The 72,089-nt window shown below is 43.4% G+C and overlaps 1 long non-coding RNA gene across 1 annotated transcript; it reads left to right on the top strand.

Annotated features, from left to right (window-relative positions):
* Positions 1–36,857: 36,857 nt before the first annotated feature.
* LOC129697603 (uncharacterized) lies at positions 36,858–57,448 on the top strand. Its single transcript, XR_008723549.1, has 4 exons — positions 36,858–43,180; positions 45,697–45,826; positions 50,909–51,083; positions 54,673–57,448. It is a non-coding gene; the product is annotated as an uncharacterized LOC129697603 (long non-coding RNA).
* Positions 57,449–72,089: the final 14,641 nt, after the last annotated feature.

The following is a 72,089-nucleotide window of genomic DNA, read 5'->3' as shown; positions in this document are numbered from 1 at the left end:
GAAGAAAGCCATTGTTGAAAAAAAGCCATAAGAAGTCCCGTTTGCAGTTTGCCACACGCCATGTGGGGGACACAGCAAACATGTGGAGGAAGGTGCTCTGGTCAGATGAGACCAAAATTGAAGTTGTTGGCCTAAATGCAAAACGCTATGTGTGGCGGAAAACTAACACTGCACATCACTCTGAACACACCATCCCCACTGTGAAACATGGTGGTGGCAGCATCATGCTGTGGGGATGCTTTTCTTCAGCAGGGACAGGGAAGCTGGTCAGAGTTGATGGGAAGATGGATAGAGCCAAATACAGGGCAATCTTGGAAAAAAACCTGTTAGAGTCTGCAAAAGACTTGAGACTGGTGCGGTGTTCACCTTCCAGCAGGACAACGACCCTAAACATGCAGCCAGAGCTACAATGGAATGGTTTAGATCAAAGCATATTCATGTGTTAGAATGGCCCAGTCAAAGTCCAGACCTAAATCCAATTGAGAATCTCTGGCAAAACTTGAAAATTGCTGTTCACAGACGCTCTCCATCCAATCTGACTGAGCTTGAGCTATTTTGCGAAGAAGAATGGGCAAACATTTCAGTCTCTAGATGTGCAAAGCTGGTAGAGACATACCCCAAAAGACTTGCAGCTGTAATTGCAGCGAAAGGTGGTTCTACAAAGTATTGACTCAGGGCGGCTGAATACTTTTGCACGCCACACTTTTCAGTTTTTTATTTGTAAAAAAATTTGAGAACCATGTATCATTTTCCTTCCACTTCACAATTATCAAAGGTCCAAAGGTTCAAATGTTCAAAGGTTATTTTATTGGTCACATACACCTAGGTGTAGTGAAATGCTTCTTGCCAATACAGCACAAAAAAAAAGAATACAGATATAACTGTAATAAAGAAATTTAAACATAAAAACTTCCCCCCACAATGGTTCCCATTATGAGGGAAGGCACAAAGTCCAGTCCCCATCCCATGTCCACCCATAGTCGGGCCTATTGAGGCCTCCACAGTTGCCTTTACAGAGGCCCGATGTTCCAGGCCGTTCTCTCCGGTGATAGTGCTCTGGCGTCGGGAGAATCTTCAGCCGCTTGGGAACCCTGGAATCGCCGCTTCCCTTACCGGAGACCGTGGCTTCTGAAGCCAACAAGGCCGTGTCAGATGGAGCTCCACCACTGGCGATCTCGGCAAGAGATCCCAGGCTCCCGATGTTAAAGTCAGCGCTGCTGTTCACAGCTGGCCGCTCCACAGTCCCGCAGCTCTGTGATGTTTCAACGTCGGTCTCAGCTCACCGGAGCTCCAGCGCGGCGACCCGGGCAAGGCATCGCCCGCTCTGCTCCGCGATAGCGCTCCAGCGCTGTGCCGCCGCAGCCGAGGTACTGGGCGGTCCCCTCAGGAAACGTCTCTCCAGGCCCGCTGGTAGGCCGCGAGGACGGGTCAAAATTGCAGCCCGGAGAAAAGCTGCCTCTCCGACCAGGTAGGGACCCTGAAAAGTAGTTTCCCCCCTTCTCCCCGCCACATAAAAAAGCCTAGACCTCCAGAAACAAAACACTAAAACTCACTAAAAATAAAAAAGAGTGAAAAACTAATAGCTGCAGGCTGGGTAGCCATATCGTGAATATGGAGAATAATTGAATGAAAGAATTTGTGTTTTTGTTATATTCCATTTATACCCTGAGTAGTATCCATATGTTTCAAATAGGTTCATTAGATTTGGGAGACATATATCTGGTCGTTCAAGAAAAATAATGATATCATCAGTGAAAAGACCAATTATATGTTATTTCCCCCCTATTTTGACCCCCTGCAGGTCTTCTCTCTGCCTTATTGCTTGTGCTAAGGGTTCAATATACAAAACAAAGAGAGTAGGAGAAAGGGGTCGAGTAGGAGTCGAGAAAGAGAGTAGGAGTAGGAGACAGCATCCTTGCCTTGTGCCCCCTCTCTAACTGGATCCTTTTTGATATGTTTCCATTTACCTTAATCCTAGCTGTAGGCTCCTGATATATTGTTTTAATACACCGAATTGCATCTTCATTGAAACCAAAGCTCCTCAGTACTTCATATAAGAATACCCAACTAACACCATCAAAGGCTTTTTCTGCGTCTAAACTGACCAGGACCATATTTGTATCCTTTTTTTTTAACATTATCCACAATGTGGAGGGTTCTTCTAATATTATCCTGTGTTTGACGCCCCCGAAGAAATCCAGTTTGGTCTTCATTAATCAGATCTGGTACAAAAGTCTCGAGTCTTTGCAAATGATTGAGGTAAATAGTTTGTAGTGTACAGTTAAAATTGAGATTGGCCTGAAATTTTTACATTACTCTTTGGCTTTGCCTTCCTTGGGTAAAATGGTAATAATTGCTTCCATCCATGATGGGGGAGCCCTGCCCTCTTTAAGGGTCCAGTTAAAGCAAGACAGGAGCAGAGGTGTTAGCTCTTTCTTAAAGGCCTTGTACCATTCTGGTGGAAACCCATCGCTGCCTGGTGATTTACTAGCCTTGAGTCTACTGATTGCAGCTTCCAGCTCCTTAACCGTAAATTGTGACGTAATGGTATTATTTTGTGTCTCACCAATTGATGGCAGATCAAGTGAGTTAAGAAAACTTCTCATTGTCCTTTCGTCAGCTGATGGTGGTTTAGAATAGAGTTTCTTATAGTATTCTTCAAATATTCTTTCTATCTCATCTGGCTCATGTGATAATTGATTGGTTTTAGGATCTGTTATTTTATGAATTGTATTAGAGGCCTGCTGTTTACACAGGCGTCTGGACACGAGTCTAGTTGCTTTTGGACCTGCTTTATAATAGGTCTGCTTTACAAATCTTGCCCTTTTTTCCATATCTCCCCTGAGGATCTCATCTATCTCCCCCCTTTTTTCCTTAATCTGTTTTAGTACCAACTGATCCTGTATGTTTTTATGTTTTTTCTCCAATTCTTTCAGTTTTTCTACTTTATGTTCATACGTAGCTAGCCGGGCCTTTTTTTGTGATGATGTCAGAGCGATCAGCTTTCCACGTATAACTGCCTTCATAGCATCTAACAGTATTACAGGATCCACATCTCCGCTATCATTCTCTTCTATGTACCTTTTTATCTCTTCCCTTATTCCACATTTGCCTTATTATTCAAAATACCCACATTGAGCCTCCAAACAGTATTTCTTTTTCTACTATTCAGGTGTACTGTCAAGCTGATCGCACTGTGATCAGATACATCTGCTACCCCGAGTTTACACTCTGTGATCCTGTGACTTTCACCCGTATTCATTAAAAAGTAGTCAATCCTGGAGTAGACTGAGTGAGGTACTGAATAGTGTGTGTCGTCCCTTTCTAAAGGGTGAAATTCTCTCCAAACAAAGGTAAATGTTTCTAAGTTGGCTTCCTTACAAAGTCCATTTTGAATACAATGTATTGACCTGTTATATCATTGGGTTACGAGAATGACTGTTATGTATGGAGTTAATCGATATCTGTAATTGGGTTATTAAGAGACCACCCCCATGTGGTTCGCCCCCTCGAGGTCCCGGGACATATGAAAGTCTGCTATCACGAGGCACAGTGCCGATCTTCCGGGAGAGCATTTGGACTGCGTGACCTTCTGGAGTGTCTCTGTCTGAGCAAAGCCTAGAGGGCTTGAACAGGCAGACACAACGATTGAACCTGCGGTGGGATATATTCAGAAGTTGAACGGGAATGCGCTTTTGGTAAAATAAAATGTAATTGTTTCAAGTGCTTGATTCAGTATTTTTACTGAAACTAGACTGGGGGGAAGCTTAGAAATGAGCAATTTACATTTCCTTTGCTGCATAGATGCTGCCTCACCCACTGAGTTTCTCCAGCATTTTTGTCTACCCATTCACACAAGTTCTGTTATCCCACTTTCCTCACCCACTCCCTACGCATTAGGGGCAATTTTACAGAGACAAGTTAAACTGCAAGGCCAATGCGTCTTTGGGATGTGGGTGGAAACCCACACGCTTGCAGGGAGAAGGTGCAAATTCCAGAACAAGGGGTCACAGTTTAAGGATAAGGGGGAAATCTTTTAGGACCGAGATGAGGAAAACATTTTTCACACAGAGAGTGGTGAATCTCTGGAATTCTCTGCCACAGAAGGTGGTTGAGGCCAGTTCATTGTCTATATTTAAGAGGGAGTTAGATGTGGCCCTTGTGACTAAAGGGATCAGGGGGTATGGAGAGAAGACAGGTAGAGGATACTGAGTTGGATGATCAGCCATGATCATATTGAATGGCGGTGCAGGCTCGAAGGGCCGAATGGCCTACTCCTGCACCTATTTTCTATGTTTCTATGTTTCTAACACAGACAGTGCCCGAGGACAGGATCGAACACAAATCTCTGGTGTGGGAGGCAGCAAGTCCACCAGCTGTGCCAATATATTTTGTTTTCCAACACACAAAAAAATATACGTTGATAACTTTGGTTAATTAAAAAAAAAAATAAACTATCCATTTTCAGTCTTAAATCTCTAACTGATGCTATGTCCCCTTTTACAGCTACTATATGTTTGAATTCAGTTCAAGACGATGGGGCAGTACATTGGCCATAAGGTTGCTGCCCCAAAGTGCCAGAGACCCAGAATTGATCCTGAATATGGGTGCTGTCTGTATGGAGTTTGCTCCTTTTCCCTTTGCATGGGTTTTCTCCGTGGTCTCTTGTTTCCTTCCACATTCCAAAGATGTGCAAGCACTTCTTTCAGACCCAAACCAAAAGGTAATATTTTCCTTTTGTCCAGATTCTGTCTGACCTGTTGAGTTACTCCAGCTTTTTGTGTCTGTCTTCAGTTTAAACCAGCATCTGCAGTTCCTTCCTACACACACAATACTATACGAAAGAACTTTATTAATCCCAGGAGGAAAATTGTGTGTGTGTCATCTCTCCTTTAACAGAGTGACAAAAATTGAACACAATAGTCCAAATTTGGCCACACAACTGTAACATAACATCCAAACGTCTATACTCAAAGCGCTTACTGTTGACGGTCTTCTTGACCACCCTATCTACCTGTGATGCCACTTTCACGGAATTATGCACCTATATGTTTAGATCCCTCTGCTCTACAACACTCCCCCGAGCCCCACCATTCACTGTGAAGATGTTGCCATGGCTTCAATCCCAAAATGCAACAACTTGCATTTATCTGTATTAAATTCAAGCAACCATTTCTCAGCCCACCTTCCCAACCGATTAAGATCCTGCTGCAATTTTTGACAACCAGCTTTGCTATTTACGATGCCACCCACTTTTGAGTCAACATCACCAGCTTTGCCCTCATCATCCAGCTTAGTCCAACTTCTTCAAAAAACTCAATCAGATTTGTGAGTCATGATCTCCATGTACAAAACCATGTTGTCTACCCCTAATGCCCGTCTATCCAAATGCATATATATCTTATTTCGCAGAATATTCTTCTGTAACGCCGACCACATATGTTAGGCTCACTGGTCTATAGTTCCCAGGCTTTTTCTTGCAGTCCTTTATAGAGGCACAATATTAACCATCCTCCAGTCTTATGGCACCTCACCCTCATCTAATGATGATTCATGTACTCATCCAGAGTGCCTGCCATTTCTTCTCTAGTTTCCGGCAGAATCCTCGGATATATTTAATCATGCCCTTCATATTCACCTTCATACGCCTTAAAACATTCAGCATCTCCTTGAGTGTAATACTGACTGTCCTCAAGACAGTTCCATTAACTGTGCCAAATTGCCCAATCTTCATACCTTGTTCCATAGAAAACACAGAGGAGTAATATTCATTGAGGACCTTGCCCATCCCCTGTGGCTCCACACAGAGATGACCACTTTAGTTTCTTGGGGGGGAGGTAGTATTCTCTCTCTTGTCACCCTCTTTCCCTTAAACCCCTTTTTCACGGGGCGACTTGACGCAAGAGGTAACCAGAGTTTAACATTGTGGGAACCTCGTGCGATAACAGTACGGCATTCGAGGACCACCGTGGACCACCGTGGCGCTAACGGCAGGTAGTCGTGTAACTTGGGTACTCGGGGGAGCTTGAAAATGTCACTTGTGGTTGAGCATTGCAACATTTTATGAACGTAGTGGCCAGTGCGATATCCGTAGTAACTCTTGCGGTTACCGTGGGAACTCCTGCGAACGGTAAACCCGGAAGCTGGACAGAGGGGACAGAAGGTGAGTAAAAAAGGTGTTCTCAATGTCGCCAATGGAACATGTGTCCATCGAGGACGTCCCACCTCATTGTCATTGTTGGAGAATCTTTTTAACAGGAACACGCAGAGATGGCTCCCAGAAAAGCTCAAAGAAAGGGGGTAAAGCGTGTCAGAAAGGTTTTTGCCATGCAGGAGAATGAGGAGGAGACGCAGCAAGAGAGACAGGTGGAGAGGCAACAGGAGATGCCAGAGATAACACTGCCTGTGGGCTCCTTGGAGCAGGGAGAGGGTGAGCAAGGTGGATTTCAGATTGCCTCCCCAGTAGCCGTTGTAGGAATAGCCTCTACAGACGCTTATGTAAAGGGAAGATGGCAGAAGGTAAGGCCATATAACTTCTCCAGGGAACAAGAAGGGGAACTTGTAGAATGGTACCAATTTAACGAGATTCTCTACGATAAATCCAGAGAGGATTATAGAAACAAGGAGAGAAAACGGAACCTGCTGGAGACGAAGGCTGCGGAGTATCCCGGGTGCTCATGTGAGTATATATAACGATATATCAGTTCCTCAACAGGAGAACCATTTAATGTTATCCAAGATTTAAAAACATACAATGCTATAGATGTAAAAGTGCTGTTTTTGCAGTTAACTTAAACTTCTCTTATAAGTCTGTCTGAACCCTGCAGCTGCAAAGTAAAAAGTCGCAGACAGCTTTTACACCCTCTGTGTTTGAGGTTGGAATCATGTCTCTAAGAGCCATAAAATAAATTATGACATCATTTGTGCCACGTGATGATTTAATTTCACTTGACAGTTTACAATGCTCATTCAAGATTTAACGGGAAAGCTCGGGAGACGGACAAGTCACTCGCACAAATAACAGAAATGCCGAGTACCGTGGGAACTCTTTGTCTACCCCCCCCCGTTATATCATATGATATCGTGCTAGACCACGACCACTTCACTCTGGTCACATCTTGCGTCAAGTCGCCCGGTGAAAAAGCCCCATTAATATACTAGCAAAATATCTTTGGATTTCCTTAAGTATTATCTGCCAGAGCTATCTCCTGCCCCCTTTATGCCCTTCTAATTTACTTATCATGTATGCTCCTCGGTTGCCGAAGCTCATCCAGAGATACACTTGATCCCAGGTGATGATCTGAAAAGACCCGATTGATAAAAGGAAAAGTTGAGAACACAGAGCAAACCATGGAGAGGTTGATGTGGGAATGTAGACCTCACTCTGACCTGGCCCAACACTTGAATACAAAACTGAAAAGAGATTATAGGTAAACCATTTACACAACAGCTCAACTTGTTCCTGGCCCATTGCTCCTGATCACAACCTATTCTTCAGCACAGAAAAAATAAATTAAACAGAGCTGAATGTAATAATTTACTAATAAAAAGATAATATTAATTATATACATAACACATAATAACTGGACTAACTCATGTATACTAATCTAAAACGTACTAACTAAACCGAATAATGATTCAATTCTCTGGTTGGTTTTTTTCCCCTTCTTTTTGAAGTCAATAATGATTTATGATCACCAGTTAAATATATTGGATTATTATACTAATATACTAAAACATGAGTAATCGATTCGGGAAGACAAATTCCCAGTTAAGCTCAAGGTAAACTACCAAGAAGCCAAGCTGGAAGGGAGTGAAACTGTTAGCAAGCAGCCAAGAATGTAATTTTGGTCAACCCCTTCAAACCAGCAATTACTTACTTAAATACACTGGGCATTGTCTGCTAAGTTAAATACAGTAATTATTAGTAAATAGTAAATACCTGTCCAGTTTAAGATTTCAATAGAACTCCATGTTTGATGGTTTTCTCTATACTACCCGGTTTTGATCTATTTTTCCTTTTTTATAATACTTGTATAAGGCAGCAGATCTTAATGTAACCTAACATCTACGGAAGGTTTCAAGAATTTTTTGGTGTTTTTTTTCTTGCAAGGTTTTTTTTTTAATGCTGTTTTATCACAATCTTTATGTTATTTAGCACTTTTTCAGATTTTTCTTTAAGGGCACATTTACGAGGGATATACCAACAGAGTTTAGCAGCTGTGAGCACCCACCCAACACCCAGAAGCTTGAGGTATTGTGTTGCACCATCTGACATACAGGTACCAATGTAATTTACAATACAAGACGACGCGCAAAAGAAAATTGGAGGAATTCCGTTTTGTAGCTGGAACATAATGAGCTATGTAGCTAATGAGCCAATCAAAAGGAATAAGATTCTTGCCCAATTAAAATCACTCAATGGCAATATAATATTTCTACAGCTCAAGCTCAGACCAGGCTGAAGACAAATTGGATCGGCCAAACATATCACTCCTCCTATCGCTCTAAATCTAGGGGTACCACAATTATAATTCTTAAAGGTATACCATTTAAACATAAGAATACCATCGCACACAAAGAGGGGAGGTATGTCATAATTACTGGAGAGATACACTCCACTCACCATGGTAAATATTTATGCTCCTAATTTTGATAATACGCAATTTTTTAATAAAATCCTGAATATATTTTCTGAGTACAATTACCAAAATGTGACGATTGGGGGAGATTTCAATTGCGTGCTGGATCAATATCTGGACAAATCTGCCCAACAAGAGACTTAATATAAAATCAAAATCCAGTGAACTTTTAAATATATACATAAAAAATACAAATATAACAGATGTATGAAGGATTGCAAACCTAGCCGCCAGGGAACATTCCTTTTATTCATCAGTACATAAAACCTATACATGTATTGACTACTTCCTAGTGGACACAAAATTAATTCCCTTTACAACTAATCCTAAATATCATAATAGTGTCATCTCTGCTCATTCTCCATTAACCTTCTCCCTAAAACTAGAAGGAATGTTCAATAAAAAATCGTTTTGGAGGTTCAATCCACCGATGCCCTCCACCGAAAACGGTGTCTGAGACGGGCTGGGAAGATCATCAAAGACCCCTCACACCCCAACCATGGACTGTTTGCCCTCCTCCCATCAGGGAGGTGGTACAGGAGCCTCAGGTCACGTACTAGTAGGATGAGGAACAGCTTCTACAACAACACAATCACATTGCTGAACTCGGAGTCCCGCCGATAGATTTCTCTGGTCCCTCCATCCCCATTGTTTAATTATTCTGTATTTTTTTATTATTCTGTATCTTCTCTCTTTCTATTTTTTTTATTTCTTTATGCACAACTACTACGGACTGACGCAAAACTGCATTTTGTTGTACTCATACTTGTATTTGTGCGATGACATTAAAGTTGAATTGAATTGAATTGAATTGAATCCCCAAATTTTAAACAACCCGGATGGTTGTATATACCTAAAACAACAGATGGAACTTTTTTTTTAGACTAACGATACCCCAGACATCTCACTCTCCCTATTATGGGAATCTTTTAAGGCGTTTATCAGAGATTCTATTATTTCATACCAAGCTTTTCAAAATAAAAAGAATAGGACGGAACAATTCCAACTTGAAGAATTCCCTTTGAGAATAGGGACGATTCAAACAAGAGGACATGACTTCAGAATTAAGGGACAGAAGTTTAGGGGTAATATGAGGGGGAACTTCTTTACTCAGAGAGTGGTAGCGGTGTGGAATGAGCTTCCAGTGGAAGTGGTGGAGGCAGGTTCATTGGTATCATTTAAAAGTAAATTGGATAGGCATATGGATGAGGAGGGAATGGAGGGTTATGGTATGAGTGCAGGCAGGTGGGACTAAGGGGAAAAAAAATTGTTCGGCACGGACTTGTAGGGCCGAGATGGCCTGTTTCCGTGCTGTAATTGTTATATGGTTATATGGTTATATGGTTGAAGAACAAATTAGACAACTTGATTTAGAAAACGCAAAAGATCCAACTATAGATAAACACAACAAGGTAGCAATATTGAAATTTAAACTAAACCGAATTTTATCTGCAAGAGTCATCAGATTATTTCAAATTACAAAACAGGAAAATTTCGAATTTGGCGATAAGCCACGTAAACGTCTGGCACGTCAGCTAAAAAAAGTGGAAAAGGATCATACTATTCTAAAAATCAAATCAGATAAAGGGCGAATTGCTAATGCTGCCTAAAGACATCAATAAAAGATTTGCTCAGTTTTATCAAAATTTATATACATCCAAAACAACAACAGAGAGCAATAAAATTATAAACTTTATGGACAACTGCAATCTCCCAAAACTCAATCCGTTGGAACAAGAGGAATTATGAGCACAGGTTTCAATCCAAGGAATAGAAGAGACATTAAATTCACTGAAGAATGGTAAAACACCGGGACCAGATGGATTCAGTAATGAATTTTATAAAAGATTTTACGAGGTAATCTCACCACGTTTACACAAGTTATATACATATGCATTTAAAGAACAGACACTACGAGAAACACTAGCTGAATCAACTATTACACTCATACCCAAAAAAGATAAAGACTTAGAAGACCCTGGTTCATACAGAGCTACTGCATTATTAAATACAGATCAGAAAATACTAGCGAAAACTCTGGCAAGATGATTAAGTAAATACGTTAGTAAATTAATGCATGCGGATCAAACAGGGTTTATACCCAAGAGACATTCATTTAATAATAGTAAGATTAAACGAGAACTTACCAGTTTGAAGTTTGATCTTTATTTTATGAGGAGGAACGTTGAGGGAATACGTGAAGAAGCCCGCTACGACGCATGCGTGTCATCCTTCAAAGCAGCGGTGTGAGGTCACAGATACACTATAATGACCTAAAATAGTAAGATTATTAAAGAGATACCAGTTTAAGATATGACCATTCGAGGGTGGGAGCGGAGGGCACGTATTCCCTCAACGTTCCTCCTCATAAAATAAAGATCAAACTTCAAACTGGTAAGTTCTCGTTTAATCTTACTATTTTACTTCGGAGTCACGTGAGTGACTACGTGAAGATTTCAAAGCTCTGTGACCTCATGCCGTGGAACGAGTCCATGCTTCACAACTGCCTTGGTAGTTTGGGAGAAATTGTTAATGATATTCAAAACATTCATACCAATTATTTAATGGAAATGATAAATAATATCTAATTAATTCAAATCATAACCCTGTATTCTTCATGGATAAATTATCATACAGAACTTAAAATGTTCCCCGAAAACGTTCCCATACTGCTAACTGGTTTGTTATAACATTTCTGAAACGTTTTCTCCGACAACCATCCTGCAATCCTGAGGATTTGGTCCATGGATACATCAAGGCGTTTTGCTGCGGATGTAGCTGCAGCCCTGGTGGAGTGAGATTTAAATATGTTAGTGTCCACTCCCGCCTATCTTAACCCATATTTCAGCCACCGCGAAATGGTCTGAGTTACACTCTACGGTACGGTTTCTTATAGCTGATTAAACGCCATTTCCTTGCCTCTGATAGCCTTTGTCCTTTCACTGTATAACAAAACGTGCTTCACTATACAGAGGCGTTTGTCCTCCGGGTAGGCCATCAATTCTATGACCTGCCCTGCTGATCCTGGTCCATTTTGTTTAATAATACGGTCCTGGATCACAAACCCCAAACTTCCTGCCGCCATAGTGAAGCCATCCAGTCTTACTTTTTGCAATAACTGGACCCTTTGCGCTGTGACTAGCGCCATCAGCATTACCATTTCTTAGTTAGTTTATCCAGATTTAATGCTGTAGCCGGCGACCAATTCCTTAGCATGGTCAAGGCCACACTTACATCCCAGATTTTGTTGTATCTTATTTTGGGTGGCTTGGTGTTAACATTGCCTCTTAAAAGTTTAACTACCAGAGGATGTGATCCCACAGACTGTCTTTCTGTTCCTTGCCACCAATAACTTGACAATGCACTTCTGGCACTATTCACAGTGCTGTAACTCAGTCCTCCATAGTGCAGGCTGGTGAGAAAACTCTAGCACCGCCGGAACATCCTTATTTCTGTGGTCCAGAAGGTTATTATGGCAGTAATTAGTCCATTTATAATATGACCTAAATACTGTTTTTGTGTAGACCTTCTTTGTGCTGCTGTGATCATGTCCACAGTTCTTTTTGATAGCCCCATGTCCCGTAGCGGTCTTTTAGAGTCTACAACCTACTAAATCAATATTTTCTATGGCATGGATAGCTATCCTGAGTTACTGGATGCACCAGTAACTTAGGACTATGTCTTAAAGTTATACATGGTTCCAGCACCATGTCCTGTACCCCGGAAAACCATAGTTGGGTAAGCCAATCAGGTACTAAGAAATCCCAGATGCCGATTCCTGTTGAATTTCCCTTAGTACCCGATTGATTAGGCAGAAAAAGGAGGAAATACATAAATGAAATATTTTCCCCCCCTAGTGCAGTGAAAATGCATCTGTAGCTTCTGCCTCAGGATCTGGTTCCAATGATACATACCTCGGTAACTGGTGATTTAAACCTGGATGCAAATCTAATATCCGGCCTTACATACTTTACTGTGATTTCAGCAAATACCGTTCTATCCAACATCCATTCAGTACTTTCAATAAATTTTTGTGACCTGGTGTCTGCCACTGAATTAGTATCCCTGGTAGATACGTAGCCGATAACCAAATATTCCTTTGGACACACCATTGCCAAATTGAATTTGCCAATTCATCACAAGATGTTGATATATTTCCACCCATATGACTTATATATGCCACCACCAAGGTATTATCTATCTACAATCTAACATGCTGCAGTTTCATTCCTGAGCAATAAGATTTTAGCCCATGAAATGCACTTAACATTTCTAAGTACTTATACCCTTAGTGTTAAGTAGGTTAGCTTCTTGTATATTCCATCTCCCCCATAGCTCGAGATGGTATCAGTTGTACCCTAACCAATTGCACTGGCATCTGCTTGTAATAGCACAGACGGGTTGTGAATAACGATTGGGTTGGAGCAATACTTAACATTGTGTTCCCACCATTGTAATTCTTTTATGGCTTCTATTGTTAGCTCCATTGGCCAAAAATAAATGGCCTCTATTAATTTTGAGTGCTCTAATCCTATTGTAACTCTGTGGCTTTTCCTATTAGTAAAGTCATTAACATATTAAATGTGTTAATGGTGTCAATTTTGACTTAAGTGGATGGATAATGAATCCCAGCTGTTCAAACAATTGTTTAGTGGCAACCACTGCCTAACATGCCAATTCATAAGTTATTCCCACAATAAGTATATCATCCAACTATGCCATTACTCTATGATTTTGGTGTTGCGGCAATTCCCTGTTTTAACATTTTTCCTCCTGTTGGATATTGAATAGCCTGCTGAAACTAACTCTTTATGCTAAAAATATCATTTTTTAGTTGAATCCAATGCCATTAATTCTATGACAAAATTTAGGTGTTGTTTTTTACCCACCATTTTTGTTTAATCTTGGTTTATTCCATTAATCATATATACGGCTGTTGCACAAATTGTCCCAGTGGCCACTTATCTGCCATGGGTGTCTTGTTAAGCGTTGGGCTTGGATAAATCTGGGACTGCCTGGTGCATCTGTCACATAAAGTAGCCTGCTGAAACTCCGGATTCATCTGCAGCGGGTTATGGCACTGCTAAAGTTCAATGTTATCAAACTGCGGGTTATACACGGCCACATATTGTGCGGGTCCCCTGGAATCCCCCCATAGAGCCCAATGTTCGGGGCTCTTTGCCCCATGGTTTGTGCGCTTGAAAAAGAGCCCCTGGAGCCTGCCTGAACATGCCCCCGCTTGAATATGTTGTACGGACTCTGCGATAAATTTGGAATAAAATAAAACACCTTTTACCCATAAACCCAACCCCATCTTTCTTATTTCTAATAAAATATGTTGATAGGTTTTGTGGAGAGATCTTTTTTTTTATTTCTTAATTCTAGCGATGTTTGAGACAAAAAAATGTTGTTCAGGTTTGGTTGGTTCCAATTTAGTGAATAATCTTTGTAGTTCCCTTTTAGTAAGCATGTATATTCTGTCCGGTGTATGTTGTACTGGAGGGTTTTGTTTGTGTAGAAAACTCTATCAGATATCCCTTAATACTGCTAAGGATATATCTGTCCATAGTTATATTACACCATGCTTCCAAATGAAGTTGCAATGTCCCTCCAACTTCCGTGCTCCCTATTAATGCTGGAGCCCCAGATTCACCTACCTCCATGGTTATCGGTGGTAACCAAGTTATTTTCTTGGTTTCATTCGTGGTTGTGGAGGGCCTTGAGGTTTAGGTTATGGTAGATGCTGAAGTAGAGGCTTTTGCATCTTCCACAGTGGTCGTCCCGGGCCAAACCCTAAACAGGACGCTGCTGCTGGGTACCTCTGCCCAATTGTTTGTAGTATTATTACAAAAAACTACCTCTCTTAGGATGCCCATAAGGTTAATGTCTTCCCCAGATATCCTTTGGATGCTCTAATCAGCCCCAAAGTCTAGCCTCCTCATCCAAATCTTTAACCTGTTTGGACAGGTCTCCCCCAAATAACAGGGTCTATAGCCCTTTGCTTACATAATATAGCGAACTTAGGGTCTAGAGCTGGCTGAATGGCCCTCTTTCTAATATATTTAGTTCAAACTGCACATTGCAAAAATAGTGCAATAGCATCCTTGTGGTCACTAATTATGTCCACCTTTTCTAACATGCGGGCCAAAGCTGTTATGCCCGCCATGAGACCTTTCAGAGTATTTTGGATTTTAATATCCCGACTCCTAACGGCCTGCCCAACATGTCTGCAAGTGCACCTGTAACACTGGCTACATTAAGAGCACCACAATTTCCCGGGGTATAAATGCCTTGCCAACACTTCAGCAAAAGTATTAGCTTGAAGTTGATGGGTGGACATATATTCAATACTCACAGCCATCCTTCTCGAGATCATTCTCAGTGTGTTCCTGCTGGCAGTACTGGCTCATCATGTTCAGCAGGTTGTTTTTTCCCACCCTTCAATAGGGGAAGGTGGCTCCATCACCTGCTCAGATTTTACCCCGTCAGACCTTCAATACCCTCCTCAGAGGCGTCTGATATTTCATGCAGCCCTTATGGGAAACTGCTGTGGGACTTATATTTTATGCCCACTGTGACTATCCTCCAATCCCGGAGCCTGCCACTGTGGAGAAATTTACTCCAGCAACCGCTCCAGCCGACTTACATACTCTCGGGCACTAGTCGATCGCGGGTGCTTTAATATATCGGACCGCTCCTGCCGACCTTGGTGCTCTCGGGCACTAGTCGCACGCGGTATTTCCCGCAGCCGGTCCCCATGCCTACGGGCACTGGTCGCTCCCGGCCTCCCGATATACTCATGCCGCTCCTCACGGTCCCGGTACTCACGGGCACCTCTACCCATTTAGGGTGAAGTTTGGCACTTGCTCCCTTATGGGAGATGCTGGTGCCGACATTCATTGCTGCCTGCTGCTGGTCAGTAAACAGCAGCGACATTTGTGTGGCGGCGATATCTGTGTTCTGTACTGACGTCCGTAGCTGGCTGCCTGCTGTTCAGAACACAGCAGCGACCTCTGTGGCTCTATACTGACGTCCGTAGCTGGCTGCCTGCTGCTCTTCAGAATACGGCAGCGACGTCTGTAAAGAACAAAGGTAAGGAAAAATTGTTCTTACCTGTGCTGGTTCTCAGCCTGCCGTTTGGGAGGAACGTCCTTCCTCCCGCAGCCCCACGGACCCCGTAGCGTAGGTCCTTGGGCTGTTGTCCGAGATGTCGGCTGACGGCTACGGAGTACTCACGGTACTGGTCGCTCGTCCCGGTCCTCCAGCCGCTTCAATCGGCTCCAATGCCGCTAGCGACTGTATCAACCCGGGACTTGTTGCTTCGCTTCCCGCCCGGCAGCAGTGAATCTTGCCGGTGCGGGGAGCGACGTCGGGCACAGCTGTTTCCTCTCCGGAGGATTCGCGTGCCGTCGGCTGCTGCTGGCTGCCCGCTGTCTCCGCGGTTCTCCCCTCCAGCTTTCCCGCAGCTTCTTCATCCTGCGGTTTCCTACCTGCAAGGTAAGTGGGAAAAATTTTGCAGTCTCTTACCTGCTTCTTTCCATTTACCTCTAGGGAGACGTCCTCTCCCATGTCTGACTCGTACAATGCGTGTATGCGATATGACACGCATGCGTCGTAGCGGGCTTCTTCACGTAGTCACTCACGTGACTCCGAAGTAAAATCTGCGACGTCTTTTTAATATAATGTATTCACATAAAATTGAAGAAGACATCAATTATTTCATTAGATGTAGAAAAAGCATTTGACCAAATAGAATGGGAATACCTCTTCACAGTACTACAAAAATGTCAGATGGGAGAGAAATTTATTTCATGGATAAAATTACTATATGACAGGCCGACTGCTAGAATTTTTACCAACCACATACTTTCTCCGAAATTTAACTTATCCAGGGGCAATAGACAGGGTTGTGCATTATCACCCCTGCTATTTGCTCGTGCGATAGAGCCCTTAGCGGAAAGTATAAGAATGCATCCGAATATTCACGGTTATAATACTAAATATTCCAATAATAAAATATCATTATATGTAGATGATGTATTATTATACATTACAAAATCTCAAGTTAGTATACCAAATATATTAAATCTAATAGAGGAATTCGGTTCTTTCTCAGGATATAGAATAAACTGGAATAAAAGTGAAATTATGGCAATAAAACCCCAAGACGATACACCTTTTAAAATTTCCTTTTAGAATTGCTACAGAAAAATGTAAATACTTGGGTATCCAAGTAACCAGAAAATATAATTCCTTATTCAATGTAAACTTCCTGCCATTAGTTACTAAATTAAACGCTTTGATTCAATTCTGGAAAACACTTCCGATGTCTCTAATAGGCAGAATAAATGCCATAAAAATGATTTTTCTGCCACAAATTCTTTACTTATTTCAATCAATACCGAGATATCTACCTAAAATTTTTTTTTTTAAACTTGATTCCCACATTACAAATTTTATTTGGGACTACAAATCACACAGAATTCATAGACGACATTTATGTAAACCCAAAGAATTCGGTGGACCGGCGCTCCCCAATTTCTTGTACTATTACTGGGCAATGAATATTAAAAATGTAATTCACTGGTTTGACAATTCAGGTCAACAGGTAGAGTGGTTAGTAATGGAGAGAGAGGATTGTGCGCCTTTTAACATAGGCGCGATCTTTTTCTCCCCAATAAAGTTGAAGAATACAATATACAAAAAAAAAACGATTATTCATAGCACTTAACGAATTTGGAAACAAGTAAAACTTGCTCTTAAATTAAGAAATCTATCTCTGCTTTCTCCAATAGCTAATAATCCGTCGTTCAAACTATCTATTATAGATAAAATGTTTATACACTGGGGAAGACTAGGAATTAAAAAGATTGGAGATTTGTACGAAATGGGAAACCTTTTAACATTTCAGAAATTACAATTCAAATACAATCTGAAAGGTAATCAATATTTTAGATATCTTCAAATTCGAGACTATTTGAAAAAATATGCCCACGAATATCAAACTCTGCTGCCAGATATATTAGATGAAGGTATGAATAGAAACACAGAATCAAATAATTTAATATCATACTTGTATAATATCATTCTAAATATAGAAATTCCATCATCAGATGTAATTAGAAGAGAGTGGGAACAGGAAATAAATTTAAAAATTCCCAAAGACAGATGGTAAAATATCTTCTATATGTACATAACTGTTCGATTAACGGAAGACATATTCCAATCCAATTTAAAATACTACATAGACTACATTACTCAAAACCTAAACTGAACAAAATGTTCCCAAATGTATCTCCCAAATGTTTATCCCATGAAGCTACTATAACACACTCCTTCGCCTATTCCATAAAACTCCATACATTTTGGAAAGAAATCTTTGAAATCTTCTCAAAATTATTTAAAACAAAACTGGACCCCAATACAGAATTGATTATTTTTGGAACAACAGGTTCCTGCTCTGAACAATCTTTCTTTTTTTAAATCAAAAACTTTTAAATTTAGTTTTCAGGACATAACAAAGTGCAAAGTTGTCCATTTGTTACAGACCGGGTGTATGAAAAGAATAAATAAAAAACAACTTATGCCAACATATAACAAGACACCAATAAAAGAAAAATGAGATACCAAAAATAATCCTTCTCCAGTCACTACCAGTGAGCAAATGCAAATATCAGCCTGTGACAACAATAACCCACGATAAATGAATGCGTAGACTGTTAAGCTGTTAAACTGTGCTTGATGATCAAGCATTTATAAAGTCTGGAATGTATTTAAAGAGGTCCCCACGCTTTCTGAAACCTTCCAGTTGAATGTTGCAGTGAATACCTAATTTTCCCGAACTTTAGGCAGGACATAATATCTGTCAGCCATGAGTATGAGTGGGCAGGCGGGGTAGGTTCCATCCACCTGAGCAGGATTGTTCGCTGAGCCAGAAGAGAAGCAAAAGATATAGTGCTGTGTTTATCTGCAGTTAATCTAACCTCCTCACCAGTGACCCCAAAAAGAGTGATTAGAGGCTTTGGTTCCAATTTGATGTTTAACACCTGGGATAATGTATGAAAGACCTCTAGCCAGAATTTGGTAAGGCTGGGGCATGACCAATACATATGGATAAGAGAGGCTTCAGAAATTTTACATTTAACACAGAATGGACTAACCTCAGGGTAAAAAGTAGATAATTTGGCTTTTGAGATATGAGCCCCATGGCCGGCTGAAGGGGGGGTGCACTGGGTGCGACCACACACCCCCTTTTTCCCCCCAGAGTAAGAAAAAATCCCCAGAATTTTTTTTTTTTTAAATCGGATCACACTTTGTGGGAAATCGGAGCACACTTTCCACTTTGTGGGAAATCGCCCGAAATTATGGCTCCGGCCGCTGGGGGAGAAACAAATGCGCCCATCCGTGCCTGCGCAGTTGGGGAAGCGACGCAAAACGGCGCCGTCTATACACGTGTGCACAGTGGGCCTGGGCGGGTTCAGACTGCCAGCTGGACTTCACCCATTGAGCGCGCTGCCTCGCGTTTACTCCAGGTAAGTAGTGGAAGGAGGGGGGGGGGGATGCGGTGTCTGCCCACCCAGTCCAGCGTTTCCATCCGCGGTGCTGGTCGGGAGCGGCTGTAACCTCAACACCAGACGCCGCTGCGGTGGGGCCCGCTGCCCTCGCCTCCCCCCACCGCCAGGGCACAAACCTTCTTCCGCCCGCGCCCCCCCGCTCATCCCCCCCTGCCCCCCCCGCAACCGCACATTGGGGGAACAGACCCAACTTGGTCTAGTTCTCCTTAATTCTACCACAACCAATGAAGAAGCTGCTAAAACTATTGCAAACTGTTTTTTCAATTTTGAATGGCAAGTTGGTAAGATCCGAGGGCTGTCCTTCATAGTTAATGGGAGACAGTTTGCTTTTTCCAAGATTTATCTTATAACCTAATAATTGACCAAAATTATTGAGCAATGACATAGCAGAATGCAGAGAGGTGTTTGGGTTTGAGACAAGAAGCAAAAGGTCTTCAGCATATAGTGAGACCTTATGCTGTGTACTGTCCCTCCAAATACCAGCTATGTCCTCACAGCTGCGAAAGGCCGTGGCAAGCTATCACTATTTCAAAGACGTTTCCTTAACTACGGCTTGTTAATGGCAAAAAAACGTATACTTTAATTTTGGAAAAATACATCCACCCCAACGCTTAAAATGTGGATCACAAGCATGTCTGAGATGCTACATCTTGAAGGTATGAGACTCGTCTTAGCAGGAAAATCAGAGCAATTTTTAAAGACATGGTCTCCTTTTATTGATTCATTACAAGTATAGTATGGTGCAACACAACTCTGGAAATAAACCGATTCACGAACAGGGTGATGGGTGTGGTGAGAAATGAAGCAGGCACATCAACACATAACGGTCTCTGTTTTTGGTTTTTGTCTTCTTACACTTCCATAGGCTTTTACTCGTTGACTCCTGGACTGCACTATCTGGTAGTCTAGGGGTTTATACATCACTATTTCTTTCACTCTCTCTCTTTCTTGGTCTTTCTCTCTTGTTCTACTTCTCTCTTGTTAAATTTAAAATAGAAGATGTACATTAAATGTATGTTGTCATATGCCCCGGTCTATACTACAGGTACTTCTAATAAAAAAACAAATTAAAATTTTTTTTTAAATAAATAAATAAATAAATAAATAAATAAATAAAGACTGTTTTGGGGAAGCCATAGTCTTCAAATTGCATGTGTTTGGTTTTCCAAACCGCTGGAAATGTATTCTCACTGTGAAATAAAGAGGTGATGCATCACAACACTCGATCTGTGGGCCAATTCCTACTGAAAAACAGAACTGGTCAACAGGATTATATGATCAGAGTTGTCAGGTTTAGTATTCTGGACGTTAAAATCTTGGATGGCCTGTTTATGATTACAGGGATAATGAAGTAGACACATCAGCACCTGTTCTTTGAAGTTTAAAGTGGTTTGGTCACCGAATTTCAACCAAAACTCTGCAGATGCACTGTAGAGAGTATTTTGACTGGATGCATTATGACCTGTTATGGCAAATTCAATGCACATACTCACAAGAGCCTACAAAGAATGATGGACTCAGCCTGGTCCATCACAGACAACCCACGCATAGAAACATAGAAAATAGGTGCAGGAGGAAGCGATTCGGCCCTTCGAGCCTGCACCGCCATTCATTGTCATCATGGCTGATCGTCCCCAATCCATAACCAGTGCCTGCCTTCTCCCCATATCCCTTGATTCCACTAGCTCCTGGAGCTCAATCTAATTCTTTCTTAAATCCATCCAGTGATTTGTCCTCCACTGCCCTCTATGGCAGGGAATTCCACAAATTCACAACTCTCTGGGTGAAAAAGTGTTTTCTCACCTCAGTCTTAAATGGCCTCCCCTTTTTTCTAAGACTGTGGCCCCTGGTTCTGGACTCGTCCAACATTGGGAACATTTTTCCTGCATCGAGCTTGTCCGGTCGTTTTATCTATATTACTAAATCTCTGATCTTGGCCGCATTTGGCCCACTGTGCTGCGATTTCCGACAGAATGCCGACACCTACGGCCGTCATTTTTGGCCACCTCGCTCAGAGCCCCCCTCCGTCGTAAGAGTGCGGAGGATTTTTCCCATCGATGAAAAATCAGAGATATATTTATGTTTTTTAAAAATTCACCATTCTCTCTGCTGCCCCTGCTGGAGGGAGGGGGAGGGAGTATAAAACCAGGAAGTAGTGTGCCTCACTCAGTCTCTGCAAGATGGATAAAGTCAAGGGTCACGCCTCTCTGAGCTCTGAATAACACTGAACAAATGTCTACACAACTATGAGTCCCCTTAATGTGGTTTGAAAATGAAAAAATGGTTTGTTTAAAGTAAAAAGGCACTGCCTGCAAATGGTTGTTTGGGTGCTTTGGCTTGAAGTTGAAAGGCACTACTTACTGCAAATGGTGGCTTGGATGCTTTGACTTGAGGTTGAAAGGCACTACTTACTACAAATTGTGGCTTGGGAGCTTTGGTTTAAAGTTGAAAGGCACTACACACTGCAAATGGCGGCTTGGGAGCTTTGGCTTGAAGTTGAAAGGTACTTCTTACTGCAAATGGTGGCTTGAGTCATTTGGCTTGAAAATGAAAGGCACTACTTACTGCAAATGGTGGCTTGGGTGTTTTGGCTTGAAGTTGAAAGGCACTACTTACTGCAAATGGTGGCTTGGGAGCTTTGGCTTGAAGTTGAAAGGCACTACTTACTGCACATGGTGGCTTGGGTGCTTTGCTTGAAGTTGAAAGGCATTAATTACTGCACATGGTAGCATGAAGTTCGAAGGCACTACTTACTGCAAAGGGTGGCTTGGGTGCTTTGGCTTCAAGTTGAAATGCACTATTTACTGCTAATGGCTTGGGAGCTTTAGTTTAAAGTTGAAAGGCACTACTTACTGAAAATGGTGGCTTGGGAGCTTTGGCTCGAAGTTTAAAAAAATCACCATTCTCTCTACTGCCCCTGCTGGTGGAGGGGGAGAGACTATAAAACCAGGAAGTGGTGTGCCTCACTCAGTCTCTGCAAGATGGATGAAGCCAAGGGTCACGTCTCTCTGAGCTCTGAATAACACTGAACAAATATCTACACAACTGTGAGTACCCTTAATGTGGTTTGAAAATGAAAATATGGTTTGTTTGAAGTAAAAAGGCACTGCCTGCAAATGGTTGTTTGGGTGCTTTGGCTTGAAGTTGAAAGGCACTACTTACTGCAAATGGTGGCTTGGGTGCTTTGAATTGAAGTTGAAAGGCACTACTTACTACAAATGGTGGCTTGGGAGCTTTGGTTTAAAGTTGAAAGGCAAATGGTGGCTTGGGAGCTTTGGCTTGAAGTTGAAAGGCACCTCTTACTGCAAATGGTGGCTTGGGAGCTTTGGCTTGAAGTCGAAAGGCACTACTTACTGCAAATGGTGGCTTGGGTGCTTTGGCTTGAAGATGAAAGGTACTGCAAATGGTGGCAGGTGCTTTGCTTGAAGTTGAAAGAAACTTCTTGCTGCAAATGGTGGCTTGAGTGCTTTGCCTTGAAGTTAAAAGGCACTACTTACTGCAAATGGTGGCTTGGGTGCTTTGGCTTGAAGTTAAAAGGCACTGCTTACTGTAAATGGTGGTTTGGGTGCTTTGCTTGAAGTTGAAAGGCACTACGTACTGCAAATGGTGGCTTGGGTGCTTTGGCTTTAAGTTGAAAGGCACTATTTACTGCTAATGATAGCATGAAGTTGAAAGGCACTATTACTGCAAATTGTGGCTTGGTTGCTTTGGCATGAAGTAGAAAAGGCAATACTTACTGCAAAAGGTGGCTTTGGAACTTTGGCTTGAAGTTGAAATACACTACTTACTGCAAATGGTGGCTTGGGGGCTTTGGCTTGAATTTGAAAGGCACTACTTACTGCAAATGGCGGCTTGGGTGCTTTGGCTTTAAGTTGAAAGGCACTATTTACTGCAAATGGCGGATGGGTTATTTGAAGTTGAAATGCACTATTTACTGCAAATGGTGGCTTGGGTGCTTTGGCTTGAAGTTGAAAGTCACTACTTACTGCTAATGGTGGCTTGGGTGCTTTGGCTTGAAGTTGAAAGGCACTACTTACTGCAAATGGCGGCTTGAGTGCTTTGGCTTGAAGTTAAAAGGCACCACTGCAAATGCACTTACTTCCTGTTTGCACTATATATTGATTTTAGATAAAACGCTGCCACTTAAGGCTGTGATTTTTGGCCATCTTACTCAGTCCCCCCTCCGCTGAGGAGGTGCAGAGAATTCTTCCCATCAATGAAAAATAAAAGTGTTATTAGTGTTTAAAAAATGTTGAGAATCTCTCTCCTGTCAATCACGCCCTGAAAGCCACACCTTTTACAATACAATACAAATTTATTATCATTTGAGCCCCAGTGAGACTCAAACGAAATGTTGTTTCCACAGCCATACAAACAAAGACACTGTCTTACAGACATACACATAATTAAATTCACACAAACATCCATCACAGTGAAGCCACTGTGATGGAAGGCAAGTCTTTTCTCTCCCCTGTTCTCCGTGTCTCTCCCGATGTCCAAGCCCCAGGCGGGCGATGATGAGTCCCACGGCCATTTTAGGCCGCGCGGGGCGATTTACGGCCCCGCTCCCGGTCTGAAAGTCCAAGGTTGGAACCCCCACGGGCGATGGTGAGTCCCACGGCCATGAAGCCGCGCCGGGTGATGTACTGTCCCGGTCCGGGTTGTTCCAACCCCGTGACACCGGCTGGAGAAGTCGCGTTGCGGGAGCTCCGGGAAGCGGTCTCTCTCTCTCCTCCCAGACCCGCGAGCTCCCGATGTCCCAGTCCACCGGACCTGCGGCTGCGTTGCTGGAGACTCCGAGCCCCAGGAGTCGAGTCGCAGCAGCGAGTCACCGCCGCTCCCCACGCTCTGAGGCCGACCAGCCCCACGATGGTGAGTCTGCAGATCCGCAGCTCCGCAGCTCCGCAGTCTCCCGAGCCCCCGGGTCGTTCAGGCTGGAGGCCGCTCCACGGTGCTAGGCCCCAACGACAGCCGAGACCCGACAGGGAAAAAGTCGGGTCTCCCGGACAGGGAAGAGATTTAAACAGTTTCCCCCGCCCCCCACATTTACACATTTAAAAATACTATTAAAAAACACCAAACACTACATTTAACTAGACAAAAAATAAAAAAAAGACAGACAGGCTGTAGGGGCCGCTGCAACGGGTGAGTCGCGCCGCCATCTGTGAGGAGGGAGGGAGGAGGGGTTATAAAACCCAGAAGTGTGGGTGTGGCTCAGTCTCTGCATGATGGGGGAGGGAGAGGTCATGACTCTGTCTGAGCTGTGAATCAACTGAACACACTGAATGTATACTGAACTGAGTGGTGTTTTGTGTGGTTTTATGGTGGTTTCACCCTGCATGAAATGGTATGAAGCAGCATTTGAATTTGGTGGCCTTGCATCCTGCTTGAAGTGGTATGAAACTGCACTGAATTTGGTGGCCTTGGATCCAGCTTGAAGTGGTATGAAACTGCACTTGAATTTGGTGGCCTTGCACCCTGCTTGAAATGGTAGGAACATGGATTTGAATTTGGTGGGCTTGCACCCTGCTTGAAATGGAATTTCAAGGAATAGTCACGAGTCAACTGCCAGCCCACAGTCGTGAGTGAGCTGCCAGCAGATCAGGCTTGAGGGACTGAGCTGACACCCCAAGAACCCATACCAGCACCAGAAAGCCCCCCCACTGGCCACTAATATTGGAATTGGTGGAGAGGTGGAATATTGCATCGGGGGACCAGCCCTCCCGTGTGAACATGGGACCCAACGGGTCCCACTTAGTCTAGTGATTTTATTTATTTATTTATTTATTTATTTTTATTATTGGAGATAGGTACATAATCTATTACATCATTACTGTCTTACATTTTTAAATTGATAATATTGTCAGTTATTATTACATTGTCTCCAATACTTTTTGCATTTTTCTTCGTTTTTTTTTATAACTAGATAGAGCTAAAGGGATAGATGAAATAGAGAGAGGGAAGAAGGAAAAAGAAAACTAAAATAAAAAAAAAAGGAAGAGGAGTGAAAGAGGTAATTGAAGAAGAATGGAAAAATTTGTTAGAGTTTAAAAACATCATTCGAGATATGTTCGTACATTTCGAAGTATAGCATTTCATCCAATCTTTAGTCCGGGTGCTAGTCAGGTTCCTGTGCTGAACTATTCTGACCCTTTAAGTAATCAATAAAAGGAGACCATGTTCCAACGAATAATTCCTGTTTGTCCAACAGGGAAAATCTGATTCTTTCCACGTTTAAGGTCTCCGTCATTTCTATAATCCACATTTTGATTGTGGGGGCCGTAGGGCCTTTCCAAAATTTTAGGATTAATTTTTTTCCTGTTATTAAACTGTAATCGATAAAGTTTCTTTGTGTTATTCTAAGTGTTTGATTTAATTCTAATATTCCGAGTATTATTAATTTTGAATTTGGTTCCAGTTGTGTGTTGGTTACTTTGGATATTATACTAAAAATATTTACCCAAAAATTGTTAATTTTTGTACAGTTTGTAAACATGTGCGATAACGTAGCTTCTAAATGTTGACATTTATCACATATAGGTGAGATATGTTGAAAAGTTTTATGTAATTTTGTTTTGGCGTAATGTAACCTGTGTATTACTTTAAATTGTATTAGAGAATGTCTTGCGTTTAATGAACACTGATGTATGTGTTGTAAACTTTCTTCCCAAGTGTCTTTCGTTATTACCTGATCTAATTCTTTTTCCCATGCTTGTCTGTGTAAGTCCGTCAAAGGAATGTCGCTGTCTAATAAGATATTATATATATAAGATATTAATTTTTCTGTATTAGGATGCTTATTCCAACATTCATCAAGAATCTCTGGGTTTCTATTTCGAAAATTTTTAGAATTCGATTTAACATAATCTCTAAGTTGAAGATATCTGAAATAATCATTTCCTCGAAGTCCATAAATCTGTTGCAACTCCTGAAATGTCAAAAAAGAGCCTTCCTTGTAAAGGTGTCCCATATTTTTAATTCCATAATTCTTCCATTGTGTAAAACCCCCGTCTAAACATGAAGGCTTAAACAATGAATTATTCATAATTGGAAGAAAAAGAGATAAGTTATCTAATTTTAATGTCTTTTTTAATTGTTTCCAAATTTTTATAGCACTAAATATTATAGGGTTTTCCCTGTAAATTTTCTTGTTTAATTTAGACGTAGCAAATAATATCGAACCAATATCATAAGGCATACAATCTTCCTTTTCCATTTTTAACCAGTCTGGTTGCTGGTCTATTTCTCCCAACCAGAAATTCATATTTTTAATATTAACTGCCCAGAAATAAAACAAAAAGTTAGGTAAAACCAAGCCTCCATTATTTTTTGATTTACACAGGTGTCTTTTGTCGTGAGTGAGCTGCCAGCAGATCAGGCTTGAGGGACTGAGCTGACACCCCAAGAACCCATACCAGCACCAGAAAGCCCCCCCACTGGCCACTAATATTGGAATTGGTGGAGAGGTGGAATATTGCATCGGGGGACCAGCCCTCCCGTGTGAACATGGGACCCAACGGGTCCCACTTAGTCTAGTAATTTTATATGTTTCTATAAGATCCTTCTATCGTTCTAAACGCCAGTGAATACAAGCCTAGTCTTTTCAATCTTTCCTCATATGACAGTCCCACCATCCCAGGGATCAATCTCGTGAACCCACGCTGCACTGCCTCAATCACAAGGATGTCCTTCCTCTAAATTAGGAGACCAAAACTGTACACAATACTCCACATGTGGTCTTTCCAGAGCCTTATACAACTGCAAAAGTACCTCTTCACTCCTATACTGAAATCCTCTTGTTATAAAGTCCATTAGTTTTCTTCACTGCCTGCTGTACCTGCATGCTAACTTTCAGTGACTGGTGTACAAGGACACCCTGGTCTCTCAGCACCTCCCCCTTACCTAACCTAACCCCATTGAGATAATAATCTGCCCCCTTGTTTTTGCTGCCAAAGTCGATAACCTCACATTTATCTATATTATACTGCATCTGCCACGCATCTGCCCACTCACTCGACTTGTCCAGGTCACCCTGCAACCTCCTAACATTCTTTTCAGAGTTCACACAGCCACCCAGCTTTGAGTCATCCGCAAACTTGCTCATGTTGCTCCTAATTCCCTCTACCAAATCATTACTATATATGGTAAACAGTTGAGTCCCCAACACCGAGCCTTGCGGCACTCCACTCGCCACTGCCTGCCATTCTGAAAAGGACCCGTTCACTCCTATTCTTTGCTTCCTGGCTGCCAACCAATTTTCTATCCATGTCAACACCCTGCCCCCAATACCATGTGCTCTAATTTTAGTCACCAGTCTCCCGTGCGGGACCTTATCAAAGGCTTTCTGAAAGTCTAGATACACTACATCCACTGGCTACCCTTCATCCATTTTACTTGTCACATTCTCAGAAAATTCCAGAAGGTTAGTCAAGCATGATTTCCCTTTCCAGTAGGCCATTAGGAGGGGGGGGCGAGGACACGACTTGGAGAAATAGTCGCATCCTCGCCAGGAAGTGACTGGGAAGCTGTTTCCCCCTTACTCTACCCCCCTCCCACACATAGAAAAGCTAAAGAACCCTCCAAAACAAATAGTTAGACAAACTAAAATTAAAAAAGATAGGAGAAAAAAACAACTTCAATGTGGCGTCCCTAATGGCATCTCCAGCTAAACTTCTTTCTACACTTTTCCAGTTCATCCACTGTTCCTGCTTAACTTGAGCTACTGCCCTTACACATCTTACTATTTCCTCCTGACGACGTTTCCTTGTGCTGAGCCCTAAGCCTCCTTTCCCTTGCTGCACCTTACCAACAATGTCTATGTGCCTTACAGCTGCTTGTGCTTCTTCTACTGCCTGCTTTGAGTTCCAATTCCTCCTTCTAGTTGCACTTGGCACCAGATTACTAACCAAGGTATACTTACTCCCTGATAATTGCAACTCTAACCTCATCTTAGGACACTTAAACTCCTGTTAGGTTAGACAATGGTAAATGGAGATTACCTTTCTCATATAAAGCTACATTACTGAAACACTGTCGAAATCCAAACCATTTCCTAATATATGAACTATCCAATCTACCTAACATTTCCGCCTGACAAATTGGCATCTCATATACTGCCGATGGCCACATCAACCTAGGGAATAGCTCAGACTGCAAACTCCACCACATCAACTTGCCTGGAAGCTCTGACTTCTCTATCCTTTTTAACCCGTCAGTAACATCCTTTCGAAGTTGTTGAACCTGTTCAGTGTCATCCAACTTCCTGTTATACCACCTACCCAAACTTTTAACTGGTTTCTCCATTATAGAAGGGATTTTTTCTTTATCTACACAGAACATTTTCTCTACTACCTTTGTTAGCTGTGGGCTTGACGAAAACGAGCATAGACAATGAGACCAAGGAAGATGACTGACACTGGTACAACGGGGGAGGGAAATCTATCTTCAAACAGTGTGAACTGTGAGGAAGATGTGACGAGGATGCAGGGTGACAAGCAGGTTGGGTGAGTGGGCAAATGCATGGTAGATGCAGTTTAATGTGGATAAATGTGAGGTTATCCACTATGGTGGCTAGAGCAGGAAGGCAAATTATTATCTGAATGGTGTCAATGTAGGAATAGGGGAAGTACAAAGAGATCTGGGTGTCCTTGTTACTGAAAGTAAGCAAGCAGGCACAGCAGGTAGTGAAGAAAGCTAATGGCATGTTGGTTTCGTAACAAGAGGAGTTGAGTATAGGAGCAAAGAGGTCCTTCTGCAAGTGTACAGGGCCCTAGTGAGACCACACCTGGAGTATTGTGTGCAGCTTTAGTCTCCTTATCTAATGAAGGACATTCTTGCAATTGAGGGAGTGCATCGTAGGTTCACGAGGTTAATTCACAGGATGGCGGGACTGTCATATGTTGAAAGAATGGAGCGACTGGGCTTGTATACACTGGAATTTAGAAGGATGAGAGGATATCTTATTGAAACATATAAGATTATTAAGGGATTAAGGCAGGAAACATGTTCCCGATGTTGGAAGAGTCCGGAACCAGGGGCTACAGTTTAAGAATAAGGGGTTGGCCATTTAGAACAAAGATGAGGAAAAACGTTTTCACCCAGAGAGCTGTGAATCTGTGGAATTCTCTGGCTCAGAAGGCAATGGAGGCCAATTCTCTGGATGTTTTCAAGAGAGAGGTAGATAATCTTAGAGTTGGCACGGTCAAGGGATATGGGTAGAAGGCAGGATTGGAGTACTGATTGTGGATGATCAGCTATGAATGGTGGTACCGGCTTGAAGGGCCGAATGGGTTCCTGCTCCTGTCTATTGTCTATGTCTATAAATCAATATTCATGCCACTGGGGTGTAAGCTGCCAAGCGAAATATGAGGCGCTGTTCCTCTAATGTGCGTTTATCCTCACTCTGACAATGGAGGCGAGTTGGAAACAGAAAGGTCAGTATGGGAATGGGAAGGAGAATTAAAGTGTTTAGCAACCGGGAGATCAGGTAAATCCATGCGGACTGAGCAAAGGTATTCAACAATACGATCGTCCAGTCTAAGTTTGGTCCCGCCGCTGTATAAGAGTCCACATCTTGAACAACGGATACAGTAGATGAGGTTGTTGGAGGTGCAATTGAACCTCTGCCTAACCCGAAAGGACTTTCTAGGTCCCTGGACAGAGTCGAGGGAAGAGGTATAGGGACAGGTGTTGCATCCCCTGCAGTTGCTGCAGAAGGTACCTGGGAAGGGTTTGGTGGGGGTGGGAGGGAATTAATTAACCAGGGAATTGATGAGGGAAAGGTCTCTGTAGAAGGCGGAAAGGGGTGAAGATGGGAAGATGTGACTAGTGGTGGAATCCCGTTGGAGGTAGCCAAAATTATTGGAGGAATATGTGTGGTATGCAACAGCTGATGGGGTGAAATGTAAGGACAAGGGGGGCTGCCCCCATTGCAAATAGGGGAATGGGAACAAGGGTGGAGCTGCAGGGTACTGAGGAGACATGCGATTCAAGGTAGATGTGCTAATAGAGCAAGGCTTTTCTCTGTCTCATTGCTCAGACAACCAAGGTTGAAACACAGAGAGGAGACAAGTTTTGCATTGCACTGTTATTTAGGTCATTTGGAATTTTAATACTGGAAAATAAGGTGCCACGTATAACAAACACCTGCCAGAACTTCAAGACTAATTTCCAGATAGATGACGTTACTTTAATCCAGGTTAAACAAATGTAACACCTTTGTGAAGATGTTTTTGATCTAGTGTTCTTCTGACAGTATCATACAATGCAAATGAAATGGCAGCTGATACATTATGGAAATGCTGCTGGATTCTATCCATGTGATGGAATAGAGACATTAACTCTTTGTGCTGATTCCATGGATGTCTGAACAATTGTATCAGGAAGTTGAGCATGGAAAGACCAATTATATTTAATAATCCCACTCCCTTTGAGGTATTCCGCCTTCCCTTATCTCATGGATTGAAATGAACAATGCAGATGATGGAAATCTGAAATAAAAACAGGAAACACTTGGGACATTAGGTAGGTCGGGAACATCTGTTGAAAATGAAAAGAAATAGATGTTTCAGGTCACAGACCCTTAATGGGAATTGGTAAAAAGGGTGATAAATGTAACTTTACGTTCCAGGCAAGGAGGAGGGATGGATGGGAAATGGGGGACATCAGTGGAAGGAAGAGACCAGTGAAATGGGTTCAGAGGGCCACAGGCAGTGATCGTAACTAAGCCATAAGTCACTAGAAAATGACCACCACACCTCCTCCAATCCTGCCTCTTGCAAGTATGCCATTTACCTCAATTTCTCTGTCTCTGCATATGCTGCTTAGCTGTGGCTGTGTCTCCTCTGCGTAACTCTGTTTCTAACGTGACTTGGACAGGTTGCGTGAGTGGGCAGATGCATGGCACATGCAGTTTAATGTGGATACGTGAAATTATCCACTTTGGTGGCAAGAACAGGAAGGCAGATTATTATCTGAATGGTGTCAACTTAGGAAATGGGGAAGTACAACGAGATGTGGGTGTCCTTGTTCATCAGTCACTGAATGTAAGCATGCAGGTACAGCAGGAAGTGAAGAAAACTAATGGCATGTTAGCCTTCATAACAAGAGGAGTTGGGTATAGGAGCAAAGAGTTCCTTCTGCAGTTGTACAGGGCCCCTAGTGCGAGCACACCTGGAGTATTGTGTGCAGTTTTGTTTCTCCAAATCTGAGGAAGGACATTCTTGCTAATGAGGGAGTGCAGCGTAGGTTCACAAGATTAATTCCTGGGATGCCGGGACTGTCATATGTTGAAAGAATGGAACGACTGGGCTTGTATACACTGGTATTTGGAAGGACGAGAGGGGATCTTATTGAAACATGTAGGATTATTAAGGGATTGGCACACTAGAGGCAGGAATCATGTTCCCAATGTTGGTGGAGTCCACAACCAGGGCCCACAGTTTAAGAATAAGTTGTTGGCCATTTAGAACGGAGATGTAAAACTTTTTTACCCAGAGAGTTGTGAATCTGTGGAATGCTCTGCCTCAGAAGGCAATAGAGGCCAAGGATGCTTTCAAGAGAATAGATAGAGCCATAAAATTCTCTGGATAGCATAGAAAATTTCAAGAGACCGCCATTTAGATAGAGCTCATCATCCAAGATCCTGTAGAGGGGTCAAGGATAGGAAATCCTTTAAAACCGAGATGAGAAGAAACAGAGAGTAGAAAATCTGGTCTGCCACAGAGGAGTAGGCCATTATTGGCCCTTCGAGTTAGCCTGCACCGCCAGGGGGTTGGAATAGGAGGTACATGGTTGGATGATCATCATATTGATTCAGGTATCCTGTACCTGTTTCTATGTTTCTCTCCATACCCCCTGATCCCTTTAGCCACAAGGGCCACATCTAACTCCATCTTAAATATAGCCAATTAACTGACCTCAACTACCTTCTGTGGCAGAGAATTCCAGAGATTCACCACACTCTGTGTGAAAAATGTTTTTCTTATCTCAGTCCGAAAAGATTTCCCCCTTATCCTTAAACTGTGACCCCTTGTTCTGGACTTCCACAACATCGGGAACAATCTTCCTGCATCTAGCCTGTCCAACCCCTTAAGAATTTTGTACGTTTCTATAAGATCCCCCCTCAATCTTCTAAATTCTAGTGAGTACAAGCCGAGTCTATCCAGTCTTTCTTCATATGAAAGTCCTGACATCCCAGTAATCAGTCTGGTGAACCTTCTCTGTACTCCCTCTATGGCAAGAATGTCTTTCCTCAAATTAGGAGACCAAAACTGGATGCAATACTCCAGGTGTGGTCTCACCAAGACCCTGTACAACTGCAGTAGAACCTCCCTGCTCCTATACTCAAATCCTTTTGCTATGAATGCTAACATACCATTCACTTTCTTCACTGCCTGCTGCACCTGCATGCATACTTTCAATGACTGGTGTACCATGACACCCAGGTCTCGTTGCATCTTCCCTTTTCCTAATCGGCCACCATTCAGATAATAGTCTACTTTCCTGTTTTTGCCACCAAAGTGGATAACCTCACATTTATCCACATTATACTGCATCTGCCATGCATTTGCCCACTCACCAAGCCTATCCAAGTCACCTTGCAGCCTCCTAGCATCCTCCTCACAGCTAACACTGCCCCCCAGCTTCGTGTCATCCGCAAACTTGGAGATGTTGCATTCAATTCCCTCATCCAAATCATTAATATATATTGTAAATAGCTGGGGTCCCAGCACTGAGCCTTGCGGTACCCCACTAGTCACTGGCTGCCATTCTGAAAAGGACCCGTTTACTCCTACCCTTTGCTTCCTGTCTGCCTGTTCTCTATCCACATCAATACTGAACCCCCAATACCGTGTGCTTTAAGTTAGTATACTAATCTCTTATGTGGGACCTTGTCGAAAGCTTTCTGAAAGTCCAGATATAACACATCCACTAGTTCTCCCTTATCCACTCTACTAGTTACATCCTCGAAAAATTCTATAAGATTTGTCAGACATGATTTACCTTTTATAAATCCATGCTGACTTTGTCCAATGATTTCACCACTTTCCAAATGTGCTGTTATCCCATCTTTAATAACTGATTCTAGCAGTTTCCCCACTACCGATGTTAGACTAACTGGTCTGTAATTCCCCGTTTTCTCTCTCCCTCCCTTTTTAAAAAGTGGGGTTACATTAGCTACCCTCCAATCCTCAGGAACTACTCCAGAATCTAAAGAGTTTTGAAAATTTATCACTAATGCATCCACTATTTCTGGGGCCACTTCCTTAAGTACTCTGGGATGCAGCCTATCTGGCCCTGGGGATTTATCGGCCTTTAATCCATTCAATTTACCTAACACCACTTCCCGGTTAACCTGGATTTCACTCAATACCGCCATCTCATTTGACCCCCGGTCCCCTACTATTTCCAGCAGATTATTTATGTCTTCCTTAGTGAAGACAGAACCAAAGTAGTTATTCAATTGGTCTGCCATGTTCTTGTTCCCCATGATCAATTCACCTGTTTCTGACTGCAAGGGACCTACATTTGTTTTAACTAATCTTTTTCTCTTCACATATCTATAAAAACATTTGCAGTCAGTTTTTATGTTCCCTGCCAGATTTTTCTTTCATAATCTATTTTCCCTTTCCTAATTAATTCGGCCCTTTGACCGCCTCTGCTGGACTGAACCTTTCTCTCCATAGTCCTCTGGTAGGGCTGCTTTCTCTGGCTAACTTTTTATGCTTCAGAGATCACTTTGGTTTGATACTATGCCCTGACTTTTCCCTTCCACGGATGCTACTACCTTTCCTGATTTGCACCCGCTGAGTTTCTCCAGCTTTTTTGCCAAACTGGGATGAACAATTGTTGTAGTTCATCCATGCAGTCCTTAAATGCCTTCCATTGCATATCCACCGTCATCCCATTAAGAATCAATTGCCAGTCTATCTTGGCCAATTCACGTCTCATACCTTCAAAGTTACCTTTCTTTAAGTTCAGGACCCTTGTTTCTGAATTAACAATGTCACTCTCCATCCTAATGAAAAACTCAACCATATTATGGTCACTCTTGCCCAAGGGGCCACGCACAACAAGACTGCTAACTAACCCTTCCTCATTACTCAATACCCAGTCTAGAATAGCCTGCTCTCTCATTGGTTCCGCTACATGTTGGTTTAGAAAACTATCCCACATACATTCCAAGAAATCCTCTTCCTCAGCACCCTTGATTCACCCAATCTATATGTAGATTAAAGTCACCCATTATAACTGTTTTACCTTTGTTGCACGCATTTCTAATTTCCTGTTTGATGCCATTAACTCCACTACTACTGTTAGGAGGCCTGTACACAACTCCCACTAGCGTTTTCTGCCCCTTCGTGTTTTGCCGCTCTACCCATATTGATTCCACATCATCCAAGCTAATGTCCTTCCTTTCTATTGCGTTAATCTCCTCTCTAACCAGCAACACTAACCCACCTCCTTTTCCTTTCTGTCTATCCCTCCTGAATATTGAATATCCCTGGATGTTCAGCTCCCAGCCTTGGTCACCCAGGAGCCATGTCTCCGTGATCCCAACTATATCATAGTCATTAATAGCTATCTGCACATTCAACTCATCCACCTTATTACGAATGCTCCTTGCATTGAGACACAAAGTTTTCAGGCTTGTTTTTACAACACTTACCCCTTATACAATTATGTTGAAAAGTGGCCCTTTTTGATTTTTGCCCTGGATTTGGCTGCCTGCCATTTTTACTTTTCACCTTGCTACCTATTGCTTCTACACTCATTTTACACCCCTCTGTCTCTCCGCTCACACATTTAAGAAACCCTTTCCCTTTAACTCCATCCTCGACTATCCCATTTGACACCCCACCCCATATGGGGAGAAGGCAGGAATGGGGTACTGATTATGGAAGATCAGCCATGATCACAGTGGATGGCGGTGCTGGCTCGAAGAGCCGAATAGCAACTCCTGCACCTATTGTCTATTGTCTAAATAAAGGAAGCTGCAGCCAATTAGCTCACTCTAACAAATGCTAAACACTTGCATCCTAAATTCCACTAATCCTAGCCCATCATTACATCACAAATATCACCCTTGCATAAGTCCGGAAACACTTGCACAGATTACAACTACAAAGAAATATACATACTGCATGTCATACGTTTCCACTGTGCCGCCAACTGATACCATTTCTCCTCCACCAAATCCACCCACTGCCTTGCTCTGCTGCTTCCGACATTTGCTTTACAGCCTGACGCAAACTCTGTCCACGAATTCCTAGCTGTCCAATTAGCGACGTGGTCAATCTCGCTATGAAACCTCTACAACCCACCTCTACCGGACGTACCCTTTGCTCTCCATCCTCGCTGCTCAACTTCTACATATTTAAGCCTTTTCCTTTCAAAAGCCTCATCCACTAAGTTCTATAACATACACTATCCACTGACTAACTGAACATAACACTATATCAGGCCTCAAAACCCTGATCATTATTTCCTATGGAACAACAAGCTTTCCTCCTAAATCTATCTGCATCTCCCAATCATTGGCTCCCTGTAACTGCCCTGACTCATACCTATCTGCAAACTTCCCTACTGTACCTTTCTCTCCCTCATGGACAAAATGAATCGCTACACTCCCAATCCTGATGCCTACTGAATTCACCTGTACTCTTCTCCTCTCAATTACTGCAGCTATGCACTTCAATACCTGGTTATGCCGCCAAATATACCAACCTTGAGAAGGACTAGTCCTCCATCCTTACAAAATATGCCCTCTGAACACCTACCCATTGTTTGAGTTTCTGCGTGATGGCTGGCACATCATAAATAACTTACTTGACCCGCCTCCATGCACCACAGCCCTGACTTCTCTATCCTTTCTAACCCGTCAGTAATATCCTTTCTAAGTTGCTGAACCTGTTCAGTGTCATCCAACTTCCTGTTATACCACCTACCCAAACTTTTAACTGGTTTCTCCATTATAGCAAGGATTTCTTCTTCATTGACACAGAACCTTTTCTCTACTACCTTTGTTAGCTGTGGGCTAGATGAAAACGAGCATAGACAATGAGACTAAAGAAGATGACTTTGAAGCTGGTACAACTGGGCGAGAGATGGAGGGAGAGGGAATGCAGGGGTTACTTGAAGTTTGAGATATCTAACTTCAAGCAGTGTGAACTGTGAGAAAGATGCCACGTGGATGCAGGCTGACTTGGACAGGTTGGGTGAGTGGGCAGATGCAGTTTAATGTGAATAAATATAAGGTTATCCACTTTGGTGGCAAGAACGGGAGGTAGATTATTATCTGAAAGGTGTCAATTTAGGAAAAGGGGAAGTACAACAAAATCTGGGTGTCCTTGTTTATCAGTCACTGAAAGTAAGCATGCAGGTATAGCAGACAGTGAAGTGCAGGTTTGGTCTCCAAATCTGAGGAAGGACATTCTTGCTATTGGGGTGGTGCAGCATAGGTTCGCGAGGTTAATTCCAGGGATGGTGGAACTGTCATATGTTGAAAGAATGTAGCGGCAGGGCTTGTATACACTGTAATTTAGAAGGATAAGAGGGGATCTTATTGAACATATAAGATTATTAAGGGATTGGACACGCTAGATGCAGGAAGTATGTTCTTGATGTTAGGGGAGTCCAGAACCATGGGCCACAGTTAAGAATAATGGGTTGGCCATTTAGAAAGGAGATGAGGAAAAATATTTTCACCCAGAGAGCTGGGAATCTGTGGAATTCTCTGCCTCAGGCAGTGGAGGCCAATTCTCTGCATGCTTTGAAGAGAGAGTTAGATCGAGCTCTTTAAGATAGGGATATGGGGAGAAGGCAGGAACGAGGTACTGATTGTGGATGATCAGCCATGGATAGAGTCGAGGGAGGAGGTATGGGGACTGGTGTTGCATCAACTCATCAACTGTATGGTTCACTCATTCCTTCCACCCCCACCAAACTCTTCCCAGGTACCTTCCCCAGCAACGGATGAGGGAACAGTCTCAGCGGAAGGCGGAAAGGGGTGGAGATGGGAAGATGTGACAAGTGGTGGAATCCCGTTGGAGGTGGCCAGATTGTTGAAGGATTATGTGTTGTATGCGACGGTTGTTGGGGTGAAAGCTAAGGACTAGGGGGGATTGTCCCTGTTGTGACTAGGGAGAGGGGGAGCAAGGGTGGAGCTGCAGGTTGCTGAGGAGACATGCAATTCAAGGTAGATGTGCTAATCGAGAAAGGCTTTTTTTCTGTATGATTGCGTTGAAACACAGAGAGGAGACAAGTTTTGCATTGCACTGTTATTTAGGTAATTTGGAATTTTAATACTGTAACATTAGGTGCCACGTATAACAAACACCTGCCAGAACTTTGGGTAATTTCCTGACAGATGACGCCACTTTAACCCGTTAAACAAATGTAATACCTTTATGAAGATGTTTTTCATCCAATGTCTTACAATGCTGATACATTATGGAAATGCTGCTGGATTCTATCCCTGTGATGGACTTGGTGTCATTAACACTATGTGTGCTGATTCCATGGATGTCTGTATCAGGATGATGAGTATGGAAAGACGGATTATATTTAATATTCCCACTCCCTTTGAGGTATTCTGGCTTCCCTTATCTCATGGATGAAAATAAACAATGCAGATGATGGAAATGTGAAATAAAAACAGAAAATACCGGGGACATCAGGCAGGTCGGGAACATCTTTTGAAAATGAAAAGAAGTAAATGTTTCAGGTCAAATACCATTATTCAGAATTGGGAAATGAAGATAAATAAGGTTGCTTTAAGCTACAGACAAGGAGAAGGGATGGATGGAAAATGGGGGACATCAGTGGAAGGAAGAGACCAGTGAAGTGGGTTCAGAGGGCCACAGGCAGTTGGCCATTTAGAAAGGAGATGAGGGAAAATATTTTCACCGAGAGAGCTGGGAATCTGTGGAATTCTCTGCCTCAGGCAGTGGAGGCCAATTCTCTGCATGCTTTGAAGAGAGAGTTAGATCGAGCGCTTTAAGATAGGGATATGGGGAGAAGGCAGGAACGAGGTACTGATTGTGGATGATCAGCCATGGATAGAGTCGAGGGAGGAGGTATGGGGACTGGTGTTGCATCAACTCATCAACTGTATGGTTCACTCATTCCTTCCACCCCCACCAAACTCTTCCCAGGTACCTTCCCCAGCAACGGATGAGGGAACGGTCTCAGCGGAAGGCGGAAAGGGGTGGAGATGGGAAGATGTGACAAGTGGTGGAATCCCGTTGGAGGTGGCCAGATTGTTGAAGGATTATGTGTTGTATGCGACGGTTGTTGGGGTGAAAGCTAAGGACTAGGGGGGATTGTCCCTGTTGTGACTAGGGAGAGGGGGAGCAAGGGTGGAGCTGCAGGTTGCTGAGGAGACATGCAATTCAAGGTAGATGTGCTAATCGAGAAAGGCTTTTTTTCTGTATGATTGCGTTGAAACACAGAGAGGAGACAAGTTTTGCATTGCACTGTTATTTAGGTAATTTGGAATTTTAATACTGTAACATTAGGTGCCACGTATAACAAACACCTGCCAGAACTTTGGGTAATTTCCTGACAGATGACGCCACTTTAACCCGTTAAACAAATGTAATACCTTTATGAAGATGTTTTTCATCCAATGTCTTACAATGCTGATACATTATGGAAATGCTGCTGGATTCTATCCCTGTGATGGACTTGGTGTCATTAACACTATGTGTGCTGATTCCATGGATGTCTGTATCAGGATGATGAGTATGGAAAGACGGATTATATTTAATATTCCCACTCCCTTTGAGGTATTCTGGCTTCCCTTATCTCATGGATGAAAATAAACAATGCAGATGATGGAAATGTGAAATAAAAACAGAAAATACCGGGGACATCAGGCAGGTCGGGAACATCTTTTGAAAATGAAAAGAAGTAAATGTTTCAGGTCAAATACCATTATTCAGAATTGGGAAATGAAGATAAATAAGGTTGCTTTAAGCTACAGACAAGGAGAAGGGATGGATGGAAAATGGGGAACATCAATGGAAGGAAGAGACCAGTGAAGTGGGTTCAGAGGGCCACAGGCAGTGATTGTGACTAAGCCATAAGTCACTAGAAAATGATGACCACACCTCCTCCAACACTGCTTCTTGCAAGGATGCCATTCCTTCAATTTATCTGTCTCCGCTGCATCCACTACTGAGCTGAGGCTGTGTCTCCTCTGCGTAACACAGCTTTGCTCTCACTCCTCCTCCCCCAAGACAGGACAAGGATATTTTCCCTGGTGTTCTTCTTTCACCCCACCAGCCACCACCTCAGAAAACATCAATACACCATTCTCCGCCATTTCCCACCACCTGCAACATAATCACGCCACTAATCACATGTTCCTGTCCCCACTCCTTTCCACTTTCCACGGAGACCACTCATTCCGCAACTCCTTGGTTCACTCATCACTTCCCTCCCACTCAAGCCCCTCCCCAAGTGCTCTTCACTGCAAACGCAGGTGATGTAACCACAAGAGAGGTTACATCACCTGCGCAGGTGGGACGGAGGATCACATATACCTCTTTAAACCTCATCTACTACATTTGGTGTTCGCATTATGGCCTTCACTACAATCAGTTTGAAAATGGATGCGAGCAAAAACCTTGCCTATTCATGTTCTCCATCAATGCAGCCTGACTCACTGAGCTACAATGTCACCTTATATTCTGTACAAGGTTCCAGCATCTGCAGTTCCTTGTGTCTCTGGAAAGTGTTGATGCTTGCTTGCCTGCATTATAATCATATATAACCATATAACCATATAACAATTACAGCACGGAAACAGGCCATCTCGACCCTTCTAGTCCGTGCCGAACACGTATTCTCCCCTAGTCCCATATACCTGCGCTCAGACCATAACCCTCCATTCCTTTCCCGTCCATATAACTATCCAATTTATTTTTAAATGATAAAAACGAACCTGCCTCCACCACCTTTGCTGGAAGCTCATTCCACACAGCCACCACTCTGAGTAAAGAAGTTGCCCCTCATGTTACCCCTAAACTTCAGTCCCTTAATTCTCAAGTCATGTCCCCTTGTTTGAATCTTCCCTACTCTCAGTGGGAAAAGCTTATCCACGTCAATTCTGTCTACCCCTCTCATCATTTTAAAGACCTCTATCAAGTCCCCCCTTAACCTTCTGCGCTCCAAAGATTAAAGCCCTAACTTGTTCAACCTTTCTCTGTAACTTAGTTGCTGAAACCCAGGCAACATTCTAGTAAGGTTTCGTCCCAAAACGTTGCCTATTTCCTTCGCTCCATAGATGCTGCTGCACCCGCTGAGTTTCTCCAGCTTTTTTGTGTACCTTCGATTTTCCAGCATCTGCAGTTCCTTCTTAAACACTTCTAGTAAATCTCCTCTGTACTCCCTCTATTTTGTTGACATCCTTCCTATAATTAGGCGACCAAAATTGTACACCATACTCCAGAATTGGCCTCAGCAATGCCTTGTACAATTTTAACATTACATCCCAATTTCTATACTCAATGCTCTGATTTATAAAGGCCAGCACACAAAAAGCTTTCTTTACCACCCTATCTACATGAGATTCCACTTTCAGGGAGCTGTGCACAGTTATTCCCAGATCCCTCTGTTCACCTGCATTCCTCAATTCCCTACCATTTACCATGTACGTCCTATTTTGATTTGTCCTGCCAAGATGTAGCACCTCACACTTATCAGTATTAAACTCCATCTGCCATCTTTCAGCCCACTCTTCCAACTGACATAAATCTCTCTGTAGACTTTGAAAATCTACTTCATTATCCACAACCCCACTTATCTTAGTATCACCTGCATACTTACTAATCCAATTTACCACACCATCATCCAGATCATTGATGTACATGACAAACAACAGTGGACCCTACACAGATCCCTGTGGCACCCCACTAGTCACTGGCCTCCAACCTGACAAACAACCATCCACCATTGTTTAAGAAGGAACTGCAGATGCTGGAGAATCAGAAGAAGGGTTTCGGCCCGAAATGTTGCCTATTTCCTTCGCTCCATAGATGCTGCTGCACTCGTTGAGTTTCTCCAGCTTTTTTGTGTACCAACCATCCACCATTACTCTCTGGCATCTCCCATTCAGCCACTGTTGAATCCATCTTGCTACTCCACCATTAATACCCAACCATTGAACCTTCTTAACCAACCTTCCATGAGGAACCTTGTCAAAGGCCTTACTGAAGTCCATATATACAACATCCACTGCTTTACCCTCATCAATTTCCCGAGTAACCTCTTCAAAAAATTCAAGAAGATTGGTCAAACATGACCTTCCAGGCACAAATCCATGTTGACTGTTCCCAATCAGACCCTGTTTATCCAGATGCTTATATATATTATCTCTAAACATCCTTTCCATTAATTTTCCCACCGCTGATGTCAAACTAACAGGTCTATAATTGCTAGGTTTACTCTTAGACCCTTTTTAAACAATGGAACAACATGCGCAGTACGCCAATCCTCCGGTACTATTCCCGTTTCTAATGACATTTGAAATATTTCTGTCATAGCCCCAGCTATTTCGACACTAACTTCCCTCAATGTCCTAGGGAATATCCTGTCCGGATCTGGAGACTTATCCACTTTTATATTTCTCAAAAGTGTCAGTACTTCCTCTTCTTTGAATCTCATAGTTTCCATAGCTACTCTACTTGTTTCCCTTACCTCACATAATTCAATATCCTTCTCCTTGGTGAATAGCGAAGAAAATAAATTGTTCAATATCTCCCCCATCTCTTTTGGCTCTGCAGATAGCTGTCCACTCTGACTCTCTAATGGACCAATTTTATCCCTTGTTATCCTTTTGCTATTAATATAGCTGTAGAAACCCTTTGGATTTACTTTCACCTTACTTGCCAAAGCAACCTCATATCTTCTTTTAGCTTTTCTAATTTCTTTCCTAAGATTCTTTTTACATTCTTTATACTCCTCAAGCACCTCATTTACTCCATGCTGCCTATAATTATTGTAGATCTCTCTCTTTTTCCGAACCAAATGTCCAATTTCCCTTGAAAACCATGGCTCTTTCCAATTTTTACTATTTCCTTTCAACCGAACAGGGACATAAAGATTCTGTACTCTTAAAATGTCACCTTTAAATGTCCTCCATTTCTCTTCCACATCTTTCCCATAAAACAAACTGTCTCAATTTACTCCTTTTAAATCCTTTCGCATCTCCTCAAAGTTAGCCTTTCTCCAATCAAAAATCTCAACCCTAGGTATAGTTCTGACCCTCTCCAGAATTATATTGAAACTAATGGTATTGTGATCACTGTTATGTATTACTAATAACCGGGCTGTGGGGCTTGCCCAGCAGGTCCGGCTGTACTGATGGGCAGAGAGAAACTGGGCCAATATCACAGATGGGTGATTACTGTCGAAATGGCCACTCTGATACAGAGAGGAATTGAGTTTGCTAAAGTTGACACTTTTACAACGGGTCTGGAAGACTCCACATGACCAGAGGGAAGACGAGGTGTTGTCATTCGTGCTACCATTGGGTCTTGTTGTAATTTCAGGAAACAACAAACCAGGGACACAGAGTGAATGGGGTGATGAATTGAAGATGGACTCGGGTCTTAGAGTCAGCATATCGAGGGTTAATTATTCCAAAATCCAGCACAAGCTTGGAAAAAAACAATATTTGCATGATATATAAGATGACTTCATTTCTCAGCCACAATATTCAAAATTATCTATGTAAAACAATATAAAGAGGATTGAATTTACTGTTCAACAGCAAATCCAGCTGAAGGTGTGGAGAGTGACTGAGTGCACCAAACAGTGACCAAGATGCTGAAATTCTGTTTAACTCTCTCTGCCTTCCTTGGGCTTCAGGTTGCAGGAACAGGAGCAGATGATCCTGTGGCGGATGTGTGTAAGAACATAATCTGTCCTCCAAGCTTGAATGCCACTGCGCGTAATGTAAGTTTTGTTGGGAATCAGCAGGGATGGATAATGGGAAAGATTGGATATTTTCTGTTCCGCACTTGTCTCTGGTTAAAATTCCACCATCGTTTAAAACACCTTTCGGTTGGTATGTTGGTCTGTATTGTGGGGCTGATCCCGACAAGCCAGGAAGGACCTTGGCATCAGTCTGTTTAACGTCTTCACATTCCCACTTCTCACAGAGGAACTGGGGAGTGTGGAATGTTTTCTGATTCCATCTGTATTCATTTTAAGTCTCAAACAGAGCGTCACAACTGAAATTAAAAATATGATGAAGGTTGGAAAAGGTTTAACATGAGGAAAGATGAAAGTCTGTGGATCCACTAATATGGAGTCTGCCAATATTTGAAATAGTACAGAAAACTGTGTAATCTATTTTCTGAGGTGTCAGAGTAGAGAGAACTGGTGGTGCGTGTCCAAAGACATACAGGTAGGTTAATTGGCATGGTAAAATGGTAAATTGTACCTAGTGTGTGTCGGTTAGCATTAGTGAGCAGGGATCGATGGTCGATGTTGTATTTGATAATTAGTCTTATCAAATTTGCAGGTGGCACAAAGCTGGGTGGCAGTGTGAACTGTGAAGAGGTTGTTATGAGGATGCAGAGTGACTTGGACAGGTGGGGTGAGTGAGCAGATGCATGGCAGATGCAGTATAATGTGGATAATGCGAGGTTGTCCATTTTGGAAGGTAGATAAAAATTCTGAAGACACTCAGTGGGTGAGGTAGCATCTATGGAGCGAAGGAATAGGTGACGTTTCGGGTCGAGACCCTTCTTCACACTCATCCATTTTGGAGGTAAGAACGGGAAGGCAGATTATTATCTGAATGGTGTCAGGTTAGGAAAAGGGGAAGCACAACAAGACCTGGGTGTCCTAGTACATCAGTCACTGAAAGTAAGCATGCATGTACAACAGGCAGTGAAGAAAGCTAATGGCATGTTGGCCTTCATAACAAGAGGAGTTGAGTATAGGAGCAACAAGGTCTTTCTGCAGTTGTACAGGGCCCTGATGAGACCTGGAGTATAGTGTGCCGTTTTGGTCTCCTAACTAGTGTAACCATTCTTGCTGTTGAGGGAGTGCAGCGTAGGTCCATGAGGTTAATTATCGGGATAGCGGGACTGTCATATAATGAAAGAATGGAACGACTGGCTTGTATTCACTGGAATTTAGAAGGACGAGACTCGATCTTATAGAAACATATAAAATTATTAAGGGATTGGACACGCTAGATGCAGGAAATATGTTCCCGATGTTGGGGAGTCCAGAACCAGGGGCCCCAGTGTAAGAATAAGGTGTAGGCCATTTAGAACTGAGATGAGGGAAAACTTTTTCACACAGAGCGTTGTGAATTTGTTGAATTCTTTGCCTCAGAAGGCAATGGAGGCCGATTCACTGGATGCATTCAAAAGAGAGTTAGATAGAGCTCCTAGGGCTAGCGGAATCAAGGGGTATGGGGAGAAGGGTACTGATTGTGAATGATCAGCCATGATCACATTGAATGCTGGCTCGAAGGGCCAAATGGTCTACTCCTGCACCTATTGTCTATGTATCTCTAAACTAAACTTAAAAAAAATAGTGGGCTTCGGGACATAGCTTGTAACCCTTTTAAGACTGAATTGTTTTTATCCAAGAAAACATATGTCTTTTCTTTCCTAGAGAAAAGAAGTTCCTCTTCAAATTAAAATGTTATTCAAATTGGTCTTATCCATAACCACACTCAGGATATCTCATCCACAGGAAGATTGTGCTGAGTGCCGTTCATAGACTGAGCAGTAAAGTTACATCCCGTGCACTGGCTCCTCACAAGTTAATACTGCTATCACTCCCATGGGATTCAGAAAGTACCCAATGGAACACCACAGCCCAGAACTGACAGAGCAGTCACTGCCCCACCAGTAGAACCCCATTCCCCATTTTACTCCATCATTTCCAATTGATATGTGGATTAGTTGATTACTCTCATGTGAACCAAGAAATAGATTTAAAAAATTTTCTTTGCCTGTTATCCATGCAAATCGCCTTTAAGGTGAAAGAGGAAAAGATTTAATAGGAATCTGAGGTATACCTTTTTCACACAAATGGTGGTGGATGAATGGAACAAGCTGTAAGATGAGTTAATTGAGGCAGGGCCAATCCCAACATTTGAGAAGCAGTTGGACAGGTACATGGATTAGACAGGTTTGGAGGGATAGGGACGCTGGCAGGTGGGACTAATCTAACTGGTTGGGCCGACGAGCCAGTTTCCACACTGTATCACTCTATGACTATGACATGACCACATCAAGTCATGTGAAAGGGAAATCAGTGCGCAGAATGTAGTGTTACAGTTTCGGAGAAATTACAGATGAAAAATTTGCAATGTGGACATTCAGTCCATTCAGAGCATGGAACCGGTGGACAGATCAGACTTTCACACCACGGCTCCCAACAGATACTGCCCCTGAACTTCACCGCTGTTCCTTTCACTCCTCTATTTCCTTTCACCACACCAGGGTTATGATGAGGTACGTTTCCCAAAGCTGAAATTCCTCTATACATTTGTTGATGGAATGGATTTAACGGCTGCAACAGATGTCGCACTGAACAGATTTTTCAGCTATTCAAGGTTTAATAACGATGCAGGTACGTTGGATGTTTCTTCAATGAAACAGTACAGAACATATCTTACTGCATGTTTCAGTGTTTGACCCATCTTATTTCAAACTAGTGTGCAGCCAGACAGGATCCATGTTTTCTCACCAGATGGTTTCTATGCTTCATGGAAGGGCATAATGGCACGGGATTGAAGGCCAGTCGGCCCTTCCTGGCTGTGCTGGGCGAAAAGGGCAAACACAGTTCTCTGCAATTTCCATCCTATCACTTCCCTCCTGTGGTGAGGAGACCAGCTCTGTACACGGTTCTCCAATTGTCACCATTCATCCCCATACATTTCCAGTTTGAAATTCCTACTCTTATCTTCTCTGCCGCTGGAGCTCTCCATTTCTCAGCTCTTTTTATGAATGAGACAGGTGGTGGCAGAGGGAGGCAACTCAACTATGCAGGAACACCGTGCGTCGTTCAATCGTGAAGTTTCACTATGTGTCAGGAACCGTGTGTGTGTGTGTGTGTGTGTGTTCCTAAGTCACAGGGGCCCATTGAGTCTACTCCGCCATTCATTTATGGCTGATCTACCTTTCCCTCTCAAACCATTCTCCTGCCTTCTCACCATAACTATTAACACCCTTACTAATCAAGAATCTGATAGTCTCCACCTTAAAAATACTCAATGATGGCCTCCACAGCCGCCTGTGACAATGAATTTCACAGATTCACCACCCTTCGACTGAAGAAATTCCTCAACGTCTTTGTAATAGTACATCCTTATATTCTGTGACTGTGTCCCTGGTCCTCTCCATAGCCACCCTATTCAGGCCTTTCACTATTTGATAAGTTTCAATGAGATCTCCCCTCATCCTTCTAAACTCCAGCGATTAAAAGCCCAGTGCTGTCTGATGCTCATCATACATTTACCTAATCTTCCCAGAGCTCATTCTCATAAACCTCCTCTGGACACTATCCAAAGCCAGCACATCCTTTCTCAGAGATGGGGCCCAAAACCGCTCACAATACTCCAAATGTGTTATGTCAAGAGCCTCAGCATTAGACTGATTCCTGGGATGTCAGGACTGTCTTATGAAGAAAGACTGGATAGACTTGGTTTATACTCTCTAGAATTTAGAAGATTGAGAGGGGATCTTATAGAAACTTACAAAATTCTTAAGGGGTTGGACAGGCTAGATGCAGGAAGATTGTTCCCGATGTTAGGGAAGTCCAGGACAAGGGGTCACAGCTTAAGGATAAAGGGGAAATCCTTTAAAACCGAGATGAGAAGAACTTATTTCACACAGAGGTGGTGAATCTCTGGAACTCTCTGCCACAGAGGGTAGTTGAGGCCAGTTCATTGGCTATATTTAAGAGGGAGTTAGATGTGGCCCTTGTGGCTAAGGGGATCAGGGGGTATGGAGAGAAGGCAGGTACGGAATATTGAGTTGGATGATCAGCCATGATCATATTGAATGGCGGTGCAGGCTCGAAGGGCCGAATGGCCTACTTCTGCACCTAATTTCTATGTTCTATGTTTCTATGTTTCTATTACATCCTTGTTTTAAACTCTAGTCCTCTCAAAATAAATGCTAACATTGCATTTGCCTTCCTTACTACCAATTCAACTTGCAAATTAACCTTTTGGGAATCCTGCAAAAGCACTCCAAAATCCCTTTGCACCTTCTATTTCTGAATCCTCTCCCCATTTAAAAAGTAGTAAATGCTTTTATTTCTCCTACAAAATGCATGACTCCACACTTCGGCACACTGTATTCAATCTCCACTTATTAGTCCATTCTCCCAATCTGTCTTATTCCTACTGCAGAGTCCCTGCTTTCAATACACGACCTGCCCCATATCATCTGTCAACTTGCCCACAAAGCCTTCAATTTCCTCAACCGAATCATTGATATACAGCGTGAAGGAGCAGATCCAGCGCCGACCCCTGCGGAACACCACTAGTAACTGGCAGCCAACCAGAAAAAGTCCCCATTATTCCCATTCTTTGCCTTCTGCTATTCAGCCAACCTTCTACCCATGCTAGTAACTGCCCTTTGATACCATGGGCTCTCATCATTTTGAGCAGCCTCACGTGTGGCACCTTATCAAAGGCCGCCTGAAAATCAAGGTAAACACCATCCAACGACTGTTTATCCTGCTATTTACTTCCTCAAAGAATGCCAAGATTTGTCAGGCAAGCTCACCGCTTCACAAAACATGCTGACTTTGGTCTATTTTATTGTGCGTCTAAGTACTCAGAAATCTCTTCCTTTATAATGGACTGTAAAATCTTACCAGTCACTGAAGTCAGGATAACCAGCCTATAGCTTCCTATCCTTTGCTTCATTCCCTCCCTGAACAGTGGAGTAACATTTGTAAATTTCCAATCCTTTGGAGCCACTTCTGACTCTACTGATTCTTGAAAGACCAATACTAATGCCTCCACAATCTTGAAAGCAACCTCCTTCAGAACCCTGGGGTATAGGTTATCTGGTCCAAGTGACTTGTCCATCTTCAGGCCTTTCAGCTTCCCAAGCACCTTCTCCTTCATAATGGCCACTCCACTAACAGACAATAGACAATAGACATTAGGTGCAGGAGTAAGCCATTCGGCCCTTCGAGCCAGCATCGTCATTCAATGTGATCATGGTTGATCATCCTCAATCAGTACCCCGTTCCTGCCTTCCTCTCATATCCCCTGACTCCGCGATCCTTAAGTGCCTTATCTAGCTCTCTCTTGAAAGTATCCAGAGAACCGGCCACCACTACCCTCTGAGGCAGAGAATTCCACAGACTCACAACTGTCTGTGAGAAAAAGTGTTTCCTTGTCTCCGTTCTAAATGGCTTACCCCTGATTCTTGAATTGTGGCCCCTGGTTCTGGACTCCCCCAACATCAGGAACATGTTTCCTGCCTCTAGTGTGTCCAAACCCTTAACAATCTTATATGTTTCAATAAGACCCCTCTCATCCTTCTAAACTCCAGTGTACGAGCCCAGCCGCCCCATTCTCTCAGCATATGACAGTCCCGCCATCCCGGGAATTAATCTTGTGAACCTACGCTGTACTCCCTCAATAGCAAGAATGTCCTTCCTCAAATTAGGGGACCAAAACTGCACACAATACTCCAGGTTTGGTCTCACTAGGGCCCTGTACAATTGCAGAAGGACCTCTTTGTCCTATACTCGACTCCTCTTGTTATAAAGGCCAACATGCCATACGCTTTCTTCACTGCCTGCTGTACCTGCATGCTTACTGTTGATGAACAAAGACCCTCAGATCCCATTGTACTTCCTCTTTTCTCAACTTGACACCATTTAGACAGTAATCTGCCTTCCAGTTTTTGATGCCAAAGTGGATAACCTCACATTTATCCACATTAAACTTCATCAGCCATGCATCTGCCCACTCTCCCAACCTGTCCAAGTCACCCTGCATTCTCATAGCATCCTCCTCACAGTTCACACTGCCACCCAGCTTTGTGTCATCTGCAAATTTTGCTAATGTTACTTTGAATCCCTTCATCCAAATCATTGATGTATATTATAAATAGCTGTGGTCCCAGCACCGAGCCTTGCGGTACCCCACTAGTCACTGTCTGCAATTCTGAAAGGGACCCGTTAATCCCTACTTTTTGTTTCCTGTCTGCAAACCAATTTTCTATCCATGTCAGCACTCTACCCCCAATATCATGTGCCCACTAATATTCTATGTGGGACCTTATCAAATGCTTTCTGAAAGTCCAGGTACATTACATCCACTGGCTCTCCCTTGTCCATTTTCCTAGTTACATCCACAAAAAATTCCAGAAGATTAGTCAAACATGATTTCCCCTTCGTAAATCCATGCTGACTCGGACCGATCCTGTTACTGTTATCCAAATGTACCGCTATTTCATCTTTTATAATTGACTCCAGCACTTCCCCACCACCGATGTCAGGCTAACTGGTCTATAATTCCCTGTTTTCTCTCTCCCGCCTTTCCTAAAAAGTGGGATAATATTAGCTACCCTCCAATCCATAGGAACTGATCCTGAATCTATAGAACATTGTAAAATCATCACCAATACATCCACGATTTCTAAAGCCACTTCTTTAAGTACCCTGGGATGTACCCAGGCCCTGGGGATTTATCAGCATTCAGTCCCATCAGTCCACCCAACATCATTTCCTGCCTAATGTGGATTTCTTTCAGTTCCTCTGTCACCCCAGATCCTCTGGCCACTACTATATCGGGAAGATTGTTTGTGTCCTCCTTAGTGAAGACGGATCCAAGGTACCTGTTCAACTCATCTGCAATTTTCTTGATCCCCATAATAAATTCACATTTTTCAGTCTTCAAGGGTCCAACTTCGGTCTCAACTATTTTTTCCTCTTTACATAACAAAAGTAGCTTTTACTATCCTACTTTATATTCTTGCCTAGCTTACCTTCGTACCTCATCTTTTCTCCCCGAATATTTCTAACTTCTACTGTGTGTGAGTGTTTGTGTGAGCACATGCATTTTAGTGACAGTTGGTAGAGGAGGAGGGCGAAATTAGATGAGAGAGAGTAGGAAATAAAATTAAAAACAGTTTTTTTACCAGGGAGCGTGCGAGTTCGGCTGGTGAGTGCTTCCTGTTGCCGCGGGATGCAATTTATTCCAATATCCTCTAATCTCTGGTTGATTGGATAAGGGGGAAATCCTTTAAAACCGAGATGAGAAGAACTTTTTTCACACAGAGAGTGGTGAATCTCTGGAACTCTCTGCCACAGAGGGTAGTTGAGGCCAGTTCATTGGCTATATTTAAGAGGGAGTTAGATGTGGCCCTTGTGGCTAAGGGGATCAGGGGGTATGGAGAGAAGGCAGGTACGGGATACTGAGTTGGATGATCAGCCATGATCATATTGAATGGTGGTGCAGGCTCGAAGGGCCGAATGGCCTACTCCTGCACCTAATTTCTATGTTTCTATGTTTCTATGATTGTTCCGAGTGAAGGTCAGGCAGTGGCTACAGAGAGAAACAAAATTAATATTTCAGTTGAAGGAAGGTTCATCAGAAATCCAATGTAATTCATCACCAATGTAATTCATCACAGTCTGCGAACAGAACCCTTTCACTGAAAATTGTTCTTTTTCTCATAGAAACAATAGTCCCCATCTCTGCGCCTTGGATAGTTTACGTCCCACTTGAAGATTCCAAGATAGCGCCAAAATTTTCATTTTTTATTTCACTGCCTCGCCAAATCCAAATTACATCTGAAGCAACAAGTCCAGCAGTTCGTGAAGTCTTGCATACTGAAAGGACATTATATATCAGGTGAGGTTTGTTACTGTTTATTCTGCTGATGCATTTCAAGATTGTCTCCCCAACAACACTACACTCAGGCACGGTGGGACTGTGGTGAGTGGGCTGGTCCACACGGGTAGGGATCGTGACCATCATTAACGGTGGTAAGAATGAGTTGGCTCCTGACACAAGTTTCACTCCCTCTCCTGAGGACACGACCACTCTCCACACCGACAGGTTCAGGTAGAACATTGGATATGACCCAACAAACGATTTCACCTGATACAATCTCAGGTGAGGATGCTGAGCCTGGTATCTAACATTGTTGATAATCCCTTTGTCATTTTGTCCCATTAGTATCAGAAAGTAATACCAAGTGCAGAAAACTGAGCGAGGATCTATTAGAGGTTTATGAGTTCATCAGGGGAATAGAACGTGATAATGCACAGTCTTTTACCCAGGGTTGGGGAGTCAAGAACCAGAGGATATATGGTTGTGAGAGGGGAAAGATTTAATAGGAACCTGAGGGGCAACATTTTCACACAGCAGGTAGTGGGTGTATGGAATGATCTGCCAAAGGAGGTAGTTAAGGAGGGTACTATAACAACATTTGAAAGACATTTGGATTGGTAGCTCGAAAGGTTTGGAGGAATATGGGCCAAACATGCGCAAATGGAGCTTGTGTGGATGGGGCAGCTTAGTCAGCATGGGCAAGTTGGGCCAAAGGACCTCTATGCTGTGTGACTATGGTTATGGCTTCACAACTCATATCAATGCAAAAGTATACTTTATTGCAAAAGCTCACATGCACACGGTATATAATTTTGGGTTTATAATTTTGGGTGTATAATTTTGTCATTTCCTATGTTCTCTAAATTCAGGATCAGTTCCTGTGGATTGGAGGGAAGCTAATGTTAGGGACTTATAGACCAGTTAGCCTGACATCTGTGGTGGGGAAGATGCTGGAGTCAATCATAACAGATGAAATAGTGTCACATTTGGGTAGCAGTAACAGGATCGGTCAGCGTCAGCAGGGATTTACGAAGGGGAAATCTGGAATTTTTTGAGGATGTAACTAGGAAAATGGACAAGAGAGAGCCAGTGGATGTGTACCTGGACTTTCAGAAAGCATTTGATAAAGTCCCACGTAGGAGATTGATGGGCAAAACTAGGGCACATGGTATTGGGGGTAGAGTGCTGACATGGATAGAAAATTGGTTGGCAGACAGGAAACAAGGAGTAGGGATTAACGGGTCCCTTTCAGAATGGCAGACAGTGACTAGTGAGGTACTGCAAGGCTCGGTGCTGGGTGCTAATCTATATTAATGATTTAGAAGATAGGACTCAAAGTAACATTAGCAAATTTGCAGATGACACAAAGCTGGGTGCCAATGTGAACTGTGAGGAGGACGCTATGAGAATGCAGGGGACTTGGACAGGCTGGGTGAGTGGGCAAATGCATGGCAGATGCAGTATAACGTGGATAAATGTGAGGTTATCCACTTTGGTGCAAGAACAAGACAGCAGATTATTATCTAAATGGTGTCAAGTTGGGAAAAGGGGAAGTACAACGGGATCTGGGTGTACTTGTTCATCAGTCAATGAAAGTAAACATGCAGGTACAGCAGGCAGTGAAGAAAGTTAATGGCATGTGGCCTTTATAACAAGAGGAGTTGCTATAGAAGCAAAGAGGTCCTTCTGCAGTTGTACAGGGCCCTAGTGAGACCACACCTGGAGTATTGTATGCAGTTTTGGTCTTCAAATTTGTGGAAGGACATTCTTGCTATTGCAGGACTGCAGCATGGGTTCACAAAGTTAATTCCTTTGGCGGGATGGCGGGACTGTCATATGCTGAGAGTGTGGAGCGGCTGAGCTTGTATACTCTGGACTTTAGAAGGATGAGAGGAAATGTTATTGAAACATATAAGATTATTAAGGGTTTGGACACGCTAGAGCAGGAAACATGTTCCTGATGTTGGGGGAGTCCAGAACCAGGGGCCACAGTTTAAGAATAAGGGCTAAGCCATTTAGAACGGAAATGAGGAAACACTTTTTCACACAGAGAATTGTGAGTCTGTGGAATTCTCTGCCTCAGGTGGAGGCTGGTTCTCTGGATACTTTCAAGAGAGAGCTGGATAGGGCTCTTAAAGATAGCGGAGTCAGGGGATATGGAGAGAAGGCAGGAACGGGGTACTGATTATGGATGATCAGCCATGATCACATTGAATGGTGGTGCTGGCGCGAAGGGCCGAATGGCCTACTCCTGCACCTATTGTCTATTGTCTATTGTATTCCCATCGATCTTTGACATATCTAAATAAAACACCTTTTTTTATTGAAAATCAGGTAACGTTGCAGATCCTGGGCATCTTAAATAAAAACTGAAATCTGGAAGCTTTCAGCTGGTCAGGCAGCATATGTGGAAAGATAAACATTTAACATTTCAGCTATAGAACACAGAGAGCTTGGGATGCAAGTACATAGTTCCCACAAAGTTGCAGCACGGATAAACATGATGCAGAAGAAGACACACTTGCCTCTTTGACTGTTAGGACATCACTGTAACAGCTATACATGATGGTGGGGAGACCTTTTTGCCCAGATATATGAAGGATGTAATTAAGCTAGAGTGGACTCAGAAACAATTCATAAGTCTGTTGCCTGGATCGGAAGGCTGAAAATGATAAGAGACTAGACTGGCTCAAGATTGTTTTCCCTGGTATAAACATGGCTGAAGGTGGTGTTACAAAGGTCAATGAAATTATGTACGGGATCTCCCAGTTGCCATCCATTTCCCTAGACTACAATGGATTGACCAAGAACCAACCAGCCTGAGGTGATTTGTGGCCAGCTTTGATTGGTCCCGGTCTTTTCTCACCTCCAGCTCTTCACCACCCCTACCCCCTACTCTCAGTCTGAAGAAGAATCCCAGCCCAAAACATCACTCCATCCAGAGAAAACAATCCAAGTTTGTCCACCCTCTGTAGCTAATATTACATAATGCTCTGTACCCTTTTCAAAGCCTCCACACCCTTCCTGTAAAGGGGCGACCAATCTGCACGCATACTCCAAACGTGGCATATCTAAAGTCTAATAAAGCAGCATCATGACTTCCTGACTCTTATAATCAATAGCCCAAACTATGCGAGCAAGCAAATGATATACTTCCTTTACCACCCTAAGCTTGTGAATACTTGTGCAAAGGATTCCTGACTTAAGTCCTACACCTGGTAACTCCTAAGCAGTCTCACACAGGAGGGAGGCCGTGAGCGTTGTAACCCTGGAGTTGTTTGATTTGAGAGGAGAGTGATGAGGAAGGCTGGGGAGAAGGATTGAGCTACAAATTAATTTAAACTAACAAACAATCTCCTGGAGGAACTCAGCAGGTCCATGCAGCATCTGTGGGGGGAATTGAATTGTCCACATTTTGGGTTAAAACCCTGCATCAGGACTGAATTCCCAGTATACCAAAGGGGAGCAGCCTTTGATTTTCATTGTCTGATGCCAATTCTGTTCCAAGCCCAGAGGACCTGCTCCCTTTTAACCTCAGCAATTGGGTAAGTGTTTTTTTGTTAACGTAGGCTACATTTGTTTGATATTTATTCTGATTTGTTCACAGGACATTTCAACAAGCAAATGGGGACTATGGGAAGCTTGCCAATGAATTCAAAAAGGACTTGGAAAATGACCAACAACCCTTTCACAGCCGATATTTCTACATCAAATGGTTCAACACAAATGGCCTTGTGCAAATTGCATTTAGAAAGCAGGAATAAAATCTATCTTTTAGAGGTTCTGTTACATTTACAGATTTCAAACAGTGAGATGTGCTAAACTCTATTCTTATCTTTAACAAGGGTCTCCCACATACATCAACATGTATTTCTGTGGCATCTTAATGGAACAAAACCAGCTCTGGGTGATTTACACACATTGGACGAACCCTGTACATTTGCCACTGTCAAGGTTTTGAATCATCCCCTGTACCCCGCATATAAACACTGCCCTTTAATCCAGTTAACAGTTCCCACCTCCGACCCACAGGGCTGCGGTGAAGGGAGCTCACACTTCAGTCACAATGAACCAGCTACTTTCACTCCAACGTGAGGCTTCCTTTTCCATTCACTGGTTTGTAGTTTTACATTCATTGTTCACTGCTTTGATCCTATCAAGGGCCTCAATCAAAGATTCCCACCCAGTGTTCCACTGATCGTCCAGTGCCTGATAGACCCCAAATGTGGGGCTGTGTCTTCCTGTCATTCCCCGGGTGAAATATGTTGGGGAGTGACATGGTCTTTCACCCCCACAACCAGAACTGGCTCCTGCTGTTCGGTTTAAGAAGATTGACACAAAGTGGTGAAGCAACTCAGCAGTTCAGGCAGTATCTCTGAAGCAAAATGACAAGTGGTGTTTCTGGTCAAAACCCTTCTTCAGACAGTTTTAAAATTGTTTATAATTACCTTCCCCTGAATCCCATGTTATTTCCCAGTGTCCAATGACCTTCTAGTTGTGTGGGTGCTGAGAAGCCAGACAAGAGGGTGAGAAAGAATCAGTGATAGGAAGCTCCATTTTTAAACAGATAGATAGATAGATAGATAGATAGATAGATAGATAGATAGATAGATAGATAGATAGATAGATAGATAGATAGATCCTTTATTGTCATTGTAAGGTTGAAATCTGGAACTGTGGAAAAAGCCATCCAGGAATATTTCTTTAAAATCTCTACACTGCACAAATACACATGGGTCAGGATCTCCTCTGAGCAACAGGATGAATCACCGTTGGAATTTCCCTTTCCTCTAATCTTGCTTGAAACAATTTGTGTTCAGGCTGAGAATTAGATGGTTCTGAGGACAGGTACAGTAACAGCACATGCTCTCTTCGTACTGGAGTCGGTATGTTTATCCCGATGTTACTGGGCAGAACAGTGAAAGATAATGTGAAAAGATCTGATTGAAAATGGGAAGAGATGGGACCACAGAGCACTGGGGTTGTGGTGTGTGGAATCATGGAGGGATCCAATCTGGGAACGTGGACCTCACTCAGAGCTGGTTCCAGAATACAAAATAGTAAGTTAATACTGAAATTGTTAAGATATTGTATGTAAGCCATTTATGAAATCGCAAAACCTGGCCCTGGACTATTGTTTCTGTTTTTTCAGCTGCACTTAGGAAGTTAATAAGCTATAATCTTCAGAGTGTTGGCCTGTCTTTTGTTTTCCAAACTGCTGGGAATGTATTCTCACTGTGAAATAAAGAGGGTGATGCATCACAACACTGGGTCTCCGTGTCGATTTTTACTCAAAAACAGAAATGGTCAGCAGAGTGATAAGATCAGAACTATTAGCAGCTTCAACGTCTTTGACACTAAATCGTGGATGATATATCTTGGGTTCTGCGCATAGTAATTATGAAGAAGGCATCAGTCTCTACTTCCTTTGAAGTTTAAAGAATCTTGGTATGTCACCAAATATTCTAACAATTCTTGATAGATGCACTGCAGAGAGGATCATGTCTGGATGCATCATGGCCTAGTATGGCAATTCTAATGCACAGAATTACCAGTGGCTGCAGAGCGTGGACTCAGTCCGGTCTATCATGGCTCTCCCCTCCCCACTATCATAAGCATCTACATGACGGTAGTCTAGGGTGGCACAGCGGTACAGTTACTGCTTGACAGCGCTTGCAGCGCCAGAGATTCAGGGCCAATCCCGTCTATGGGTGCTGTCTGTATGGAGTTGGTATGTTCTCCCCGTGACCGCGTGGGTTTTCGCTGAGATCTTTGGTTTCCTCCCACAGTCCAAAGGCGTACAGGTTTGTAGGTTAATTGGCTTGGGTTTGTATACTTGATATAAGTGTAAATTGTCCCTAGTGTGTATAGGCTTGTGTTAATGTGCGGGGATCGTTGGTCAGTGCAGACCTGGTGGGCTGAAGGACCTATTTCCGCAGTGTATTTCTAAACTAAATTAAAGTAAATGAGTTGCTGCCTCATGAACGTAGAATTTCGGCAATTCACAATGAGGTTATCATCAGATGCACGGGTACAATGATGTAGTTACAATGAAAAGCTGCATCACAGGCATTTCAACTCATAACACATACAAAAATCATAAATTATACATAAATTACATCTAAAAAATTGTGCAGGACAGTAAAATGAAATACATCTTGTACAAAATACACAAGATATTAATTCAAAACAAAACTTGATAAAAGACAAGTCCAGGCTGTGCAGGAGGTGCACCGTAGTATTTCATTGATGAGGGAGGGTTAGAGTTTAGTTTTAGTTTGAACTGGACCAAGTGGGATCCGTTGAGCCCCATCCCCAATGCAATAATCCACCACTCACCCGTTACCCCGACACAACCCGTTTCCACCACTCACCCATTCCCCCAATATAACCCATTCCCCCAACGTATCATTCCACCACTCACCCTTTACCCCCATGGGAGGCCTGGTCCCCCAACACAACCCGTCCCCCACTCACCAATAGCCCCCAACTGTGCAGATTAGCTCTTTTTTTCACCCTCCCTCATTTTAAACTTAAAAAAAAATGCAATTGCACTTTGATTTAATGTTAAAAAAAAATCAAGGTCATCTTTTGTTATCAAAATGTAATCAGTAAACTTTGCTGTGCTTGATTAGGCTGCCAGATTCTTCCCCTTTGTTATGCAAATCTAATTGTTAAACTTTGCTGTGCTGGGTTTTAGTTTATGCCCTGCCCCAATGTCCGAATTCATTCAAAGAGTTCTCCCGAGTTTGCCCTGATTCGAACTCGGAGATTTACGGTAATGGCTGCTCGTTGGTACTCGGGGCTCTCGTGGACATTTTTCAACATGTCTTCCGGAGCTTACCGCTTTTCCCGAGTACCTGCCATTAGCGTTACGAGCCATTAAGAGACGTCCCCGAGCTCTGACGTACCCGCTACGTTCATTCTCCATGCTTACCACAAGTTTGATTTTTTTTAAACTCGGGAGAGCTCTTCAATGAGCTCGTACAGTGGGACAGGGCAATTAGGCTGGCGGATTCTTTCCCTGAAGGACTCAGTGTTCTGGGATAGCAACATTGTAGCCAGTAAGGCATTGTGACGTCATAACTGCCTAACTACCAGTCTCTATCAATCCTTCTCACGTGGGGGGGGGGGGGGGATCTCACCCTCTCCTTACTCCCCTTGAAGCTACTGATTCCATAGTCTCTCTGTCACCTCTCCCTCCTTCTCCTTTTCCCTACCCTCAGTCACTCCTTCCCTCCCTTTTCCCTTTCGCACTCCCCCCTAAAGACAATATTTAAATAACATTTCTTCTCCTCCCATCCCCCACTCCGTCAACTCTCATAGCTGTGAATTAGCAGCAGAGATCACATTTTTATGTCATTTTCGGTTGATGGAATGTTCACGGCGGCTTGTGTAAATTAGATCCCATTGTAATTGGAGGAGTGTGAGATGCCATTGTGACCTCAACACTGGAAGCTGCCAGAAATGTCTCCCTCTCACAGTCAGTTATTATTCTCAAAGTTGGTTTTATTAAACCTTTAAATATCAAATATAACATCAAATTTGTAGGAAACTTGATTAGAAGAATGATGGGAAAAAGCTGAGTAAGTGTTCTACAAACATTTTAGCACTACCCTTCAACTAGTTTCGAGGGTCAACTCTCCTGAACCAAGAGAGCATATTGACTGGTTGCATCACGGCCTGGTTCAGCAACTCGGACGACCAGGAATGAAGATTGCAAAAAGCAGTGAATACGCCCCAGTCCATCAATGGTACTGACCTCCCAACCATCGAAATGATCTCAAAAAGGCAGTCAGAATAATCGGAGACCCACACTACTCCTGTCATCAGTTATCAGTCTATTGAACACTGCAAACTCCAACTAAACACCAAACTACAAACTGTTTTGATTGCATTACAGACTTAGGGCTGTGTTTCTGTCCTTGAACTTGTTCTTGTGCTTGTGTTAATATAATGAAGATTTTTTTTGTGTATAATGGTATTTACTGTGTACCATTGTTTACATATCTGTTCTGTTGCTGCAGTAAGAATTTCATTGTTCCATTTTGGGACACGTGATAATAAAACACACTTGACTCTCTTAAACCAGTGGTTTTCCTGTTTCAAACCACCTTCAGAGCGGGAAAAAAAATCTTCTTACCCCTTTATCCTATCATCTTTGCTTTTATTTAGACTCCTCTTCTATGGCAAACATTTTCCTTCTATCCACCCTATCTATTCTCGTCATAGTTTTGTGTACATCTACCAGGGCCTCTGTAGCCATGTTTGTTCATCCAATAAAAACTCAGGACTATATCCTCATCACTAAAGTCCTCCAAAACAGGAAGAACACAAGGAACAACAGATTCTGGTTTACAAAAAAAGACACAAAGTGCTGGACTAACTCAGTGTGTCAGGGAGCATCACTGGAGAACATGGATGGGAGACATTTCTGGCTGGGACCCAAATCTCTCCTGCATCCTCTCCAGTATAATTACATTATTTCCACGGCGCGGTGATCAGAACTGTTCACAGCTAACCATCTGTGGCCTAACTAATCGTGCAATCAAATGAAGGCAGACACAAAATGCTGGAGTAACTCAGCAGGACCGGCAGCATTTCTGGAGAGAAGGAATGGGTGACGTTTCGGGTCGGGACTCTTCTTCAGTACCATAATCTCTCTGTTTTTACATTTTATGCTTCAGGTAATGAAGGCACAATGAAGGTTGTACTTCCGGTGGCGCTGGTGCCAGCTGCATCCACCTTCAGCCCGGTATCTTTTTGTTTTTTCGGGTTTTTTTGTTATGTTGAAGTGTGTTTTTTATGTTTTTTTTAATGTTTTAATGTGGGGGAAGAGGGTACGGTAAGGGGGATACCGTCCTTCAGTCGCTTCCTGGAGAGGACGTGACTATTATTTGAGTCGCGTCCTCGCCCCCCGTTACCAGTTACCAACATATGTCGCTTGGGAACCAGACCCAGGGCAGCAGCAATGGACATTTCTCGCTGAATTGGGGAAGATTGTTTACTATGCTTTTTCCCCCTCCTGCCTCATCAGTCGGGTCCTATGCAAAATACATATGGTCTCAGCATCAGGTGTCTTGGAAGTACCTGATTGGCCTACACAGCCATGGGTCCCTGTGGTCTTTGACATGGTCTCTGAACCATAAGTCCATCATGCTAAGATCTGGGCTGACGGACAGGACCATGAACATGATCACGGCGGCCTATCAAGAATCAACAAAAAAGCAGTACCTCTCCAGCATAGGAAAATGAGGGTCGTATTGCTCAAGGTCTGGTGTAGCGTATAATACAGCTACAATCACCAACGTCCTGGAAATTCCTGTCCAGCCTTCATATAGAAGAAGGACTGAGCTGCAGTGCTATAATTGCGCTAGGAGTGCCCTGTCAGCTTACTGGTGGCAGGCACCACAACACTGTCCATGGCATCTCACCCTCTAGTTGCCAAACTTATGAGGGTTATTTACAACACTAACCCTCCTAGAGCGAGGTGCTCCCAGATCTGGGACGTCAGTGTTGTACTAACATTGCTAGGGGCACCAGCAATGTCCCTGTCCCTGGATAAGAACTATATGCTGATGGCACTGGTCTCAGCTCAAAGGGTCCAGTCTCTACATAAACCGAGACTGGACAATATGACGGCATCTCCAGAATAGATAACTTTCGCATAGAAACATAGAAAATAAGTGCAGGAGTGGGCCATTCGGCCATTCGAGCCTGCACCACCATTCGATATGATCATGGCTGATCATCCAACTCAGTATCCCATCCCTGCCTTCTCTCCATACCCCCTGATCCCTTTAGCCACAAATGCCACATCTAACTCCCTCTTAAATATAGCCAATTAACTGGCCTCAACTATCTGTGGCAGAGAATTCCACAGATTCACCACTCTCTGTGTAAAAAATGATTTTCTCATCTCGGTCCTAAAAGATTTCCCCTTATCCTTAAACTGTGACCCCTAGTTCTGGACTTCCCCAACATCGGGAATAATCTTCCTGCATCTAGCCTGTCCAACCCCTTAAGAATTTTGTAAGTTTCTATAAGATGCCCCCTCAATCTTCTAAATTCTAGCGTGTACAAGCCGAGTCTATCCAGTCTTTCTTCGTATGAATGTCCTGCCATCCCAGGAATCAGTCTGGTGAACCTTCTCTGTACTCCCTCTATGGCAAGAATGTCTTTCCTCAGATTAGGAAACCAAAACTGTATGCAATACTCCAGGTGTGGTCTCACCAAGACTCTGTACAACTGCAGTAGAACCTCCCTGCTCTTATACTCAAATCCTTTTACTATGAATGCTAACATACGATTTGCTTTCTTCACTGCCTGCTGCACCTGCATTCCTACTTTCAATGACTGGTGTACCATGACACCCAGGTCTCGTTGCATCTCCCCTTTTCCTAATCGGCCACCATTCAGATATAATAGTCTACTTTCCTGTTTTTGCCACCAAAGTGGATAACCTCACATTTATCCACATTATACTGCATCTGCCATGCATTTGCCCACTCACCCAACCTATCCAAGTCACCTTGCAGCCTCCTAGCATCATCCTCACAGCTAACACTGCCCCCCAGCTTCGTGTCATCCGCAAACTTGGAGATGTTGCATTCAATTCCCTCATCCAGATCATTAATATATATTGTAAATAGCTGGGGTCCAAGCACTGAGCCTTGCGGTACCCCACTAGTCATTGTCTGCCATTCTGAAAAGGACCAGTTTACTCCTACTCTTTGCTTCCTGTCTGCCAGCCAGTTCTCTATCCACATCAATACTGAACCCCCAATAATGTGGATCTTGGAGCTGGTTAAACAAGATAGACCAGGAACATCAGGATAAAATTTGGAATTCCAAGCATACCCATCTGAGACCCGACTGTGTGTAATGACACACGTTCTACTATACCTTAAGACTACTAAAACATTAAGAGGTAGTAAATTGGCACTATGGGTCACAGCTATAAACAGCCTAATGGTATCAGCACAGACCATCTCTAGATGGCTCAAACAGGTTTTGGGAACTGCTGGGGTGGATGCTGACATCTTAAATCTCATTCCACAAGGGCAGCAGCAACATCGGCAGCTAGAGACATGGAAGTGCCTATGGACCATATCCTGGCAACAGCAGGATGGTCGAGAGAAAAGACCTTCCAATTCTTTTATAATAAACCAATAACCAAACCTGCGGTGTTGTAGAATCAAGTTTGAATTCTGTAATATATTTAGCCCAAGGGAGCATTATTTTGTTAAAATAAATTGTTATTGTTTGAATTGGATAAATGTCTGAATACGATAACATACTTCCTCCCTTGAATGACTTCGGCAGTGAGTGAAGCATGGATTTGTTCCACGGCATGAAATCACAGATCTTTAAAATCTTCACGTAGTCACTCACGTCACTCCGAAGTAAAATAGTAAGATTAAACGAGAACTTACCAGTTTGAAGTTTGATCTTTATTTTATGAGGAGTAACGTTGAGGGATTACGTGCCCTCCGCTCCCACCCTCGATCATAAAGTTCAACTGGTATCATAGTTCTTTTTATCTTACTATGTTTATTTCAATTACTATTACTGTGATTCCACACCGCTGCTTTGAAGAATGTCGTGCATGTGTGCTGGCGGGGTCTTCACGTAATCCCTCGACGTAACTCCTCATAAAATAAAGATCAAACTTCAAACTTGTAAGTTCTCGTTTAATCTTACTATTAATGTTCAGTGTGTGCACTGTAAAAGGTTATAAAGGAGCATGCAAACACTGCAAATAAAATACTGTAAGTTTTTGCAGTAAATAAAACTTTTTTTTAGAAAATGTTTTGTGTGATTTGATTGCCTGTTACTGTTCGACTGTGTCAGTGTGTGCACATTAAAAATATGATGCAAAATGAGTCGCAAACTATGGAATTCATATTTTTCAGTATTGCTATCAAGGAAATGAAAGCAGTTCCAATTGTTTGATATTATTCAAATGGAGGAGAAAATATAATTGCTCTAAAACCTACCTTAATTTTGCAATCTCACTAAAGATAATCCTCCTTTCCCTCTCTCCCCTCCTCCTCCCCCTCCCTCTCCCTCCACCTCTCTCTCTCCCTCCCCAACCCCCTTTCCCTCTCCCCCTCCCTCCCCTCCCCCTCCCTCTCTCTCCCCCCTCTGTCTCAACCCCCCCTTTCCCCCTCTCACCCCCCCCCCTCTCTCTCCCTCCCCCCACCTCTCTCCCTCCCACGCAGCGAGGCTCCGCTCCGACTCTGCGCCGCAGACACCACAGCCCCCCCCCCCCCCCCCCGCCAGCCCGGAGAAACGGGCACTCCCGCAACGTAATATTCCATTACTGACCTGGAGTAGACACGAGGCATCGAGGTGACTGTGTGGAGTGCAAATGGAGATCTGAACCCGCCCGAGCCCACTGCGCCCGACGAAGAGACAGCGTCATTTTGCGTCGCTACTGCGTCACCGGCTTCCTCCAACTGCGCAGGTGAGGATGGTCGCAATTTCTTTCCCCAAAACTTCCAGCGGCCGGAACCAGAATTCCGGGTAATTTCCGTCAAAGTGGAAACGCTGATAGCGCTCCAAGTTATTTTTTCTCTGGATATTTTTTACTCTGGGAAAAAAACACCTTGGCCGGAGGCCCCCTAGATTTTGAGGCCCTAAGCTTAAGCTTGTGAAGCTGATACGTAAATCCAGCCCTGGGTTTGCCATAGTACCTACCTCAACTACCTCCTTCGGCAGTTCGTTCCATACACCTCCACCCTTTCTGTTACCCCTCAGGTTCCCATTACATCTTTCCCCCCCTCACCTTAAACCTATGTCATCTGGTTTCGATTTCCCAACTCTTGTTAAGAGACTCTGTGCGTCTACCCGATCTATTCCTCTCATGATTTTGTACATCACTCAAAGATCACCCCTCATCCTCCAGCGCTCCAAGGAATAGAGTCCCTATCTACTCAATCTCTCAGGCCCGAGCTCAGGCCGTCGAGTCCTGACAACATCCTTGTAAATCTTCTCTGCACCCTTTCCAGCTTAACATCATAGTTTCTATAACACGGTGCCCAGAACTAAACACAATAATGTTCTCGATAGAGAACATCCATGAGCTGGTGGGGCTATAAAACTAAATTTGACTTAAGGAGCTGATGTTCCCACTGTCCCAGACTTCATGAGACACTGGGCAATTATCATTTGTGAAATTCTTGTCAGGATTTTGTAGAAAAAATCTGAGCCTTTGCAAACTAAATAAAGCCCTTTGTGTAAATATGGAATTCGAAATCAGATCCCAACGTGCTTGAAGTCAAATAAAATTAAGTCACAATTTCACTTCTTCATTGCATCCATATAATGTCTGGGATGGTCCAAAGCCCTCACCGATCCATTAATTATTTATTGGAATTATGGTAACCATTGGAAGCACAGCAGCCACAGTGTACACAGCAAGCTCCCACAAGTAACACTGACATCTAGACAATGTAACACACTTTCAAATGTGTAACCTATGAGTCATAACAACTACATTGTAACATGGAAGATTAAATCATTCTACAAAGGGAGTACCAAATAAGGACATTCGAACCGATCAAGCTCTTGGTTACAATCCACATTTTCTGATACGAGCTTTAATTCAAGAGATGGAGTATAAAAGTAGGGATGGCTTACAATAAGTCTGTACTTCATTGGCGAGCATCCCCCCTGGAGATCTGCGCATTGTTTTTGTCTCCTTATAAGAAGCATATCATTCAGAACACTCCCCATTCTGCTTTGGACTGCATCATTGAATTATTCTACACAACTGTTTAGCATCCAGAATATGCCACTTCCTAGAGCAGCACTTCCCACTATTCCTGTAAACAGCCTGGATTTTGAGTTTAGATCCCAGAAAGACATTGTTCCCACAACCTTATGGCTCAAAAGGTGCAAATGTATGGTAGATAAAGCAAAACAAGGGGATGATTTTACACTTTAAGGTGTAAATATTTTAAAATAAAAATAGACTTAATATATTTCTGACCTCCTTGATTACTTGTTGCTTATTTGAATCAGGTTTTTGTTCAGTGCTCTCCTTGAGGCCTGGGAATACATACAAGCCCTGACCCCACGTGTGTGACCTTAGATGGAGGTGATGGTGAGATATCGAGCCATTAACGGGGCACTTACTTGACGAACTCACAGGACCATGAGGGGCAAAGGCTGAATTTCCTCCAATTCCTAACAGAAGCCATCCTACAGAAAGAGCCCAAACAGGGGACTCTAATGGCGGAAGAAAGAAGGGGGGGAGGGGGGGGGGGAGAGTAGATGAAGGTGGCGTGAGCCCAGCGGAGGTGGCGTGGACCCAGTGGGGGTGGTGTGGGCCCAACGGGGGTCAGCGGGGGTGGCGTAGACCCAGCGGGTGTCAACGGCGGTGGCATGGACACAGCAGGGGTGGTGTGGGCCCAGCGGGGGGTGGCGTGAGCCCAGCGGGGGTGGCGTGAGCCCAGCGGGGGTGGCGTGGACCCAGTGGGGGTGGCGTGGGCCCAACGGCTGTCAGCGGCGGAGGCGTGGACACAGCGGGGGTGGCTTGGGCCCAACGGGTGTCAGCGGGGGTGGCGTGGACCCAGCGGGGGTGGCGTGGGCCCAACGGGGGTCAGTGGGGGTGGCGTGGGCCCAGCGGGTGTGGCGTGGACCCAGCGGGGGTGGCGTGGACCCAACGGGGGTGGCGTGGACTCAGCAGGGGTAGCGTGGACCCAGTGGGGGTCAGCGGGGGCCCAGCAATGGCGGTGTGGGCCCAAGTAGGGGTCAGCGGCGGTGGCGTGGGCCCAGTGGGGGGAGGTGAGGGGATCGGCCCCACCGCAGCAGTGTCTGGTGTTGGCGTTCAGATTCAGCCACCCCCACCCGGCGACGGGAGAATGGCCTCCTGGTCGCCAGGCTGGCCATTGGCGAGGCTCCGACTCTGACGCCTGCAAGGCAATATTCCACTACTTACCTGGAGTAGACACGAGGCATCGAGCTCATTGTGTGCAGTACAAATGGCAGTCTGACCAGCCCGGGGCCCACTGTGCACGCCTGGAGAGATAGCATCATTTTGCGTCGCTTCCCCAACTGCGCAGGCGCGGATGGTCGCATTTTTTCCTCCCAAATCATCCAGCAGCTGCAACCAGAATTTTGGCCAATTTATGACAAAGTGGAAACGCTGATTGTGCTCCGATTTTTTTAATTAATTTTCTCGGGATTTTTTTCTTATTCTGGGGAAAAAAGGGGGGGGGTGCAGTCGCGCCCAATGCGACGCAAAATGATGCTATCTCTCCAGGCGTGCACAGTGGGCCCCGGGCTGGTCAGACTGCCATTTGTACTGCCCACAAGGAGATTTCTAATGACCCCGGTGCGGAAACTGGGTCGATGTCTTGGGGCAGCAACTCTGTTTCTGCAGGAACCCCCTCCTCCCCCACTCCCCCCCTCTCCCCCTCCCCCTCCCCAGGCTCCAGGCCATTCGCCCCAGACGCCCCCCCTTCAAGTACAACTATATCGTCGATGTGGTGGAGAAAAAGGGCCAGCGCTGGTTTACATCAAGATCCTGGGATGAAGAGAGAGAGTGAGGGGGATTGAGGGAGAGGAGGGTTGAGGGAGAGGAGGGGGTAGGGAGGGAGAGGGAGGGGAAAGTGGGCAAGGTGAGGAGGGAGCGTGGGTGAGGAGGGGGGGGGATAGAGGGAGAGAAGGGGAGAGTGGAGGGCAGTAGGGGAGGTGTGGAGGGGGTGGAATAGGGGGGAATGTGGAATGAGTGAGAAGGGGGATAGAGGGAGAGGAGGGGGTTGGGAGGGGAGAGGGGTTATGGAGGTAGGGAAGGAGTGACTGAAGCTAGGGGAAATCAGAGGGAGGGAGAGGTGAGAGAGGGAGTGAGGAAGGGGAGGAGAAGGGAAAGAAGAGGGGGGGTGAAGTTGGGGGGATGAGGGGGCATGGACGAAGATAAGGGTAGGAAGAGGGATGAAGAGGTAATGGAGGAGGAGAGGGGAAAGAGAGAGGAGATGAGGGAGGGAGTGAGGGGAGGCAGCAGAGGAAGGTTGGTGGAGAGTTGGGAGAGAGGATAATGGAGGAGGCGAATAAGGGACAAGGAGAGTGAGATGCGTTCACATTGATCTTATATTATTTTAAACTTTAAAATGTCAGCAGCGCAGTTGGGGGCGATGGGTGAGTGATGGAATATTGCATTGGGGGAACAGGACCCAATGGGTCTGCACTTGGTCTAGTGTCTCATAAAATTTACAAATTCAAAAGATAATTGGCTCTCTCCAATGCTCTGCGGATGATTAAAACAAGCCTTCTTAAACAAACACAGAGGAAAAGATTAAAGGGCATTCTCAGAGATTCCCTGAAAAAAGCGTAACGTCCCGTTAACGTATTGGAATCCAAAGGGTCATGATTCCATACAAAATTGAGAAGGCGCATTCAGGATGTCTTCAAGGGTGCACAGAGCAGCTCAGCATTCATGGCAGATAAAGTATCAAATCATAATTGAGCTATCCACTTACCCGGTCAATTACTCCATGCCCAACCTTGGCCTTACCAGCTGGCTAGAATCTTCAAAACAGAATTTGAGGCAACCCTGAGGGTTCATCCTCAACCCTGAGGATCTTCCTAAGAAAAAAATGCCCCTGGACTCCATTCTCCTACCTTCTCCAAAATATTTCAGTGTAAAGATCCAACAAAATTCGACCAAAAACGATATGCTCCACTGGCCCCATTTCGTTGTGACGTGTCAAAATTTATCGGACTAAGGGCAGGGGATTCCTGACTTCAGTCCTATAACTCTCTAGAGAGAGTTGCAGGGGAAAGAGAGGCTCTGAAAGTTGTAACTCTGGATTTACTCTGTCCAAAGGAAAGAAGATGAGTGGGGTGAATGAATAGGACTGAGGGTGGGAGAGAGAATTCAGAGCTTGTCAATGAGAAGCTAACCTCTACTTTTCATTGTCTAAACATTCCAAACACAGAGCAGGTGATGACACTGGTTTCCTTTTAATATTTTCATGATAGGGAAATATATCTACGGATAATGTAACCATAATATTTTAAAATGTTAATTTCTAATTGGATGCAGGACTTACGAGCAAGATACTGAAAACTATGAGAGCCTTATCGGTGAATTCATCGAGGACTTGGAAAATGATCGGCATTTCTTTGTGAAAAGTTCTGTCCACATCCTATGGAATAACAAAAAGGGGCTCATGGAAATTGTGTTTATAGAAGAATGATTTGGCTTGATGTTGAAAGGCACTAATTACTGCAAATGGTGGTGGGTGATTTGGCTTGAAGTTGAAAGGCACTTCTTACTGCAAATGGTGGCTTGTGTGCTTTGGCTTGAAGTTTAAAAAAATCACCATTCTCTCTGCTGCACCTGCTGGAGGGAATGGGAGGGACTATAAAACCAGGAAGTGGTGTCCCTCACTCAGTCTCTGCAAGATGGATGAAGCCAAGGGTCACGTCTCTATGAGCTCTGAATAACTCTGAACAAATGTCTACATAACTGTGAGTATCCTTAATGTGTTTTGAAAATGAAAATATGGTTTGTTTGAAGTAAAAGGCACTACCTGCAAATGGTTGTTTGGGTGCTTTGGCTTGAAGTTGAAAGGCATTACTTACTGCAAATGGTGGCTTGGGTGCTTTGGTTTGAAGTTGAAAGGCACTTCTTACTGCAAATGGTGGCTCGGGTGCTTTGGCTTGAAGTTGAAAGTCACTACTTACTGCAAATGGCAGCTTGGGTGCTTTGGCTTGAAGTTAAAAGGCACTCCAACGGGTCCCACTTAGTCTAGTATATTTATAAAACTGACATCTTGGATGGTTTGCATTGATTTTTCTGAGGTAGACTTGTCTTTCTCTATGCTTTTAATCATCCTCATCATTTTAGGTACCACCACCACGCACCCTTGGGACATTTCCTCAGCCTCTGGGTAATTTATTTTGGCAACATAAGGGGTAGTAACAGGCCTGATATCAATTGCTGGTGAGAAATCTGTGTTCCTGCTGAAGTCGAGAATTACCTGTTTTTCCACAACTGACCAAAGTCACATATTACTCCAAAAGCATATGTGGTCAGTATAAACGTAGATTCCCAATTCTTTCCCTTAGATGCATGCCCTTATGAAGGTGAACAGTTCCGCTTATTTGGTAGAGAATGATGAATGATGTTTCAGAGGCCGCCGTCTCCACATTATTGCCCTCCTGATCTATAATTACATATCCTGAAAGTCTTTCACCTGGAGATCCAATTGATGCACTCCCATCTATATGCACAGTTAAGGCAGGGTTTGTCATGGGAATATCTGTCAAATCTTCCCGAACACAAGTATGTTATTTAGAATAGAATAGAATAGTTTCTTTATTGTCATTGTAACATGAACCATGTACGGCGAAATTTAAAAATGTCAGCCAGTCAGTGCACCATTCAAACATTTCTAAAAGCTAACGACACATACAAGATAAAATATTAAAAGATAGACAACTAAAATAAATATCATGAAAATAGCACGCATAAACACCCAACCCTCCATCCTTCTGTCGATTTCACAGTGCACCACAGTCCCTTAGTATGTATCGCCCCTGCGTTCCTTGGCAGCTACATTTAGTGCTTCTATGGGGTAAAAACTTTTTTAGTCTGTTCGACCTTGTCCTTATAGATCTGTACCGTCTGCCTGACGGCAACAGTTCAAACAGGGAGTGTCCGGGGTGGGAAATGTCCTTTATAATACTCTGGGATTTTTTGATGCAGCGGGAACTGTGTAAGTCCTCCAAGGTAAGGAGAGGGCAGCCACACCTTAATCACAAATGGACAGTCATGCCATGACTCAGCTTGTTCCTCTGGTGATCTGACGAGAATGGATGCCGGGTTGATGGTGGTACAATACTTAAATTGCAAGCTTGCCTGCTGCTTCAGCAGGTACTGTCATATAGAGGGCAGTGTTAACTTTTCTGGGGAGCTACTTGGATGGGGTTAATCGGAATCATCCTACCTTAGTGGAGTCTTCTGCCCACACCTGTGGGTCCACATACTCTGTTACCTCACTCCCCGGATTATGTTGTAGCTGTGTAGTAACCCGCCTTGGTCACTGATAAAATGAACAGTACCGTCATTAGACAGTTCTTGTTCCTGGCTCGTGTATGGATTTGCCAGACCAATCGCTTGCTCAACCATAACTCCCAAATCCTTTGCACTAGATGGGAGGTTCACTTTATTTGTTATATGCACGGCAACCTCATAGTCCTGCTTCCACAATTCCAAAGGCACCTCGGATCAATAGGTTTTAGTATGGTGATAGTAAGGACAGTAAGGATTGCTTCCCCTCGAGCTTCTTTCTGAGCATGTTAATTAAGCAATACGTTATGAGTTTGGAACCCCAAGTTAGCTAGGAATGTTGCATGTTCTACTGGGGTTAGAACTTGTGGTATAGGTTGGCTCTTTTTAATCTTATTCCTGGAACAGACACCAAACTGGTGCTGTCGGAGTCAGGGTACTCTGCCAGTGCTGCTGGAGTGGACGCAGGTGGTGCTGCAAGAGCTGCAAACTGGATATTACCATAGGTTGGGGGCTGTATGAATGGTGACGGTTGCCACAGCACATGAGCATTAGTACAGATTTTACTCTCCCACTTATCCAAATCAATCCTCGTAGTCTCTCTCTATCAAACCAAAGCCAACCATTAGATCATGCAAACTGCTGTTCGAGTCATCTTTAAATCTATAGTGGATCAGTTTAAGTTTGTTACACTGGTCTTCAGTCTGCCAAACAATTGCTTTCAAAATATTACTGTTGGTTTATAAAACACTGAATGGCCTAGGACAAAAATACATTTGTGGTCTGTTAAATGGGAAACCAGCGTTTATAATACAGATAATCAATGGCTTAAATCAGCCAAGTTCTAATATGTTGCTGTTCTATATCACTTCATTCTGTCTCCTTATTTGTTCTAATTGCCATAACAGGGCCCCTCTTACCCTTCCTACGAGGGATAGCCTGCCTAAGAGAAATATGAGTGACCGTGTGAAGTATATCAACAAGCAATGAGTTCTTTCATGCCTTGTGTTTCAATTTTGGCCAAAAATCTCGCACAAAACAATTAGATTCTCACTGCACAAATTTGCACTTCAAAATAAATTCCTCAATTAAATAAATTCCACAATACACCTCCACAAAACTCAGTATTTAGAACCACAAAGGTTTTTTTAAACAGAAAAGAGTGGCAACCTCCCCACCTTTGGAAGAATAATATACTCCCGCGGCCAAGCAGTCAAACTGCTGTTTCTAGGTGATCGATGTTAACGCACCCCCAAACAAATTGGCATTCTTAAAGGGACATACACACATACAAAAGCATTTATTTACAAGCAGTACATAATATTTCATCTTCAAAGACATCTCTTTGTAATATACCTTCCCGTTTTCTGACAAGACTGTTCTGTATCCCAGAATCGTGCAAAAATTTACAAGAAGCAATTTAGAAGCTGCCGTTTTTTATCGACTCAGCACATGCAAAGTCACGGCATTAATATTCTGTGCCAAAAGTTATTCAAACCTCAAATGTAATTTGTTTTAAATGGTAGCTGAGGTTTAACCGTATTAGCAGCCATGAGTCGTTTGCTTTTTCCTCCCACACTACAATCTTTTTATAACAGAATTGCTTTTCAGAAAACGGGGTCCCCGGGGTTAGTTGACAACTGTCTAAAATTTCTACTTGCCTACTTTTACCTAGATCCATCAAACGCATGTGCTTATTAAAAGACATAGAAAAATTATGAACACAGCAAAATCAGGCTGCCAGTTCATTCATAGCCTTGAAAAGAACATTGAGCAGATAAGAGGTAGAACTTTGATTAGTGACAATTTGGATGAACACTTTTCAAATATGGTTTTAACAAATACTAATATTTGAACATTGAAAGAAAAATGATTACAAAACAGGTAAAATACACATCAGGTATCCACAAGGAGTTAGCTAAAGTGGCAAAAAGTCATGCAACATTAGAGACGTCTCTCTATTAATTTTATATTTTCCTCCCCTTATCTGACAAAGCCGT

This window comes from Leucoraja erinacea, chromosome 5 (genome assembly GCF_028641065.1).
Source record: "Leucoraja erinacea ecotype New England chromosome 5, Leri_hhj_1, whole genome shotgun sequence".
NCBI classification, from domain to species: Eukaryota; Metazoa; Chordata; class Chondrichthyes; order Rajiformes; family Rajidae; genus Leucoraja; species Leucoraja erinaceus.
The sequence above is the reverse complement of the archived record's forward strand: the minus strand, read 5'-3'. Positions and strand labels throughout refer to the sequence as shown.